This window comes from Coptis chinensis, chromosome 8 (assembly GCF_015680905.1).
Source record: "Coptis chinensis isolate HL-2020 chromosome 8, ASM1568090v1, whole genome shotgun sequence".
Classification (NCBI taxonomy): domain Eukaryota; kingdom Viridiplantae; phylum Streptophyta; class Magnoliopsida; order Ranunculales; family Ranunculaceae; genus Coptis; species Coptis chinensis.
Genome location: NC_141463.1, coordinates 84,664,877 through 84,726,201, shown reverse-complemented (window position 1 = coordinate 84,726,201; position 61,325 = coordinate 84,664,877). Strand labels below are relative to the sequence as shown.

At 37.9% G+C, this 61,325-nt stretch overlaps 2 protein-coding genes, 2 long non-coding RNA genes and 1 pseudogene across 14 annotated transcripts; 4 read left to right on the top strand and 1 right to left on the bottom strand.

The window, feature by feature from the left end:
• Window positions 1–11,879: 11,879 nt before the first annotated feature.
• On the top strand, window positions 11,880–16,020 carry LOC147483716 (cysteine desulfurase 1, chloroplastic-like). 3 transcript variants are annotated; one of them, XM_086575843.1, is made up of 7 exons: window positions 11,880–12,020; window positions 12,258–12,417; window positions 12,522–12,708; window positions 13,687–13,775; window positions 13,895–13,934; window positions 14,072–14,138; window positions 15,753–16,020. In XM_086575843.1, exons 2-7 carry the CDS (start codon window positions 12,364–12,366, stop codon window positions 15,799–15,801), a joined length of 486 nt encoding a protein of 161 aa, XP_086431969.1. In that variant the 5' UTR covers window positions 11,880–12,020; window positions 12,258–12,363; the 3' UTR covers window positions 15,802–16,020. The 3 variants fall into 3 exon arrangements, with proteins under 3 accessions (XP_086431969.1, XP_086431968.1, XP_086431972.1); XM_086575842.1 differs by having other exon boundaries at window positions 13,895–13,967; XM_086575846.1 differs by lacking the exon at window positions 13,687–13,775 and having other exon boundaries at window positions 13,911–13,967.
• A 5,025-nt stretch (window positions 16,021–21,045) lies between these two features.
• LOC147483715 (uncharacterized) lies at window positions 21,046–24,280 on the bottom strand. Its single transcript, XR_015203720.1, has 2 exons — window positions 23,000–24,280; window positions 21,046–21,532 (listed from the first exon to the last, which is right to left on the bottom strand). It is a non-coding gene; the product is annotated as an uncharacterized LOC147483715 (long non-coding RNA).
• A 2,437-nt stretch (window positions 24,281–26,717) lies between these two features.
• LOC147483714 (uncharacterized) lies at window positions 26,718–28,313 on the top strand. Its single transcript, XR_015205567.1, has 3 exons — window positions 26,718–26,867; window positions 27,198–27,664; window positions 27,816–28,313. It is a non-coding gene; the product is annotated as an uncharacterized LOC147483714 (long non-coding RNA).
• Window positions 28,314–29,369: 1,056 nt separating this feature from the next.
• On the top strand, window positions 29,370–32,321 carry LOC147483713 (F-box/kelch-repeat protein At1g30090 pseudogene; annotated as a pseudogene). The gene is made up of 2 exons (XR_015206790.1): window positions 29,370–29,663; window positions 30,416–32,321. The product of XR_015206790.1 is annotated as an F-box/kelch-repeat protein At1g30090 pseudogene (transcript).
• A 1,799-nt stretch (window positions 32,322–34,120) lies between these two features.
• LOC147483712 (ent-kaurene synthase-like 1) lies at window positions 34,121–35,190 on the top strand. 8 transcript variants are annotated; one of them, XM_086579875.1, is made up of 6 exons: window positions 34,121–34,306; window positions 34,419–34,539; window positions 34,618–34,715; window positions 34,790–34,858; window positions 34,957–35,013; window positions 35,103–35,190. In XM_086579875.1, exons 2-5 carry the CDS (start codon window positions 34,460–34,462, stop codon window positions 34,986–34,988), a joined length of 279 nt encoding a protein of 92 aa, XP_086436001.1. In that variant the 5' UTR covers window positions 34,121–34,306; window positions 34,419–34,459; the 3' UTR covers window positions 34,989–35,013; window positions 35,103–35,190. The 8 variants fall into 8 exon arrangements, 3 of the variants coding, with proteins under 3 accessions (XP_086436001.1, XP_086435999.1, XP_086436000.1); XM_086579873.1 differs by having other exon boundaries at window positions 34,790–35,013; window positions 35,103–35,179; XM_086579874.1 differs by lacking the exon at window positions 35,103–35,190 and having other exon boundaries at window positions 34,957–35,057.
• The last annotated feature ends 26,135 nt before the right edge of the window (window positions 35,191–61,325 follow it).

Genomic DNA, 61,325 nt, shown 5'->3' with positions numbered 1-61,325 from the left:
CTCTAATGCACTCCAATGTTCCTGGCTAGGACAATGAGTGTATCTGCTTAACCTGCTAACTGCATAAGCAATGTCAGGTCTAGTGCAATTCATCAAGTACATGAGACTACCAATAATTTGGGCATATCTAGACTGAAGGACACTATGTTGAGCATTTTTCTGAAGTTCACTATTTGCCTCATAAGGTGTCGACACATGCTTACTATCATAAAAGTTAAACTTCTTCAAAAACTTCTCAACATAATGCTCTTGTGAAAGCTTATAGCCATCACTGTTTCTGATGATTTTGATTCCAAGAATCACATCAGCTTCTCCCAAATCCTTCATTTCAAATTGGGATGATAAAAACATCTTGGTGTTTCTCACAACATCAAGGTTAGGACTCATGATTAACATGTCATCCACATATAGACAGATAATCACATATGTATTCACATCAAAAGATTTAAAGTAAATACATTTATCAGCATCATTTAAGTGATATCCATTAGACATCATGACACTGTCAAACTTTTCATGCCATTGTTTTGGCGCTTGTTTCAACCTATATAAAGACTTAACTAACTTGCATACCTTATGCTCATTCCCTGGTACTATCGTACCACCTCAGAATGCATCATATATATTTCTTCATCAAGATCACCATTCAAAAATGCGGTTTTACATCCATTTGATGAATAAATAAATTATGAATAGCAGCTAGAGCCATTAGAACTCTTATAGAAGAATCCTAGTTACTGAGCATAAGTATCAAAATAGTCAATGCCTTTTTAAGGAGAATCCCTTGACTACAAGTCTAGCCTTGTATTTCTCAATAGAACCATCCGGTTTCAATTTCTTTTTGAAAATCCACTTGTAACGTATAGGTTTTGCCCCAGGAGGTAGATCAACTATCTCCCATGTGTGATTAGCTATAATCGAATCTAGTTCTGAGTGTATAACATCCTTCCAAAAAGGTGCATCTCGAACCGATTGCCTCATTATATCGTCCACGGGATCATCATCAAGAAGAAGCGTGTAAAAGTCATCACCAAAATTGGTGGATTTTCATCTCTTTTACTCTTCCGAATTTCTTGTTCAGAAAATTCAGGGATCCGTTGATTGTTGTTCACTAGAGCAACCAACCTCTCAATGCCAATTTTCAAAGGAAACAAATTCTCAAAGAAATCAGCATTTTTACTCTCTATAATAGTGTTAGCATCGACAAGGTTATTATCATATTTTACTACTAAAAATCTATATGCAGCACTATTATGAGCATAACCAATGAACATACAATTAATAGTTCTAGGTCCCAATTTTCTCTTTTTAGGTTCATTCACAAGAACCTTTGCAAGACACCCCCACATTTTTAAGTATGTTAGGTTAGGTACATGACCTTTCCATAACTCATATGGTGTCTTATTCCCTGTTTTCTTGTTGGGTATCCTATTCAGTATATGGCAAGCGAGAAAGGATTGCTTCCCCACAAGTTCAAAAGTGGAAGCTCTTAAACACAAGCATAGCATTCATCATATCTTTTAATGTTCTATTCTTTTCGCTCGGCTACTCCATTAGACTTCGGGGAGAGTATGGTGGAGTAGTCTCATGAATAATGTCATTCTTGTCACAAAAAAGTCCCGGAAGGGGTTAGACTCATATTCTCCACCCCTATCGGACCGAGTTTTTAATCTTCTGGTCAATTTGGTTTTCAACTTCACTTTGTACTTGAGAAACATCTCACCTGCCTCATGCTTGTTTCTAAGTAAATATACCATGGTGTACCTAGAGAAGTCATCTATGAATGTAATATAATAAAACTTCCCCCTAGACATGATACCGAATTCACCCAAACTCCATTATGAATAAGAGTTAATAATCCGGTTTTATCTCTAGAAACAGTTGCGGGGTTTCTTTGTGGCTTTAGTCTCAGCACATATCTCACATTTATCATTAGAAAAATCCGAAATATTAGACAATAAACCACATGCTTTCATTCTTTTCATATACTGAACATTCACATGTCCTAGTCTACCATGTCATATATTAAAAGAGTCAAGCAAGTAAGCAGAAGCTGATTCATTCTTATTAATAATAATGTTGTCAAGTACATTCAACATGAAAAGACCACTGTTATTACAATAACCTTTACCAACAAAACCCTCATTCTTTGTCATAACGAACTTGTCACTCTCAAAAGTCACCTTGACGCTAGCTTTTCCCAAGAAGGACCACGAAATCGATTCCGAATTTAATCTCAGGGAACATGAAGAACATTACTAAGTGAAAGGGTTTTCCTCGGTTAACCAGGGAAGAATCTTTGCTGTTCCCTCAACAGAACGGACCTAGAGTCACCCATATATAGACCTTTTCATCTTTCACTAGTATGTAGTCCGAGAAGGCTTCAACATCACCAGGGCGACGGCGGGTGGCACGAGAATCTAGTACCCAATTCTTCTTCCCGGTAGCCATGAACACTTGTGACACCACAGAAGCAATAATATCATCTCCCTCAACTATATTAGCATTGGGAGGATCATCAGTCTCTCTTGTGCCTGCACTGAAAAGCCCTATGTCCAGGCTTACCACAAACATAACAATTTCCATTGCCAGTACCACTCCTTTTAAAAGAAGTGCCTTTGACCTTGAAATTCTTATTTTTGTTGTACTTTTGCTTTTTAAAGGTTTTGTTAGATTTGCTGGGATTACCTTCAATGATATTGGCTTTAGAATGGAATTCCTTAGACAACATATCATCCCAAGTCTTGTTCTTTTCCTCTATGTGAATGTGAATGATCACATCCTCAAGAGTCATCTGCTTGCGCTTATGCTTCATACTATTTTTATAGTGTTTCCAAGACTCGGGGAGTTTCTCAATCAAACATCCAGCAACAAAGGTTTCGGGTAAATTAATACCCTCAGTTTTCAAATCATTAATCAGCACATGAAAATCATAGATTTGAGACGTGACATCTCTATTCTCTCTCATATGAAACTTTAGAAAAGTCCCAATAGCATATTTCTGAGTACCAGCATCCTCTATTATGTATTTTTTGTTCAAACTCTCCCATATATCATGTGCATTCTTATTTGAACAATAAATATCAAAAATTTCATTGGACAAGGTACTCAAAATCATAGTACAAAATATCGCGATATATATATCGACATTTCAGAGAAGGATATGATAATATCCAGGATATGGATTTGATATTTTCTATCGGAAAATTGCAAATATCCTCGATATATCCTAAAATATCGTGATATTTTGTCGATATATCGATATTTTCTAAATATCGTAGTATATATACTATCTTTTATTCTTCTCTCTCATTTTGACTTTTCTTCAATACAAAAACAATGGCTGCCTTCTTCAACATGCTAAAAAAAGAGTCAAAATTTGCCAATCTCTTAGAGCTTTTTAGGGAGAAAGAACTAAAAAGAGAGGTTTGAGTTTTTTAATTAATCTTGAACTCCATCTTCTCAATCTCATCTCTCTTGTTGCCTTTTTTTTTTGGATATAATTAAACTCTTTTTTGTTTTTATTTTTCCAACCATTCTTCTTGAAAATCATTTGAATTTAGTCGGCAATCAAATATAATCTTTGCATATGTATATAGAGAATGCCAATTATAAAATAAAATCAGTAAATCCAAGTTCCCTTCTTCTAAGTGTTTTTTGTTTAGTTCATTTTATGAATTAATCTAAAGAAAATTAAATAAGCAAATCAAGAATATTTTGTTTCAATTTATAACAGATTTATTATTGAAAATAAAAAAGGAAAACTCAAAAAACAGTAACAGATTTTTTGTTCTCAAATAAATCATTCTTGAATCTTTGGATGTAGATCTCAGATCTTTACCTTTTATTATTGATTATTTAATAGGAGTATCTACGAAATTTTGGTTTATCGTCGATATTGTACGATATATCGTGGATTTTTACAGATGCCACCATGTCAAATATCGACACAGATAGCGATATTTCATGGATATATATCGAGATTTGGGAGTTGGATATATTTCCCTATCGCGATACTTTGTTCTATGCTCAAAATAGCATGACGACATACCTTATTCCCATTTAGCCAAGCAGCTTGATTCCTTTCGAAATCATTAGAACCCTCCACGGGTGTTGTATCAGTGAGATACTTTGCATAGTTGAGTACATCTAGGGCTGTGAACACCCTTTCTCTCCATCGCTTGAAGTGTGAACCATTGAAGGATTCAATCTTTGACACATTGGGTAAGTTGTGAGCATTCAGTAGAGGTGTAGCATCTCTCATAGACGAAGTAACTTCCATGACTCCAGAATTGGTTTCTTTGATCGGCGTGTTGTCAACAGGTGTAGACATCTTGTTCTTTCCTTAAGATTGTTGTACGTAGATAAAAGAAAACAATAGAAGACAAGGACAGAATAACAGGTAATAACCAAGGCGCGGATTAGGCTGTCCTTAAGGAAAGATTTCGCCCCTTCCAATAGTGCAGAAAGGCAACAGTGGCGTCTTCCTCACAGGATTCAATGGTTAACAGCAGCCTGACTTTGCACTAGAACAGACTACCCTCTAGAACGGCTATATAACTCTCTCTGGCGGCTGACAGGAAGAAGAGAAGAGAAGAAGAATAAAGCAATTAATGGTTTCTGTTTCTCTGATTCTCCAAGTCGGTTTCACAAATCCAACTCGAAGTAGAACTCTAGCCGAAACTTGCTGCAAAAGTAAAAAAACAAGTTTAGGCAATTGGTAATCCCCAAGCCCGACGCGACTCGGCTCGGTGCGGGGCGGGCGCGTGTGGCTTTGGGTGAGTCCTCCCTCCTAACACAAAAGCCTTTGTACCCTAAGGGCACGCCCTTATGCTAGAGGATCACCTCATATACCTCACTTGCTAGTGGTGGTTCACCAATGTGGGACTAAACATCACACAAGTATTTTGAAATACTCTTGGAGATTCCAACATGCATGCTATTGATGCTCTGTGATATCGTAGCTGGAATTCGTGCTAAAAAGCGATGGCTACCTTGCAAGCTATTCACACTCAATTCTGTTTCTCTAACTCTTCTTTCCATAGCAACTAAACTCCCCGTCGATCTGACAACCTCAATGCCGAGTGCCCAGGATCAGTTTTCTAAACTCGTGGTACTACCTTTATATGTGTCGTATGGGTTTTCTCATGCCTTCTTTTGGAAATAACAGGGATCTTTGATATTTTTCAAATTTGATGTCTTTGAGCATTTTCGTCATATCCATAATCGTAAACATCTCAGTATACAAATACATCTTGGACTTATTGTTACGTTTCATCATAGAACATATCATAGTCTTGTGCTTTATGGTGATATTGCTCTCAATGTTTTGGCAGATTTATCTGATTATTAAAGAGGAAAATAGCTTCACCACTAGTAGCTATAATGAGCTTGTTAGAGAAGGGAGCAGCAGCATGTTTGGTCGATTGAAGGGATGTTACCTGTGCGCTTATTGCTATGATCCACAATTTACAGTAAGTAGAAACCTAGCGTTTGCCGGTGTTGGCACAATCTGTCTGTTGTGTTTAGTTATCTTAATACAAGCTTTAATAAGATCTCTCATTTTGAAGCAGGTGAAGTTTTGTTCTGGGATGTATGATTATCACTAGTCGATGCCAATAATAGTTGTCACCCAGATTCTGACAGTCATAGTTGGAACTTTCCCAATTGTCTTTAGATGGCTAGCATTGTTTAGTCACATGGAATTCGTTCAAATTTATTGGAATTCACCTTATTATCAAGTCTTGAAAAAGAGGGTGACTGTCTATAGATTATACAAGTTCTGTGTATCTTTATTCAATAGAATAGTTTGGATAGTGTCGGGGTTGATAGTGTTCCCAATAGCGCTAGTGCGTTACTTATTTGGTTCGTACATAAACGATGTACACTTCTATTTTCTCCATCGGCATGAAGTTGGAATTTTGGCTAGTGGGTATATTGTGCGAAAAAGTGTGGATGATATAATCAGATTTAGGGAGGTTTGCTGTAGTGAACCACTTACTAATCTATTGCAACTCTTTCCAAAATACCCATACCACGGCTCTGATTTTGATCTTGGAAGGGAATTTGGAATGGAATTTGGAATGGAATATACTCCTATGACTCTTCCAATGGTAGCCCTCGTGAAAATTGCACAAGTTTCCTTACCAGGTAATCTTGTTGGATCTCTAGTACACACATTCAAACAAGGCCAAGAAATCATTCTCTTCATTGAGCAAACACTAATGCCACCAACGGATCTGTTCGCAAAAGAATTCTTTTCATATGCAAAAGATTTGTGGAGAGATGGCGACTTTAGTGGTCTGCTCCCTGAGGAGTATCGTCAACGTCAATCCGGTTTGCATCTGGATCTGAATCGTGCTTGTCAGATCCTTTCAAAATTGAAGGAATCACCTCATGGGTTTTATCTTCGTCCCATTATTGATCGCATCCTTGCTGAAACCCCCTCAATGCTTGAAGATCTATATACATCTATAGAGAAATTGTTTGTCGAGATGTTGCATTGGGTTTTAAGACGACTACCGATTGCTATATTCAAAAGTTTGAGTGAGAGCCCAACTGGGGAGTTCGAAGAAAGAGTACGACTTGCCATGAAATTCCTCTTTCAAATCGAAATTTTGGACGATCATATTCAATGGTCACTTCCCGAAGGTATCTCAGAGTTTCTAACAGAAACAGATGAAGCTTCTACAGAGTTTGAAGGTCCACGGCACGAATGAATGAGATTGTTCTGGAGGCCCGCAGGTAAGGGGTGGAAACGAGACATAAGCTGTAAGGGTTTTTTTTTTTTTTTTTTTTTTTTTTTGAAGTGTAAAATCTAAAGTTTAATTAACTATTGATTTCATTTGTTTGGAATTGTCACTTGGCATGTATATTCACGTGTTGTATGCTGCATTTCTAAGCTGGAAATGGTTCCTCGATATTTTGATTGAAAATATTATCTGATTCTTCTAAGTTTATTATTTTTTCCTTTGGTCTTCGCATTTTTCTTTTGTAGCCAAGAGATGTATTTCGGGTGGCATTTTGGCGACCATTGTTTGTACAAAACTACCCAGCATTCTTCCCTCAAAGTAATTGTGTTCTCGGGTTTTCTACAATTGTATATCCTCACTTTTTTATGTAGTTTTGGTTTATCTTGAACAAGATGAAATCAGTGATGTAACATAAATCTAATGCATGTAATAACATAGTTGGGGTCCTATACAACTCAATTTTTTTTTCCTTTTCCTTTTTTTTAAAAAAAAAAATAAAACAAATTATAAGATTTACATAATAAATTAGTATATAAGACCTTCATTTTGAAAAGGTCCTCATTCATTAGATCTTAAACAGGTTTTGTGACTAATAACTATAAAAAAAGTGACAATCTAGTTTCTAAGTAATTTAGATATTAGCTAGTTGGCTTAGAGCATCTCTAGGTGGTGGTAGCATACTCTTCATATTTAAAGAATGCGAATGAAGAAACTGGTCGCAAATTTCGACCAACTCTAGGTGGTCGCAAATTTCATTCTCAAATTTGGAATAGGGCTACGCGACATTCATACTGTCGCACGACATTACCAATGTCGCCCCCAAGTTGAAAAAAAAACTCACGCGACATTTCCACTGTCGCACCAAATTGAAAATGTAAAAAAAAATAACTCGCGTGACATTAGTAGTGGCTCGCGACAAGATTTCATCTTGGCGTGATCTTTGGTCAAAAAAAAAAAAAAAATGGGGGCGACATTTGCAATGGCGGCGACATTACCAATGTCGCCCCGCATCCGCATCCGCATCCAAATTGCCAAATTTATAACAAGAATGCGAACAAGCGGTGATGCAACCACGAATGCTACCACCTAGAGATGGAATTTCGGCAAATTTTGACGCATTCCTTCAAATTTGAAGGATGCGACTGAATTTACTACCACCTAGAGATGCTCTTAGTAAGAACCTTGTGTGTAACAAAACTCGCTTTCACCTACTTACGATTTATATACAACTATACATAATGAATCCTAGGAAAGAAAATAGAAACTAGAAAATGTTTGATCTTACTACATCTTCTCATTTTCTCTCTCATTTTTTTTGTTTTTGATTTTCAGACCATTAGATCACACATCCAACGGTTTGCGTACCCTCATCCCTATGAGGATAATCTCAGGGTAGCTGGAGCCTAATTTTTGTATCTTGAAAATGTGTCACAGGACATTGCTGTGGGTGCTACAGACTCGACAGCTACCACATTAAAGTGGGCAATAACAGAGATGATGCAAAATGCAGATATAATTAGGAAAGCCCAAAAGCGAGAACTAGAAGCGGTTGTAGGAATTTGAATAGTGTGGTAAAGACTCATTTGTCCAAGTTGCACTACTTGGATCTTTGTATTGAAGGAGACTTTCGGGTTGCATCATGCGGTGCCTCTTTTGGTTCCTCATAGCCCAAGTAAGCGGTGCGGTTGGCGGTTATACTTGTCCCTAAAGGTGCAAGAGTATTTTTTTCAACGTATGGGCGATGCACGAGACCCGAAGCTTGGGAGAACCCCTTGGTGTTTGATCCGAGAGATTCCTAGATGTTAGTAAAGGATGTAAATACAAGGGAAATGATTTTCATTATCTCCCATTTGGTTATGGGAGAAGGATATGTCTTGAGGGATTCCCTTAATTTGAAAGAATGTTAATATATGTATTGGCTTCACTCTTGCACTCATTTAATTGGAAGTTGCCAGAAGGGACTAAGCTGGATTTATCGGAGAAGTTTGGGATTGTTTTAAAGAAAAGAATATCATTGGTTGCCATTCCTAGCTCAAGATTGTTAAATCATAAACTTTACAAGTAACTGTTAGCTGGTCAAGTGCGTTTGCAAGTGCGTGGTGCTGCTCTGTTTTTATTTTTTATGGTTGGGATCTTGGCTTAAGGGTCCCTCTCTATGGAGACATTATCTGTATTTTCTAAGATGAAAAAAACTAAAAATACAAGGTAACACCGTAATTGAAAACTATCTGATTTAATGGTTTAATTGAACATTACAATATTAAACCTCTAATGGGTAAATTGAACGTAACCATACTTGACTATAGGACACAACATTTAAGTTTTTACTGATTTTAGATAAATGCATTTAAGGATACAAATGCTCAATTTCTTTTGAATATTGACTTTTGACTCAAGAATGTACATATATTCAAGTAGACTTTCGGCTATTGAATTGTTAGCTATCAATATAGCATGCCCGGCCAACAAAATCATAATCTCCAATTTACATCTAATTTGGAATCAAGATTTATTTAAGTATTTTTCACTTTCTTTGGTATCGACTATAAATTAGCATATCGAGTTGGGATTAGAATATCACTATACTGTCTATTTTTAATATTTTTTTCAATAATTAATTGAATATTTGAATTTAATATCAATTGCACCTATGACTTTTGAAGTATTCTGATTGGCATACATTGATCAAACAACCACATTGGTAGATTTATAGGTTCAGGCTATCTAACATATTTCCACTTTCGTAATTTCGTAAATATCAACTTCTAATCATTACGTGTTATGCATATGGAGGAATTATTGTGCATTTGTGCGCAATGAATATAATTCGGTTATCGCTTTAACATATGGTATGTTTTGAGTACCTGTTATATTCCTTGATTGTTGTGTTATATTTTGATATAATTTATATAGGTGAGGATGATAAGAATTGTTATCTAGGACAATAATAACCCAAAAATAAAAATAAAACCCTTTGTCTAAACCCTTAAAAAAAAATTAGAAAAATATAAACCATTCAAATAAAGTATGGAATGAATCATTAGCTATCAATATACATATATAGCAAGATGGCCGGGCTAAATGGCTAGTACATCAAGAAAAGTTATGCTTTTGTATCCTTTGTATGAGAATCTCCCTCATATGTGCAGTGTGCACTATGTTATACCTTGCTTCGAATATCGAAAAAAAAAAGAGTTATACCTTGCTTCATACATCAATAAAAGTAATGCTTATCTAAAAAAAAGGAAAAAGAAAAAAAACTTGTTCCGATTGCCATTATTAAAGGAGAGCTAGGTTCATGTTTCACTCCTTCAGACTGTGAGACAACAGAGAAACAATGGCAAACCATGGTTGCATCAATGGAACTGTAGATGGTTCTAAGTTCCCTTCACCTCTGCCTGTTATTGGTTTATACATAGCTGCAGCTTCTTTGGTGTGCATGTTATTAATGTTTTGTGATATCGTAGCTGGAATTCGTGCTAAAAAGCGATGGCTACCCTGCAAGCTATTCACACTCAATTCTGTTTCTCTAACTCTTCTTTCCATATCAACTAAACTCCCCGTCGATCTGACAACCTCAATGCCAAGTGCCCAGGATCAGTTTTCTAAACTATGTGGAACTACCTTTATATGTGTCTGTATGGGTTTTCTCATGCCTTCTTTTGGAAATAACAGGGATGCTGATATTTTTTCAAATTTGGTGTCCTTGAGCATTTTCGTCATATCTATAGTCGTAAACATCTGTCTACAAATACATACTGGACTTATTGTTCTGTTCATCATAGAACATATCATAGTCTTGTGCTTTATGGTGCTATTGCTCTCAATGTTCTGGCAGATTTATCCATCCATTAAAAAGGATAATAGCTTCACCACTGGGAACTATAATAAGGTTCTTAGAAAAGGGAGCAGTAGCATGTTTGGTCGATTGAGAGGATGTTACCTGTGCACTTATTGCTATGATCCACAATTTACAATAAGCACAAACCTAGCGTCTGCTGGTGTTGGCACAATCTGCCTGTTGTGTTTAGTCATCTTAATACAAGCTTTAATAAAATTGAAGTGGGTGAAGTTTTGTTCTGGGATGTCTGATTATCACTGGTCGATGCCAATAATAGTTGTCATCCAGATTCTGACTGTCATAATTGGAACTTTTCCAATTGTCTTTAGATGGCTAGCATTGTTTAGTCGCATGAAATTCCAAATATATCCGACTGTTTCACCTCATTATCGAAACTTGTTGAAAAAGGAGGTGACTGTCTATAGATTATACAAGTTCTGTGCATGTTTATTCAATAGAATAGTCTGGATAGTGTCGAGGTTGATAGTGTTCCCAATAGGGCTAGTGCGTTACTTATTTATTAGTCGGTACATAAACGATACAGGCCTCTATTATCTCCATGGAACATATGAAGTTGGAATTGTGGCTAGTGAGTATCTTGTGCGAAAAAGTGTGGATGATATAATCAGATTTAGGGAGGTTTGCTGCAGTGAGCCACTTACCAATCTACTGCAACTCTTTCGAAAATACCCAGACCGCCCTGATTTTGATCTTAGAAGGGAATTTCGAATACAATGTCCTGTGACTCTTCCAATGGTACTCCTTGTGAAAACTGCACAAGTTTCCTTACCAGGTAATCTTGTTGGATCTCTAGTACACGCATTCAGACAAGGCCAAGAAATCATTCTCTTCATTGAGCAAACACTAATGCCACCAGCGGGCCGGTTCGCAAAAGATTTCTTTTCAGTTGCAAAAGATTTGTGGAGATATGGCGACTTTAGTGTTCTCCTCCCTGAGGAGTATCGTCAACGTCAATCCGGTTTGCATCTGGATCTGAATCGTGCTCGTCAGATCCTTTTTAAATTGAAGGAATCAATGTATCTCGACATTAATTATCAAGTTCTTCTTCATCCCATTATTGATCGCATCCTTGCTGAAACCCCCTCAACGCTTGAAGATCTATATACATCTATAGAGCAATTGTTTGTCGAGATGTTGCATTGTGTTTTTAGACAACTACCGATTGCAATATTCAAAAGCTTGAGTGAGAGCCCAACTGAGGAGTTCCAAGAAAGAGTACGACTTGCCATGAAATTCCTCTTTCAAATCGAATCGTTGGACGATCATATTCAATGGTCACTTCCCGAAGGATCTGGTATCTCAGAGTTTCTAACGGATGAAGCTTCGACAAGGTTTGAAGGTCCACTGGCACGGCTCAATGAGATTGTTCGGAGGCCTGTAGGGGAAAGGGAAGTTTAAGCGCCAAAGTAAGGGTTTTTTTATTATTTTTTATCTGAAGTGTAAAAGCTGAAGTTTAATTAACTATTCGATTTCATTTGTTTGGAATTGTCACTTGAGGTACTTATGTAATCGTGGTATTCATTTCTTGAGGAACTTATGTAATCTAGTATGTTTTTAGATCCCTTTTAACACAGTTGATGCAAGAAGCTTTACTGAAAATAATCTTCATCATGAATTCTTACTAATTTCTCCCTGCACTTTAGTGCAAGAGCCGCTGATGAATATGAAACAGCGCGGATAAAGGTGTCTCGTTTCATTAATGCATTAGAGTCTACTGAGATTGTTTTTACATGAAATGCGACAGAGGCTATGAATCTTGTAGCCTACTCTTGGGGCCTATTGAATTTAAGACCAGGGGATGAGGTAAATCCTTGTACTTGGTTCTTTATTTTTCACTGGTTACCCAAGCATTTCAGCTTATGGCACTTTGCTTGTCTCCTTTAAAATCTTCTTTTGCTTTCATGCAGATCATACTTACGATTGCCGAACATCACAGTGCCATAGTTCCTTTTCAAATTGTGGCTCAAAAGACTGGTGCGACACTCAAATTTGCTAGTTTAACAGAAGAAGAAGTTCCTGATATCGATAAGTTGAAAGAAATGCTGTCAGAGAAGACAAAACTTGTGGTCACTCATCATGTCTCCAACACTCTTGGTAGGTGTGTTCTTTTTCTTTTTTAAAGTTTTCTGTTCTCCTTTCTCATACCTTGTCTCTGTTAAAGCTTTTATTCTACCTGGTGTGATGGCTTGATGGGTATGTTCACCCTTCATAGATGTTCACATGACCCTTTTCGAAAGAGTGTGTGGGCATAAAATAGAAGAGCGATGAGGGAATGCTTATGTTTAGTTGGTTTCAGTTATTTTTCAAGGTAAGTGATAATCTAAGGTTAGAATGAAGATGGTTATTGGACATAAATATTCTTTTGAAAAATTAATGGAAAGTAGGATAGTGTGGGTCGTAGGTCACTATAACTTGGTGTGGCATGGGAGTGGATTGAAAGCTCAGGAGCTCAGGTTGTCACACTGTTAAACTGTGCAAGGAGAAAAGACGAGAGTTTTCTGGGTAATTACAAGAGGAATAGACTTAGGGGACAAGAGTTGATTAGGTGTATGCAATGAGTCGACACAGAAAAGACTGACCACAGGACAGCAAAATGTGATTGGTCCAGACAAGCAACTTAAACCACCTCAGAAAATGGGGGCCGTTTTGAAGGGGTTACCTCCAAGAGGAAATGGTTTAGAAACTAAGTTACTTTGTCACGGATACAAAGTGACTGATATCCCTGATTTCTTTTGATTTTTGTTAATTCATTCTTATCAAGTTATCATTGTCATGGTCAACATTTTATAGCAATACTGAGGTTGACAATGTATAATTCATTATTTTGTGTTGTCTACTCTATTTTCTTCTTTGATTTACATCTGTTGTGTGACATTGTAATTATAACTAGGCTTTTTCCAGTGTTTATTATTTTGTTGAATAGAACAGAACTTCCCTTGTTGCATTTGACAGAAGTTCTTAGTTTGATATGTTGTTTGAACATTTTTCCATAATGGATTATCTTTGTGTTTTTGGGTTCTGTTCTTCCAATTAAGGATATTACAAGTTGGTCTCACAATGTTGGGGCAAAAGTACTTGTAGATGCTTGTCAAAGTGTTCCACATATGGTGGTTGATGTGCAAAGTCTAGATGTCGATTTCCTTGTTGCATCATCGCACAAGGTTCGTATAATCTAAAATGAGGCTTTTGAAACCTATTTCTACATGTACTTTAATTGTTGTTACTATGTTTCATCCCTATGATTATCCATACATGAAATTAAGTAATAAACATGTCTCAGATGTGTGGGTCTACAGGCGCTGGATTCCTATATGGCAAAAGTAAGCTCTTGTCTGGCATGCCTCCTTTCCTAGGTAATCTTGGACTGAAAGGGTTTTCTTAGTAAGAGATTTTAGCTGATATTCAAGTTTTAAGACTGGTTCTACCACAATTTGTAACTTGCTTTTTTATGTTTCAGGCGGTGGCGAAATGATTTCTGATGTATTCTTAGATCATTCCACATATGCAGAACGACCTCCTTCCAGGTTAGTGAATTTGTTTGGAGCCTAACATACACTAAACTACAAATTGAACGGCTAGAATTGTGCACTACAAATTGAATGACTAGAATTGTGTTTGAAGTTAGAACCCATTATTTGATGAGACATAATTTACTTTGTAAAAGAGCACTGATATATATCTCTGAGAAGATTGATATGGCCTAGGTTTCTGTCTAGAAAGTCATTTGCCTGGTCATTTAATGGCTTGTTAACTATTCCTTTTCCCTTTTGCTTTCACACACCTATTGTCTTTCGTTTTGGGTTAGGTTATTGACACCAAGTCTATGGTTTAATCACCTGCAGACTGTTGTTGCTCACTTGCTCATCTGCCTACCCTATATTGGACAAAGGGTCTGTCTGTATGCATATTCATGTATTTATTTGATTGCTTAAATTCCTGCTGTAAGGAGGGACACATTTTTTTTGACCATTCTGACAACGTTGAGATATCCCAATGAGCGGTTTTTTCTAGGGAAGGATCATAATGGTGAGTAGATCGTACTTCACTAGAATTATGCCTCTGGTACACTGTATCGGTCCACATGTTGTCAGGAGCAATGCAAGGCTGTAGCCTTCCCAATTGGCCTTTAGGCACCTTGGCTGCTCCTTACTTAACACCTTTGACAACAAATCCCAACCATTTTCACTAATCTCAGCCTTGGAGGGACCGACTGCTTAGCTATGCCTTTGACAACATAGATTTATATAGATGGCTGAAGTTATTGACGAATTGTGTGTTTGATGGAAGAAATTTGTAGATTCTAGTACACACATCGTCTGAATTACTGATGAAATTACTGGCCTTAGGTTAAGACTTCAGAATTTATTTGTTCAGATGGGTAGTTTGCGTGGACGTATTGGTGACTGATTACCTTTGGATAGCGTTAATTTTTTTTGCATTACTCTTTTAGCTTGTTTTTGGATAATATTGGTGATGCATAAAGTGTGTGGCTTTTTATCTGATTTTCCATTTTCTGTTGTTGCCCATATAGTTAACATTACCCTCTCAAGTATTTGAATGGACGGTAAACAATAAGATAGAATGGATCCTATTGTTGGTGTGAAGATTTCATGTTTTCTCTAAATAGAAAAACAGGGTGAAGAAATCAAGCTAGAATTGGGAGTTACCTCAGATCATGAGATTCTATTTTATGTGATTTAAACAGTGTTCTAAAAAACGGCCTAGGCGCTAGGCGGTGCCTAGCCGAACTGTTTAGGCCTATAACCGGTGGTCCAATTAGACGGACCAGGCAGGCTGATTAATTGGCCTAGGAGGTTTTTTTTTTTTTTTTTTTTTTTTTTTCAATTTAAGAGGTCTGTCCAACCATGATTTACTTTGACAGATTTGTCTTGAACTTACATGGGACTTGCCTTTTTTTTTTATTTGTATCTTATTCGTGTGTACATGACCATCCTCATGAGCCCACTTCAAGAGAATTGGTCATCCTCATGAGCCCACTTCAAGAGAATCTGACGGTTTACCATTTGTTTCCTGCTTGAGTTGCTGTAAGGAGGGACATAGCAGGACCAGTTTCCGTATGGCCCATCTTTCATTATCCTTTTGCAGTCTATGCTAACAGTTTCTCCTATCGGATGCAGGTATGTCCAGAGTTACCAAGAGAAGGAGAAGTTGGAACACCGGTACTGAAGTAATGCATCATCTGCTTCACGTGAAATGGAAGTTTGATATTTTTCTTGTTAGGTTTCAAGGTTGCTCTAAGCGCAGTAGAGCTGCAGTTTTACATTTCTTGCCTTGTTAATGTATTGAAAGTTTAAACATATTTTGTGTGTTTTCCAGTAGAATAAGCAGATATATACTGTATTACAAATTTGGGACATCAATTTCTAGTTCAAACGATTTGTGGTTTTTGCATGTGTGGTGGTATTCTAAGTTGTTGACATTAGAATAAGCAGATGTACTGTATTGCAGGATACATGACTAAGTTATTAGTTGGTTAGAATGGTATTTCGAGATACTGAATACACTGGAGTGCCTTATTAATATACGTACAATGGATTAAGGTCACTAAACCCACACAAGTTCATTTGTTGTACGTGTAGTCAAAATGCTTCAACCATTTTATACCAGCACTTCCTAATCTTTTTAGGTATTAACATAAACACTTGAGCAGTCCACATTTGAAAGGATTTACATGTAGCCAAAATTTCTTGAGGGTTCTTCTGAATTAGATCGGTGAGCAATTGATTACCCGTTGTTATGTTGGCTCATCATTAGTCATTTGTGCATATTATTATAAACTAGCAATTGTTCTGTTTCCATTTACTTGTTGTTCTAGTTTAGTAATGTAAAACATACAATATATTATTAATTTAATCTGGGGTTAGGACTCAAAATATATCAAAGTTGTGATTTTTATTATTATTATTATTAATTTCAATAAGTTTAATGTTGACCTGTTGATTGGACTTCAGGTTTGATACTACATCTCAATGCGTCGCACAACTTATGATGCTTCTTTCTCTACAATCAACCACGGTGTAAGGGGAAATAGGAAGCGATATGTAGTAGGAAATATGAAGCGTAAAAGAAGACCATACGTATTAGTTGAGATTAGCCCTGGTGGAGGAGAGCGAAGATGGGATGAGTTGCCTCCAGAACTTTTACGTCATATTTTCCGGAAAGTTCCCTTCTACCTACTCTACGTGAGTACCTCTTGTGTGTGTAAATTATGGCGTTCATCGGTACTTGATGTTCTGTTTCCCATTCCAGGGATGCTCGATTTGAAAAAAATTGATACCATGTCTCGATGTTTTCGCAACCTTCTGGTAGACCAACTGTTCACATATCGATGCCAAGGAGACCTGAAAAAAGAAAAAAAAAAGTATCAGAAAAGTGACATATCACAGTGCCCCGACTCATCAAGTGACTCCAGAGGATGCCGTTAGAGTTCTTGTGAGCCGTGACAGGTGGGACACGTAGACAGCCCAAACTAACTATTTTCCTATATAAGAAAAGTGAGAGGAGGCCGAAACTAACAAAGCTGAACTCTCTTCTCTCTCAACTTTCTTCTCCATTAACAATAATAAAATTTCACTGATGCAAAGAAGATTTCTTGCAACTAAGGCCTCCCAAAAGACACAAAACAGAGAGAGAGAGAAAGAGACCAAAGTGTAGTCTTAAAACATAGTTAGAAATTGAAGAATCATGTTAGCACTAATAAATATCAAGTTTTAAATGACAGATAACCCTAAATCGCATAGGCGCAGACATCAAAGACAAAGGAAGCCACTCAACCAGAAATATGAGGCATCAGAAATCTACACTAAATCATCATCTTCCTAAATACAAGCAATAATTAAAAAAACATAAAAAAGATGCACAATCGAACCTACTTCTCTATTCCATAGAAGCCTAAAGAAGTGAATATGGTACCCAAAAGGCAGAATGGGCCCTATGATTGATGAGCCCTAAATACAACACGTTTTCCTTTCTTTTCACTTTTTTTCTTTTGGTAAATGACAGAAAATTACAATTGCATTCTTGTATTCTATCACAAATAGATGTCTCCAAGCCCACACACAAGAAGTAGTTACGTAAAAGGTGATGGATGACTTAGCGCTGACACCCATGTCAAATATCTCCCAACTCACCTATCTCTGGCATTGCTCTTCTAGAAGGTAGTTGGTGTCACTTTCACACCGTGTGTGTATAGATGTGGCGAGTAGATAAGAGAGTTCAATTTCCAACGTCTACTTAACTATTGACTTTCAAAACAGCTACATCAATAATTCCATTTGACTTTAGGCTCTCGGTATTGGATATTCACAATAAAAAATGTGGTTTTAATCAAGATCCACTGACTAAGCTACATGATACCCAATCCTCCCTTTATTATTGCACACCATTTCTCATCCAAAGGCAACGGCTTTCCTATACCGGAATCCCTACAGCATATGAAATTCCTTTTCAGCCTTCCCCATCTTTCATACATAACTTCAGCCTCTATATAAATCTATGTCATCAAAGGCGTAACTAAGGAGTCAGTCCCTCCGAGGCTGAGATTAGTGAAAATAGTTAGGGTTTGTTATCAAAGGTGTTCGTGAGGAGCAGCCAAGGTGCCTTAAGGCGCCAGTTGGGAAGACTACAACCTTGCATCGCTCCTGACAACATGTGGACCTATACAGTGTACCAGAGGCAAGTAAAGTATGATCTACTCACCATGGTGATCCTTCACTAGAAAAATCACCTCATTGGGATATCTCAACCTTGTCAGAGGGTACAAAAAACATGGGCCTTCCAAACGTACATGCATCTTCGGCCAAGGTTAGAGACAGTAGAATGAGCTATTTTTTCTGGGAATGATCACCACTGTGAGGAGATCGTATCCACAAAGAAAAGCCATTAATCTAAACGAATCTAAACCAATATCATAAACTTAAGCTTTCCACTGCCCAAACCATTTCCGTCTTTTCTTGCCTTCTCCAAGTTAAGTGTGGTAAAAGCACTTCCCGTGTCTGAGACATTGCAGTGACTTATTGTTGAACCTATGCATCTTTACCTTGTGTGAGATTATGGAATAAAGTGAAGCAGGGAAACGAGGCTGAAAGATGAAGAATATGAAGAGCAGACAATAAACATACCCAATCGATGAAGAACAGATAAAGAAAGTTGATGTCTTAAAGAAAGCATCGTTAAGCGCAAACAAATTGGAAACCAAACTTGTTCCCTAAACACAATTTAAAAGTAAATTAAAAAAAGAATAATCTAACCTCTTCCATGTGGAGAGAGATTTTCAAGATGAAGAAGAGATGTTGCTGAATATGTTTTTTTTCTTTGGGAAAGTATCGAAACGGTTGGTTAACTGGAAACTTTGGGCAACAGATTAGAAGACCATACCTATCTGTTCGAGGTGGAAGTTGGGTAAAAAAGTATACGCCCTTGGTAGTAAACTGATTAGTGCTTATTTATCGTCAATTGTGCTTATTTTTGTAGCCAATGTACTTGCAGGCGCAACTCGCGTGCCCGTTTACGATAAATGATTAGTATACGCCCATTCTACAACCCTGGGTACGATAACATTTTATGAGAATAAGCACGTTATCACGTTCGACAATTGGGTTGTAGAATTGGCAAATCCCCGATACCATTTGGATATTATGATCCATTACAATATTCTTTAATGTTGCCTTTTGGTGAATATGGTTGGGACTTGGGTGTGCATCGTAGCAATACAAGAAGAATTAGTTGTCGCAGTTACTATCGTATATTTTGCGGTGTTGCTTTCGAATATGTGATTATAAATTTGAATCTTTGGAGATGGATTGGAGCATGTCAATGGAATTCATTATAAACAATGTTAAAGACATTAAATAGGTATGCAGAAATTAGTAGGTATAGGTTCTTTTGCCTTTGTCAATCTTTGAGAACGGACTCGAATTAGTTCTCAAGTATTGAGGGCCCTAGAAGCACGTATTTTTTCAGTCTTTTTTCCACTATGGTGAATTGTGTATTACTAATTATGGTGATGGCAACAACTCATTTAGACTCTAACTTTATGACTATATTTGGTTATTAGATATTTTTTTGTTGGAAGAATTTGTTAGAGCAGTATTTGAGTTCATTTTAAATATTTTCAAATTTGTTTCAAGTATTTTTATTCAATTTGGGAGTGTAATAGTGCATTCATCTTATATTGACAACTCATGTGCAGATCAGGAGTGCAATAGTGCATTCATTTTTAGCTACTGATTCACATCTGATTTCTGGCGTGCTATATTTGAAATCAAATCCCAAGAGTTAACAGTTCATTTTAATTAATTATTATGCATCTTCTACTTTGTGTCCTACCCTGCCTCTCTATTTAAGAATGTAGAATTTAGGCTGAATATATGACATGCAAAGTATGGTTCATTTTTGTCAGGAGCATTAACCTTTTTGTTTTTATTTTTGTTTTTATCTTCTTTGCCAATTAGTTTGAGGTTTTGTTCTGCCCAGGGTTTGGGTTTCTCTACGTGGTCAATGAGATGGTTTGAAATTTGTGTCTTAGGTTAGTTTCAGTAACGAATAGAGAATGTGTCTCATTGTTACCCGTCCATTTAACAGGTGAAATTTATTCAAATGCAATTAACCATATACTGTCCACAAGTCCTTTTTCAGTGTCCGGATTAGCTTAATTAAATTGTTATATTTGGCAAACAACGGATGTCTATCTTCAGGAGATCTGAGACATCAAAGTGATGAGCTTCTCCTAATGTTGAGCTTTTGAGTTCCAATGCACCATTGGAGACAGCAAACAACTCTCATGTGATTTTGTTATTGCCCTGGTAGATTGCGAATAAATAATATTTGATTTGTCATGCAACAATGATGTTAATAATGGCTATTAGATTTGGTTTACCATGCAACAGTGATGCAACAACATTTTTTAAGTAAATAGTTGTTCTATAAAACAACCTAACAGGTAAGTTGAGCCTCTTTTCTTGATGTCCAAAATTCTCAGTGAGGGATAAGATTAGGTTAGTAGCCTTCCTAAATAACCTTCAATCAAGTGATATTAAAGTGTTTAAACCAGAGTCTGACAGAAAGTCCAAGTTAGGTAGATTTTCATCGAAGCCAAACCAACAGACATAACCCCCGAACTGCAACTATGTTAGTACCATAGGACTTCCCAATTGACTATCAAAGAAGTCACCGCTCACCTCGGTAATGACTTGCACGCAATTCCACCACAAAAATTCATAGCAGAAATGCATAAACCAGCAGCACTTGTTGGTTCTGAATTGGGACTTGGGAGCGCAGTTCAGAGCAAAAAAATTCACAAGCCCATGCATCACACCCGTTTTTTTGACAAATTAGAACCAGGAAAGCCTGGAAACATCCGAGCAAAGCCTGAGATATTGGGTCAGACTTAACACTACATGCAAACTCACGACCCAATGAATAATACCTTGCGATTAAAAACAGTCAGAATGTAAATAATCAAAGTCTACAGATGGGAAGCCGTAACTGTTATTAAACAGTTTAATCTCTAATGATCATCACTAATACGCACAACTACAATCAGGACAAAGCCTCTCTCCACAGATCTCGCATTCCATCATGTCAAGATAAATAGAAAGTTGCGGTTCTCCACATTCTCTTTATGGGAAAAACTTCGCATGTATTTTTCATCGACAAAGACTGCTGCAGATTCAGAACCACAAGTTTCTTTTGGCCATCAATATCAGCAGTATCTATGGTTACAGAAGATCTTCGAGTAATAAGTGCTCCAGTTTAGGAAGTTTTCTAACAATGACAGATGCTCAGTTAGCTCCAATTTGTCCACCTAGGCAGAGATACCTAATGTTCTTGCAAAGCTAGGCTACTGATTTCCCACCTTCTGGTAGACCAACTGTTCACATATCGATGCCAAGGAGACCTGAAAAAAGAAAAAAAAAAAAAGAATCAGAAAATTGACACATCACAGTGCGACTCATCAAGTGACTCCAGAGGATGCTGTTAGAGTTCTTGTGAGCCGTGACAGGTGGGACACGTAGACAGCCCAAACTAACTATTTTCCCATATAAGAAAAGTGAGAGGAGGCTGAAACTAACAAAGCTGAACTCTCTTCTCTCTCAACTTTCTTCTCCATTAACAATAATAAAATTTCACTGATGCAAAGAAGATTTCTTGCAAGTAAGGCCTCCCAAAAGACACAAAACAGAGGAGAGACCAAAGTGTAGTCTTAAAACATAGTTAGAAATTGAAGAATCGGGTTAGCACTAATAAATTTCAAGTTTTAAATGACAGATAACCCTAAATCGCAGAGGCGCAGCCGCGCAGACATCAAAGACAAAGGAAGCCACTCAACCAGAAATATGAGGCATCAGATATCTACACTAAATCATCATCTTCCTAAATACAAGCAATAATTAAAAAACATAAAAAGATGCACAATCGAACCTACTTCTCTATTCCATAGAAGCCTAAAGAAGTGAATATGGTACCCAAAAGGCAGAATGGGCCCTATGATTGATGAGCCCTAAATACAACACGTTTTCCTTTCTTTTCACTTTTTTTCTTTTGGTAAATGACAGAAAATTACAATTGCATTCTTGTATTCTATCACAAATAGATGTCTCCAAGCCCACACACAAGAAGTAGTTACGTAAAAGGTGATGGATGACTTAGCGCTGACACCCATGTCAAATATCTCCCAACTCACCTATCTCTGGCATTGCTCTTCTAGAAGGTAGTTGGTGTCACTTTCACACCGTGTGTGTATAGATGTGGCGAGTAGACAAAGAGAGTTCAATTTCCAACGTCTACTTAACTATTGACTTTCAAAACAGCTACATCAATAATTCCATTTGACTTTAGGCTCTCGGTATTGGATATTCACAATAAAAAATGTGGTTTTAATCAAGATCCACTGACCAAGCTACATGATACCCAATCCTCCCTTTATTATTGCACACCATTTCTCATCCAAAGGCGACGGCTTTCCTATACCGGAATCCCTACAGCATATGAAATTCCTTTTCAGCCTTCCCCATCTTTCATACATGGCGATCCTTCACTAGAAAAATCAGCTCATTGGGATATCTCAACCTTGTCAGAGGGTACAAAAAACATGGGCCTTCCAAACGTACATGCATCTTCGGCCAAGGTTAGAGACAGTAGAATGAGCTATTTTTTCTGGGAATGATCACCACTGTGAGGAGATCGTATCCACAAAGAAAAGCCATTAATTCATTCTGTTCAATCTATTTTGAAATTCAAGTGGGCGGCTATGTCTAATTTCAAAGAGAGAGAGAGGAAAGCTAGTTCCCATACAAAGTGAGCTGTTGTATGCATATCAGAACTTGTAAAGAACGATAATTAAATAATTGGGTACATCAATTACCTCTTTCAGCAATGTAGACGATGGCAGTTTCCTTGAGCCCCACACTAGTATGCAGTTAGCCCCCAATAGTTACTAAACAATTTAGCCCCCTTCTAAACAACCTAAGCTTCTTCCCAAATATGACCAACTACATTTAGGACAACTCTTCACAACACATACCTTTTCAAACCTCAAACCAATTCACGAATCTCTTCATCCCACTTTTTTGCTTTTATGCCCCAGTATAAAGAAAGCAGTAGAAGATGGCATGTTACCTGAGCCCCACACTAATAAACAGGTAGCCCTAATAGTTAATAAACAGGCCAGCCTCAAATAAACAGCCTAAGCCTCTTCACTAAGCCCAACAACATTTAAGACACAGATTCTCTTCACAACCCAAATGCCTTTTCAAACCTGAAACCATTTCACGAATCTCTCCATCCCACTTCTTTGCTTTTATGCCCTGATATAAAGGAAGCTGTAGAAGATGGCAAGTTCCTTGAGCCCCACACTAATAAACAGTTGGCCCCTAATAGTCAATAAACAGTTGAGTCCCTAATAAACAGCCTAAGCCTCTTAAGTCTTAACTAATAATAATGCCCAACTACATTTAGGACACAACTTCTCTTCACAACACAAATAACTTTCCAAACCTGAAAACTCACGAGTCTCTTCATACCATTTCTTGCTTTTACACCCCATATAAAGGAAGTTGTGGAAGATATCTTAATCCTTGAACCCCAACATTGATCAGACAGTGCATTTCAAATGCATGTTGTGTAAATTTAATGTAACTTATATGAGCTATATAATAAAGTTAATAACCATATGACTGCCAACCATAAAAAGAACCAAAATTACCTACCTTTTCCACTAGAAACTAAACATGAAAGGACCATATATGAAGCTATAAAGATACAATCTTTTACATAATAATTTAAAGTAATTCAACCAACCCAAGAGCTAAAAGCCTAATGTCAAAAACTGTTACACTTAAAAACACTACATTAGTTGTTACCTTGAGCAGATCAAGCACATACTAAGAAGCAACAACAGCAATTAATGGCAACATGCACCTTCAAAAACTTAAAATACTGAACCCCAAATAATGAAATCGACAAAGAATAATCAAAATTAAGTAAATTGGTTCAAAACCAAAGTATTAAAAACTCAAAAAGACGAGAAATGGAAAAGCTCTCATCTTGTCTGATATTTGAATTAGAACCTTCGGAAACAGAGATAAACTTGTTACTTTTAGAAATTAATATTTAACGACCAAAATTAAACATGTTCAGCAGATAAGTAAAAGAGAACATTTTGTTCAATAGATCGAACAATTATGGCCTAAAATGAATCTCGAAACCCTAGCCACCCAAAACCAAAAATTACCCACCTTGGTTTTGAGGAAAGGATGAGTTCTGTGGATATACAAGTAAATAAATAAAACAAGTGACAATCCTGTGGATATGGTCATATATGAAATCATGTTTCCTGTTGTTGAAAAAATGGTTTAGATTTAGTATAAAAGTGATGCTACATTGTAAAACCTCAGCAGTGAATCGTTTCTTTTGTGGTTTTTTATGGAGTACATTTAAGTTCGACGTGTGGGGGCAGGCAATATGTTCTTGCATTGTAGCGTCATGCTTTTTGGTTCCCTTGAAATTTATCTTTTCCTCTCTTTCAGATTAACGCATTCAGGTGGTGGGATAGCAGAAGAGTTGCTCAGTGAAATGTTTGAAAGTGACAGTGACACGTCAGAAGATGGAATCAGTCTGCTAGTCTGCCGGAAATTGTTGAAACTGATGAATGGAGATGTCCAATATCTCAGAGAAGCAGGCAAATCGTCCTTCATTACCAAGGCCCAAGTATAGACATTTCTAGAAGTCTATGCTCTGGGATTCACTCTACGCTGCTCAAAGAGGAAGAGAACACTAATGTAAGAGATCCACTTCGCATTGAACAGAAAGGGAGCACTAATGTTTGGAATCTCTGTTGCTTCTAGTTGTATAGAGTTGAATAACTTTCTTTTGATCCGAACTTGGTGTTAACATTGAGTTGGTTTTCTGGTTCAAGTGGATGCAATCTTGCCTGTGAATTTATGTTTTCTCTTGCTGTATTGTGAAGCCTAGCACACTTAAACTGTGACAGGGAACGGACGCGAATGGATTCGCAACTCTATGGCTTCTGTGCAGATAATTATATTTAATTAATTGTTTCCGATGGGACAATATAATAGTTTAATTCCTATGAAATGTGAAAATGAAAGAGGAGAAAAAACATATTCCAGGAGTTCCAGTTCACCAACCAAACGACAGATTATTGCTCTCTTTTTCTTATAAGCAAGTTTGCAAACGACCCCTCTGGTGTGGAGAGATGTATAACATAACCCTCAGTCGGATATCCCTCATGTGTAGACTATAGAGAGATGTATGACATCACTCGTAAACATGAGGAATCTGATTGATCTCTTCGATGGAGCCATGGCGCCACAAACAAAAAGCCTGCCTCAGGGATCAGGAGGTCTGCATTAAACCGTTGCAGTTAATTTTGAAAAACTACAACACCTAAAATTGCCATGCAGAGCCAACAATGAGAATCTCTCAGAACGGTGAAAGAAAAGGTACACATGGAGAAATATCAAGAAATGGAAGACAGGCATCACTGAGGAAGAACAATAATTTTGAAGTTAGTCAGTAAAAACAACAAAATATTATCACGGAAATTTTCTTTCCCTCTTTCCCTTAAACTTAGTTTGAGAACGAACAAAAGAGATGCACTTCTGAACCAACTAAAATTAGGCAGTGACCGCCCCAAGTCTACAGCAACATCCATCAAAATCTAACTACCCAAACTAAAAATTCAGTGCTCACGTCTTCCCCCTGAAGAGGACGCGTTTCAATTGGAAACCATATACAAACAACTTTTTCCAAAAGACTTGCAGATCCCCCAACAAAAACAGACAGCATTTACACCAATCCCCATCTCAACAGAAGAACATCGAACTGCTAACGTTCTCATGAAGTTTGGGGAGTTCAGGCACAGGAATAGTCCCCGCAGATGTCAGGCCACCACGACCTGAAGATGCTTCAGACATCTCATCAAACTTCATAAACTGTGAAACCTGAGCAGCAGCCAGATGAGCGTAGCAAACTGGGGCAACTGCATTAAGCAAAAAATAGAATTTCAAACACTATGAGACTAAGGTAGAATTCTAAACATTATGACACTAAAGCGGGATTTGAAACAAGAATTTCAGAACTCACAAAATCAGAAAATTTAACACTTTTCAGGTACTTGGTTGAAAGTAAGCTTAAAAAATAAAAACCAAAACATTTCATCAAAATTTCAGGCTTTCCGACGGAATTTGTATCTATGAAGTAAAACATTCCCATTCTTCATCCATTGATAGTAAAATAACTAGCTTGGATGCAATTTTAATTCACACGCAGCTGGTGTCGGTAAAAGTATTACAGCCAAGTTGTCAACTTGTCATCTGTCCAAAGAACAAATGACAAGCTCTTTAAAAATTGTAGATACAGGTATCAGTATTTTTCCAAGCTGCACTATGGTGCTTAAAAAGAGTATCAAATAAGTAAATGTCAATGGTCATGCTATCATATTGCGTGGAGGTGCTTAAACGGGAGATTTTCAAAATCTCGGGTTTTAAACGTTTTTCAAGTTTAAAACGCGTTTAAAACGGGTTTTTTTTAAAAAATCCGGGTTTTAAACTGGAACCAGACGCCTTGCCAATATCTCGGGTTTTAAACGCGTGTTTTTAAAAAAAAACGCCGAAATTTGGTGACAATGGGAGAAACGAGACAAGAGAGTCGTTTCTTAATTTATTAATTTCTAAAAATCTCTTGAAAAAAGGTTCTTCTGCATTAGATCGGTGAGCAATTGATTACCCGTTGTTATGTTGGCTTATTATTAGTCATTTGTGTATATTATTATAAACAAGCAATTGTTCTGTTTCCATTTACTTGTTGTTCTAGTTTAGTAATGTAAAACATACAATATATTATTAATTTAATCTGGGGTTAGGACTCAAAATATATCAAAGTTGTGATTTTTATTATTATTATTATTAACTTCAATAAGTTTAATGTTGACCTGTTGGTATTAGTATGATATATACTGGCATATTAAGTTATTATGGATTCGAAGCATAGTCTTTGTCTTCTATCTAATGCCGATATTTGTCTTCTGTTCTGGACTTCAGGTTTGATACTACATCTCAATGCGTCGCACAACTTATGATGTTTCTTTCTCTACAATCAACCACGGTGTAAGGAGAAATAGGAAGCGATATGTAGTAGGAAATATGAAGCGTAAAAGAAGACCATACGTATTAGTTGAGATTAGCCCTGGTGGAGGAGAGCGAAGATGGGATGAGTTGCCTCCAGAACTTTTACGTCATATTTTCCGGAAAGTTCCCTTCTACCTACTCTACGTGAGTACCTCTTGTGTGTGTAAATTATGGCGTTCATCGGTACTTGATGTTCTGTTTCCCATTCCAGGGATGCTCGATTTGAAAAAAATTGATACCATGTCTCGATGTTTTCGCAACCTCTACCTGATCTTTTTTAAAATTTTAATCGACACTCATCCCAAAACTCAATGGAAAACACTTACCACCCCGTCTCTTATTGGACTCAAGGGCCATGCCATTCATTACATTGCTGAAAGGTAATCCATGTACTGATCGATCTGGTTTTTCTTACATTAATCAATTAACATGCTTTACTTTTTCACAAAATTCAGACATACATGCAACAATTCATAGCAGCACCTTGTGTTGTATTTAGGCAAATATTCTGATATGAGGTAGACATTTCAGGACACCTTCTTTGGAGTATCTACATGCGAACAATGCAATCCAGCTTGGATTCTACCGGGAGGCATTATCTTACTGGAAGAATTTGAAAGGATTCACTTGTGATATTCGTCGGTTGGAAATCAGTAGTCTAGCGAGTGAACTTCGCCGTTGTTGCAAGAATATCAGGTATCTCTGCATACGTGGAAAACTTGGAGCCAAGGAAGCAATTGCTATCGTTAACAGTCTTCCTGAACTAAGGCGTTTATCCCTCGAAAGGTCATCTTTAACCATAGGTGCACTCTTGATATTTGATGGCCATAAAAAACTTGTGACACTGGATCTCCAGCACTCCATTTTTGTTGGTGAAAAATATCTCCCAAGTTTTTGTCATAGAGAACCTGACCAAGTACAGCTTCCTTTGTGTCAGGGTATAAAAGCTAAGAAGTGGAATGAAGATATTCGTGAAAAGGTTTCTGGGCGGAAAACATATCTGCGTTGTGAAGAGAAGTTGTGTCCTAAATGTTGGTTGCTGGGCATATTAGTTAGGGATAGCCCCCCCCCCCCCCCGGATTTTCAAAAATATTATGGTTACGGTATCATGTTTGCTTTGCTAAGGTAATCATCTTAATTTATTCTGTATAAGTCAGCAATAGTAATAGAAAATACTTAATGTTTAAAATTGATTAAAAAAATAATCATGAGAATATATGTCTTCCAATGTCTTCAGCTTTGACATTATTATCTCCTTTTCAGGTGTAGACGTCAGGGGCTGTATCCATTTCAGAATACTACTCCAATGGTAACTTGTGCTATAATTATGAGTGAAGGAGACTCTGCTGGCCCAAGTAGAATAATTTTGGTCCATAGCTTGGGTGAAATAAAAAAAGTTTGGAAAACCTTACCTCAGCCAGTCAGGAGTTTTCCTTGGCCAGAAGCCCTGGTGAACTTCCTTGAACTCATACTTGGCCTGTCTATGCTGTTGCCAAATACTTGTCTGTGCCGTTACTTGCACTTACCTCATTGAGTGAGTTGTCATACTGTGCACATGAAAGGAAAATTTGACTTGTACCCATTCCCCTGCTTATTAGGATTGTCGTCACTGGGATTTTCAAGGATGCAACCCTAGAACTGTATCCACAACTCAAGGTTTGTGAACATACTTTTTATGATTGGGAATATATATATCTGTATTTGGTTGGTAGCTGCTAGGGTAAATATCTTACCATTTGGTGATCGAACCTAGGATATCAATATTAAATCATTTCAATAAATTTGAGGCATCGTTTGCGTGTAAATTGTTCGGGATCATTCACCATACTAAAATGAACTGTTAAAAAGTTGGTTTTAGTTACCTTACTGGCTTACTGGTTTGGTTAGGAGGAAACTAACCTATTGTTCCACCACTACTTGTCAGTAAAAGCCTACAGCCACTTGTCCCAATTTTTAATTAAAAAAGGTGTAGATGGAATTTGTGCATTTCATTTATTTATAATATTGCGATAAACTCACAGTTTACTTTGCATTATGTGATGATCAGGAAGGAGAGTTCCTTGGCATCTGGTTTCTGTTGCATTTTTCTTCATATTGGTCAAACTCCCAGGTCCGTATTACCTGTACTGGGGGCGTATATTTATCCCACATTTTGCAAATGGTGGATTGCTGAGGGCCTAATGGTCTGCTATTATGTGGTATAAAAAGCCCCATGTCGCACCAGAAACAACCTTGCCGCAGACTTCAACACTTGATCATCAGTGTTAGTGAACACTGATAATGCTGTCTGGGAGGCTCGTGAAAGCATTGCTCTATCTCAGTGCGTGTATTCTGTTTTGCAGCAAGGTGTAAGCTTCGTCAGAGTTGTAGTTTATGGAGGTACGGTGGTATTTAATGTTGTTTAAACTATAGAGTTAGGAAAAAATTAATTTCTGTACTGATTTTTGCGAGAGTTTTTTGCTGAACATAGTTTAAGTAGGAAAAATATTAGCCCATGTGTTGTTTCTTAATTTGGATTTTTTGTATATCAGACGTTGTTTCCTAAAGAATGGTGTTTGTTGAGCTATTTTATGGTTGTTCTGTAGAACTTGGGCTGTTTAGTAAAGGAAGAAAGTTCATCTTTGTTCTGAATTTGAGCTCTATAGGGAAGGAAAGTTCTAGTCTCTTGTTGTTGGATTGGGTATGTGAGTTTTTGTGTAGAAAAAAATATGGGGAATTGTTGACTGGTTGTTTAAAGTTTTGAATATGAGCTGTATGGAGAAGATTGATGATTCATTTCTATGGTTTTCCTTAAAATTGGTTTTTTATGTTTTGTATGAAAGAAGATTTAAGGAAAGAATAATGTATTTTAGGGGGGAAAAGTAAGGTCTAGAGAAGAAACAAAGCACATTTTGGTTTGAGTTTTTGTTTGCATTAGTATTTTGATTGAGAAAGCAATGAAATATATATAGCTAACCCGAAATCTTTATATGTTCTTTTTTATTGATTCTATGTTGTTTGGATTTCTCTTTGACTTTTTGTACATTTCTTGAAGTGTAAGAAATAGAAGCCAGTTTTAATAGATGAAAAGTTCTAATAAAAATATTGATGGAGGAAATCTATTTATATCACCTTATATTTTTTAATCTCAGATTTGGTCTTTGGTCGACAAAGATTGATACACAGATTCAGGGATAGATTTGCAAAATCTGCATTTCTTGTTGAACTTGTTGACTGATCTGTTTTGTTGGGATTCTAGACCGTGTTGGATGAAGCAACAATTTAGACAGTGAAAGGCAGTGCACATCTCTTACTCTTTGAAGCGGGTGGAACTGTTAACTTGTTAAGCTATTAGAAAAGGATAAGTATCTGGATTTCCCTTCATAAGAGGAAGATGCAACACGTTCGATTTTCATGCCACCAGGCTCCAGTGCAAAAGTTAGGAGATTCAAAGATGTCAGACTATCACCTAAATTTAGAGTTGCTTCAATCCAATCATCATCCATTTTACAACTGAGTACTGAATGCCAATTAATAGCTGGAGGAGGAGGACCCCTAATTCCAGGTCTTCCCGATGATGTTGCACTTGACTGCCTCCTTCGACTTCCAGTTGAGAGCCATCCATCCTGCCGAGTTGTGTGCAAACGCTGGCATCTGCTGCTAGGCACTAAGGAAAGGTTTTTTAGCCGAAGGAAGGAGTTAGGCTATCAAGATCCCTGGCTCTTCATCTGTACCTACCAAAAATGCACCTCAAAGATTCAGTGGCAGGTCCTTGACCTAACTAATTTGTCTTGGCACACCATTCCACTGATGCCATGCAAGGAACGGATCTGCCCCCATGGTTTTAGGTGTATTTCCACACCCCGGGAAGGAACCATCTTTGTCTTTTGTGGCATGGTATCCGATCTGGATACTCCCCTTTATCTGGTACTAAAGTATGAGATTCATAAAAACTGTTGGAGTGTGATGAATAAGATGACCACTGCAAGCTCATTCTTTGCATGTGGTATAATTGATGGGATGGTTTATGTCGCTGGAGGTAGCAGTTCAGACCTTTTTGAGCTTGAATCAGCTGATGTTTTAGACCCCATCAAAGTTGGCAGCCTATTGCAAGCATGGGTGTTAATATGGCGTCCTATGTCGCAGCAGTACACAATGGCAAACTTCTTGTGACTGAAGGCTGGCTATGGCGTTTCTTTTTCTCACCTAGAGGTCAGGTTTACGACCCAAGATTGAACTGTTGGGAGACTATGTCTGCCAACCTGAGAGAAGGATGGACAGGATTAAGTGCGGTAGTTGATGGTCATTTGTTTGTGGTCTCTGAGCATGAAAGGATGAAATTGAAAGTTTATGATGTGAAAACTGATTCCTGGGGAAGTAGTTGTAGGTTCTCCTGTACCTGAGTAGATCGCCAAACCATTCTCTATGAACTCTAATGATAGCAGGATCTTTTGTGAGTAGGTTGCAACCTTCATGTTGCTATTGGTCACATGAGGAAGCTACATCTGAAATGTACCTCGGGAAAGGAATGGTGCTTCTTTTTTTAATGGAAAATAGTGAATGCACCAAAGACTTTATGCGGATGGTCACCTGCTAGCTCTCAGGTTCTGTTTGGCTAGTCATGTATTTTTCATTTTTATGTACTTTACTAATGGTTATGATTTGTTAGCATGTAAAACCATGGTGTTCATAAAGTCTGTGAGTGGTGACACAGACTCTGATTCAGTACGTCATGAAAAGAAAAGAGGAAAGAGAAAAAATAGCTAATTTCATTGATCATTGATCATAAGAACGGATATTGTATGCCAAATTGCTGTATATCAAATTATTTATAGTTTTACATAAAACCCTTACCCATGATATTGTGAGAATCTTTTCAGTTATCTTTACTTCTTACTGAAAGTGCCAACACTTCTCTCTCCCAGGTGGGTTCGTTCTTCATTGAAATTTCCCGTACTTCACCTCTTTTTCTCTCTCTATCTCTTATTCCATTTAAAAATTTTAAGTTATAACCACTTCAGTTGGATTTTTGTTTTTCAAAGATAAATCCTGATAACTTGGGGATCAGATTTTTGTAAGTTGGTTGGAATATAAACTGGTATTAGAGTATCAAATAAACAGATAGATTATAAGAACAGATTAGTTTTAGGTTTTGTGCTAATAGTGCCTAGTTTTCAACAATTCAGAGCTTTTTTTTTTTTATGTGTTGGGCACCACGACATCCTTGTCGATTTTCCATGCTTTTGGGCGTCATGGAAAGAAAGAGCTTGTTGAAGGAAGCTTTTAGAGGGAACTGTTGATCCTGGGAACCCAACAATTTTTGTTATCAATGCATTTGCTATAAGATCTTTGTAGCTTCTCAGGTTCCCTTGCATTCATAATGTCTAAGTTATTCTGAATTATAGATTAATAACATTCGTTTTCCCCCTACAAATACTTGAAAAGTTTCATTTATTGATCTCTGCTAGGGGTTTTGCGATCGTTAACAGTAGACTGTTGTGCTGCAAAGCTCTTTCTTGAGTTTTTATATGAAAGTTGAGGATCAGGTAATTTGTGAACAATTTTACTCATGCAGTGTATCAGAAGTTTGTTTTATCCTCTTACTATAATTGTATTTCATTTAGGTCTTTTTAGTTTATCGGAGATAATTTTTAGTCGATTACTCAAAAGAGCATTGTCTATACCAGAGAGTAGGGCTTGAAACCTTCCTATTTCAGCGAAATACAGGCTACATAAGCATATGACAGTTGGTGCAGTGCTTCCCTAGATACATGGGAAGTCACTTTCGGTTATAGAAAATATGGAAAACATGTTGATAAATGTCAGACTTCAGACCCTTCTGCCTAGTATAGATGATTTGTATCTGTAATTAAAACACATTCCTATGGTATCGAGGTGTATCCGCAGTATCACACCATTCACATAGAATCATTGAAACCCATTTCAAGGGAAGCTAAGTCGACATTTCTTGCATTTTTTCTATTACTTATCTTCCTTTATGTTATTTGTAGTCATTTATTAGAAGACATTTCAGCCTTATCTCATCATTTTACTACTACGGTGTTTATTACATCAATGTTGACTCTTTGTAATGTTTTTGTTATACAAACATGTGCCTTCACATTATCGAGGGAAGAAATGCATGACCGGGGAGGGTAATAAGGATGTCTATTGCTACTCAACTATGCTACTTTTTATGGTTTTGGTACATAGGTCACACATCTAAATGAATATCATATTAAGCTTTTAGTAATGCATTACTGAGGCGTGTAATTGAATAGAAAACTCTGTACTATGTTGTTATGTTTGTTAGCGTCTAATTCTGCAACTTAAATACCAAATCACCTTCCTTACCCTTTCTCCTTTGGTGCAAAATGTACTTATCTTGGATCGGAAATATTTATGTAATCTTGTTCTGTTTTGGATGATGTAGGTTTCCATGCTCAAAGAGCCGTGTAAATATTGCTAGTGGTACATAGCGGGTAAGGAATGTAAGCTTTTGACTATTTCTGCAAATTGTAGCACTTGGATCAAACCTTAAAAGGAATCTTTCCTCTTAAGCACTAAGTTTTAGCAAGATAGTGTTGAGAAGACAATTAATTAATAATCAACATCATTGCAACTACAATGTGGCTCTTTTACAGTACTTTTTTTTTTTTTGAAGAACCAACTTACATATTGGAAATTGTAGAGTTGGATAGAAAATCAATTGCTAATATAATGGAATGTTATCTCACCTCTATAATCCCGAATAATAAGAAACAGTAGTTGCTTAGCTGAAAAGCTTGGTAGGTAGTTTTTGTTCTCATCATCCGCAGTTCTTTTCTTCGGATGCTGGAAGCAACTCACGAGGGGAAATCTCTATCTAGCATATGTAGCAGAAGGACTGGGGAAGTCACAAAATTGGAAGGACATGGAAACATCAGAGGAAGAATGGGTCACTGTTTACTCACCGTCTACCACTGTAGCTGCTCTAGCTAAGCTTCAAGACATTAATTGCCTCAATTACTTGAGATGACTCTTAGAAAAGAGTGGCAACGCAGGTACTATCTTTTTACACTATCTGTGTCCTAAAGGTCTACTACGTTACTACATTGTCGCTTCACCTTTTTTTAATTAATTTTTTCATCCCTGCAATTGCTGTTGGTTGCTCAGTTCCGGCTGCTTATCCTCAGGATATATATACCGAACTCTGTATGGTAGACAGGCTTGAGAGGTTGGGAATAGATCGCCATTTTAAGAATAAAATTAGAAATGTTTTGGAAAGAACATACAGGTAATGGAGCCCAATTATTGGGTTTGTGTTCTAGTTAATTCAACACCTTGAAGAAATTTGACATTTACGAATTAACAGCTGCTGGCTAATGAAGGATGAAGAAATTTTCTATGAAATTTCCACATGCTCCATGGCATTTCGAATCTTACGTATGCATGGATATGACGTCTCTTCAGGTATTAGTAAAATCTATGATCATCTGCTTTTGTCTCCAACATAAAGTTAAATTCAGTGTACACTTTTGATGTAGATGAGTTAATTCAATTCAATGAAGAAGAGGGGTTCTTGAATACACTTGAAGGATATCAAAAGGACACAGGTGCTGTTCTAGAGTTATACCAAGCTTCACACATTGCACTCCCAGATGAGCTGTTTCTGGAAAAACTGAAATCCTGGTCCCATCAATATTTGAAACAGGAATTGTCTTACGGCTCAATGCATGCTCATAGGTTGCGTGAGAGCATTAGCAAAGAGGTAACTGGTTTTAGATTACAAACATGTTGGGGATCTGATCGTTATTCCTCTTCTTTTGCAAATACTTTTTTTTTTCATGGGCCTATTAGTGTTGACAACAAAGATTTCCTAGAATTGGCTGTGGAAGACTTCAATCTCTGTCAATCAATACAGCATAAAGAACTCAAACAGCTTGAAGATGCGTAAGGTTATGGTCTCGAGAAGAAAGTTTTTTATTGCTTGGGTAACCATGTTTAACACCTTTATTTTTCGTATTTGTAAATGCCTGCTAAATCTTGGACTGGTTTGTTTGTAAACTTCCAAAGTTTCTAAAGAAAACAAAAATCATTTTTGAGGCAGATGTTTTTGAGTGTCTTTTTTGTCCAGTCATTATAGATAGTATAATTCTTTGAGTCGTGTAGATAGATCTATTTTATTTTGTTTTTTAGGATGATCACTTTCTGATATAGTTCAGTGGTGTTATCGTTGAAACATCATGTTCCTGCATGATTAGCTACTCGTTGAAACATCATGTTCCATATGGCTTTCAGTCTCCATGTTATTCTCAATACTTAATTTTCATCCTTAATCTCCTGAAAACTGTATAACTAGCATATTAACAGGACAGAAATGGCAATGGTTTGCCTCCCTCAATCTCTAAGATTTGATTTTGAACTGTTACAGTCCCTATTAGAATATGATGTCAGAAGAGCTCAATAGGTTAACTTTCCTACTAACTGAATTATTCTCAAGGCCATATTATCGTTGGTGACTGGAAGTGCAAACTTACTCCTTACAAACTACTAGAATTATGAATGCCTAGCTAGGCACATTAGGAGTCTATCTAAGTTTTTCTGTCATCTAATGGGGACCAATGGCATCCCTCCCAATGCGTTCATTTATATCGTCTTGATTCAAGGGCTCTGTAGAGGCAGAAATTTGAAGGATGTTGCTAACTTTTGTGTTGAGATGTTGGAGGCTGGTCATTTCCCCAATATCTCACATTTACCACTTGATTGATGGTTTTGCAAGGACAAAGGAATCCAAGAAGCAGAGAGCACTGTTATGAGGTTGAGAGAAAGGGTTTTTGTCAATGACAAATCTGTTAGAAACAGTGATTTAAGATATGATGCTTAGTTTTTTGAGAACTTGCAAAGCAAACAGCTATGTAAGATACAACGTTCTGATATATACATGCAGTTAACTGGCTAAATGCATATGAGAATTCAACTAAGAAAAGATAATTTCTTCATATTTACATCACGATATTCAGAAGGCTTTAGTAAATGCAGCTCTTTGTTGAAGCATTTAATGCTATTATAAAGACCTTGGAAAAATTATTTGCCATTTTGATTAGCGAAGCTCGTGTCGCCCGATTAAAAGAGCAAATGGCTATTTGTTTGTGATATGTTGACAAGAAGGGTTGTGTGATAGAAGCGGTTTGTAGGCATGATGCATGTCCCAGATACTACATCAGTTTCACTCAAGACATCACTCGAAAAATTCTTCGGCATACATGGATTGAGTTTCTTAAGACTGCGTGGTCAAAGGGTATGATGGGGTTAGTAATATGCAAGAGGCAGTTCAATGGGCTAAAAGCTCATTTTGAATGAGAACAAGTCTGCAATCTATATATTTTTTTGCACATCAACCCAGGTTGGCTTGTCCATGTCATAAAAGATATCAAAGAGATTGCTTCATTTTTCACCTCTATTAGCAATGTGGTGAATCTTTGTTGGAAGTATCTTGCAAGCGTAGGGACAACCTTCGAAAGAAGAAAGCTGCTAGAGTGTTTGAGCAACTTAGAAATGGTGAACTATCAAAGCGGTAAAAGGAATAAATCAAAAGAGCTTGGTGTTAAAAGACCCTAAGCGGCACGTTGGGGCTCACATTATGGTACGTTAGTTAATTTCATTGTTATATTTCCCTCCGTGGTTGAAGTTCTTGATGAGGTGATGGAAGAGCTCAAGTTCGGATAAAAAGGAGAAGCACCACGTTTTATTAGATTTGATGCACTCGTTTGAGTTCATTTTCATCTTGCATTTGATGAAGAATCTATTGGGAATCACTAATGATCTTTCAAAAGCATTGCAGCGAAAAGATCAAGATATAGTGAATGCTTTAGCTTTAGTAAAAGTATGCAAGGGGCGTTTGCGAGAAAATGAGGGAATGTGGTTGGGATTAAGCTATTAAGTGAGGTTTCTGCATTTTGTACAAAACATGGTATAGACATGCTTCAAATGGATGCTAAGTTTGTTCATCGAGGAAGATCGAAGAAAAGCGAGAAGAGGCAACTAATTTACATTATTATTAGGTTGGATTCTTTTATGGCTGTATCGATAAACAGCGTGTTGAGCTTGATAACCGTTTTGGTAAGGTGAATCACGGAGTTTCTTCTTTGTATGGCTTGCTTAAACCCCAATGATTTGTTTAGTGCGTTTGATACAAACAAGTTGATTCGTCTTCTTTGAATTTTATCCTGATGATTTCTCCGAACAAGAGCATATAGTCCTTCAAAATCAACTAGAGATTTATGAGATTGATATGAAATCCAATGATGCCTTTAGAACAAAGGAATTAGTAGTTTGGCTAGAAAAATGGTTGAGTTGGGAAAAAATATTATTTATAACTTGGTTTATAGGCTTATAAAGCTCTCACTGATACTACCGGTTTCTACTGCTACAGTTGAGAGATCATTTTCAGTTATGGGCATAGTGAAGAATCGTCTAAGGAATCGAATAGCAGACGAGTGGTTGAATGGTTGTCTGGTGACATACATAGAAAAAGATATTTTTGATAACATCAGCAATGAGGCAATCTTGCAGCGTTTCCAGGATGCGAATCGTAAAGGGAATTATAACTTTCATTTTTAGAATTGTTAGAGTTCAAAAGAGCAAAATGTATTTTTGACAACTTTAGCTTTTTTATTGTATACTACAATAGTAGTCTTTTTGCGAAATAAAATTGTGTGTTGACGTGTACACTAGTACTTGCTTAAAATTATAAAATTATTAGCATATGAGCGGTGAAGAGTGCGGTGGGAGGTAAATTCGCGGCTCATGCATTTGTCATGGGTAAACAAATGGCGTTAAAAAGCATGGAAAAGGTGAAATTACTTTTATTTTCCTTTTAACAAAGTAGTGTTTCCATCATAACAAACAATTTCTTAAAGGTACTAAGGTGGAGAAATCTGGCGTTGTTGAAGGCCAACTGCAACCACAAATATTTCAAATAATAAATGTTTTTCACAAAAACAGCGTGAGAGCGAAGAAGAAGAAAGCGGTTTTATTTTTTCTAAAAGAAAATGACATTTTCGCCCTTGTTATTTGTGGTCCATTTTCTTTTATTTGTTTGGTTTCTAGGAATAGATCTGGCCATTAGATTTTGTTTGATCGAGGGTAAATTTGGGTATCAAGATAGTATGTTAGAATAGTGTGTCGGCGTAGCCCGGCCGTATATATATATATATATATATATATATATATATATATATATATATATATATATATTATAGAAAAATGTAGGGTCGAAGAACAGTAATTTTGGTGGCCGTCCTTTGGGTATTTTTGGTAATTTCACTGCCTATTGTGGGGGTATTTTAGTCTTTTTTTCACATATGTAGGTGTCCCAATTTCTTGAATATTCATCACTTGGAATTTCTCACATCTGTAGGTGTCTCGATTTCTTGAATATTCCTCACTTGGAATTTCTCACTGTTCACCTCTCTTGCAATTTCTAATTGTTCGTCTCCCCCGCTACTATTCACACGTACATGAATAGTAATTGATTTCTCAATCTGGAAAGGATGGGCTAAGAAGGAACTGATTCTGTGGGATTTGTTTGTTGAGTGGAATCAAATACAACTATACCGATATATTGTCACATATAATTGAACTAGGTGAGATAGGACCGTTTGATATATCCACACCTAACTTAGTCTTCAAAGGAAATCCACAAGTCCCGACCCCATCTTTCTCTCTGTTTTCCATTCAAGAACCAATAACCCTTTTTGGATGCAAGCGGGAGGTCTTGATTTCACGTCAGTAGCTATCCATAAGCTTATTAAGGTGGAATCCATTTCAGGTAAGGTGAGACATCTCTTTTATCTCTTTTTTAAAGCATGAGGTAGTGTATAATCTCTGATAGTATTTAATCCATTCGAAAATAGTAAAACAGTCTTCTGTCTTCAAAGAATGTGAAGGCTAATCCTTTAGAATGCACCAGCTATCTTATGGATTAACACCTAACTAATTATCTAAAACTCAAACTTTTTTAATCTAGCTTCCTCTGTACGGTCCACTTTACCTCTCATGTGGATAAAGGGTATAGAACAACTAAATTAATCAATTAATAGCAGCCGCCATCAGACTATACATCCTCATATACTAATCTCAATTAAAACTCACCAAGAGAGGCAAGAGGCATTAGCAATTGCATTAGTCTTTTTAGACAAATAAAAGATTTGCAATCTCTATAGTTCACGATTTCTTGCCGCGTTCTCTCTCTGTGTGTCTTCTATGTGATTGTTATCCTAACTAATGACACTACTATTCCATTATACACGAGTTTCCAGCATATATCTTAAGAATCTTTCATTTTCTATAGACCACTTTCTATATATTTCTATATATAGACCAACTCCCAACCTTCTGTTATATATTTGAAACAATATGATTTCTGAGTTTAGTATTATTTATATTAACTTATTTTTTGGTAGTTAGTTTGGTTTTAAAATTTTAGTGGTGTTTGTATTTAATGAGGCGATTTGTGTGTGTGTTCTTTTGGCCACCATATAATTCGTTGCACTCAATGGAAGCTCTGCCCAAGAGAACTCATTAGTACCTTAATGTGATGCAATTCATGATCGTCGAGGCGACAGCGTCAGAGAAAGAAACGAAGTTTTGTGTAGCGGAGGCAGTTCAAGTTTCATTAATTACATTGATCAGGAGTCTCCGTTTCCAACTTAGTAATTACATTGATTAGTCTCTGTAGAAGTCATAAAACGGAATTATGGTGTTTTGTGACTTGGGAAAGTACAATTAGCCCCTATAGATCCAATAATCTATGTTGAAAGGTCTAATATGTTATATGTGAAAACGCCCAATATGTTCGAATGGGCAAAACAATGCACATATACTAGCAATTAATATTATGCTGCAGTTGCCAAATTCAGCTTAGTTCTTTTGTTGCTGCTTGACCCCCTAAATTAATCAATGAATAATTTCATCTCCTAACATTCAAAGGTTTACATAAACTAAAAAGGAGTTACCACAGGCTATCATCCATTGTGTCAGATTTTAAAGAAATCCTTGGCATAAGTTTCAATGAAATAAAACCCAAGGACCGCTATTAGGAATTATATCCGTGATCTTTAAAAAGGGAAAAGGAATCGGCAAGAAAGAGTATTACGCCGCTTTGCACATCAATGTCCAACTCGAATATTAGTCATCACTGAGTCAAATTCTCCAAACAACCTTACCAGTCCATGTCATCTAGCAAAGGTCGTTTTTGTTCAACTCATGTGTCGTAATTTATACGCAATAAGAATTCACGGATAATTGATTTAGTGGGCTACCGAACGCTGGGCTAATTGCCCCGCCGCCCCGCTAATAATTTTGTGTCCAAAACCGAAAAACATAATATTTTCATAGCCAATGGCTCCACCGCTCCCATTCTAGCCGTCAAGGAATTTTTTAATCAAAGTCTCAAGAGTTATGTCTAGTTGTTTTTTACATTCCCCGGCTAACTTCTATCCTGGCTGCAAACTTACAAATTATTTAAATCAGGATGTCATTTTTCCTAACTAACTCGCCGCCTTTCAAGATCGAAGCCAAAGAGACGACAGAAGGAATTTATTCCAACGGACTTATTTGTCAAGTCGCGATAAGAAGGCGCAATTTGCCGTGGATTTACCGGAGAGTCAAATTTTCGCAAAAGACTCGGGCATCCATCTAGTCATGTCCTCACAAATTTGTTTCCGATGTTTCTATAAACTTTGACGATGTTTGTGATGTTTGTCAATTTTCTAAACAAACTCGCTTTATCTTTCCAAACTCAATTCTACGCCTAATAAGTCAGTTTCGAAAGTTAATTCTTACTCCGATTTATGAGGACCGCCTCCCGCTAATTCTTATGATGGCTATAAGTATTTTGTGTTAAGCTTTATTGATGATAAATCTCGTAGCTACATGGTTATATTTATTGAAATCAAGATCGAGGTCATGGAAATGTGTTCAAAGATTTTCATACTATGATTACTAAATCAGTTTGGTGCAAAATCAAGATGCTTAGATCCGACAATGGCACCGAAGTTTTGCAAAGGTCATATTTGAGTACCTTCGTGAGCTGTGGATAATTCATCAAACTACTGCGGTTGGCACACCTCTTAATGGTGTGGGCGAGGAAAGAACATACACCTTTGAGACCACTTGTGCTCTTATGTCAGGCATGAATGTTCCTAAACAATACCGGTCCATGGCGCCCTAACGCCGTTTATTTGATTAACCGCCTTCCCAGCCGGGTTCTTGGTTTTAAATTCCATTGAAGTGCTCAAATCTAAGCCACGGATCTCCTCCCAGTTAATTGCGTGTGTTTGTTATGTGCATCAACAAGCTATTCATCAAGATAAATTTGATGCTCGCTACTCGATGTATGTTTGTTGGTTATTCTACCAATACGTAGGCTACATATGTTACAATCCGTGACAAGAAAATTGGTTGTCTCTCGTGATGTATGATTTTTGAATCGCTTTTCACGATTCTAATTATGCCCCCGAATCGGGTCCTGTGGGAGTATTTGGTAGATTTGCACCTTTCCTAGCAACCTTGGAAAGCAAAGTGTTCCCGGCCCAAATGGTTGGTGAAGGTATAGTCTCCCAAATAAGAATTAGGGTTCTACAAGAAGAGGCGCTGAAGAATACCCCCGCATGAGCTAACTGGCGCGCTGGCGACTCGTGCTCGGCCCATGTCTAGTAAGTAGAGGCATCGGCACGCCTCGGGTGCTCATCCATGTCCAGAGGAAGAGGCGCTGCGCTTCGAGCAACCGAGGCTCCGGAAAGCTCGCACGAAGGTGCTCCTCCAGCCAATAATCAACGAGATGACCTCCAAGAATCCTCTCAAGGATTACTATAACTGATAGAGAACTCGATCCTCCAAACATCTTCACACAGGAATTTTATTTCTTTGATAACATTTTATATCCGCTATAGTATATAACGATGCCAATATCACTTCATCTCATCATGCTTTCTTGAGTACAAATATGATGTGTAAGAACCCAAGAACTTTCGAGAAGCTAACTCTCATCCAAAGATGGAGAAAGACGATGCTAGAAGAACTTCGCGGCTCTAGATTTGGTGAATAAAACTTGGGAGATTGTTATGCTACCTTTACGGAAAGAAAAAACAGCTTGATTGTCATTGGGTGTCGTAAAACAAGTTCAACAGGTGATGGTTCCTTAGAGAGGTCTAAAGCTCAACTCGTTGCAAGGATGCACCCAAACATATGGTCGACTACAGGGGAGACTTTTGCACCAGCTTGCAAATATGAACATGTTTAGAGTTCTTGTATCTCTAAATGTGAATCAAGACCCGAAATTGTTTCCGATGGATGTTAAAAATGCATTCTTACACGCATTTATCTTAAAGAAGAAGTGTATATGAGCATCCCACCTGTACGTCCGGCGAGACTAAGGTCGATTAGTATGCAAATTAAAAAAAATGCTATCTATGGACTTAAACAATCTACAAGAGCGGTATGCCAAGCTTAGTTCGGTTCTAGCTATGACCGGGTCTTGCTCGAGTGATCTTGATCCTTCTTTATTTGTTAAGTCTAGCAGTCGGACTTGGTGGTTGTTCTTATTTATGTTGATGACATAGTTATCACAGGTAATGACCATATTGAAATCTCTAAGCTCGAGGAGTTACCGCGACAAGAAATTTTCCATCAACGATCCGGGTATTATGAAGTACTTTCTTGGGATCAAATTGCTTATTCAAAAAAGGTATATTTCTAAATCAAAGAAAGTATGTGTTTGGATTTTTAGAGTGAAGCAGAAAGCCGGGTAAAATCCATCCGATTCTCCAACCGATACCGGAGCCAAGTTGGACCAACACCGTGATCTTCTTTACCGACATTGGGTCAAGATCGCTGATTAGTTGGTAAACTAATATATTTTAACTATTACCCGACCCGGATATTTCTATGCGAAGAAGGTTGGTTAGTCATTTTATGCATGCTCCAAGGACTCCACATATGAATGTTATTTCTAGAATACCGCAAGATCCGGAAAAAGTCGCCAAAGAGGTATTTGATCTCGGAAAAATGGGCATACATCTATTACCGCTTATACAGATGCCGACAAGGCGGGGATGTCCAGTTGATCGGGAGGTCTACTTCTGGTTATCAGACCTTTATGGGAGGTAATTTAGTCACTGGAAGAGCAAGAAACGTAATGTAAAGGGCTCGCTCTAGCCGAGGTTTAATACATACAGGATATGGCTTCCACTACCGCTGAAATCATATGGCTTCACGCTCTTATGAAGGATTTGTGTTTTGGGTTGCATCCGCCAACTACACTTTGCTGTGATAATCAAGCTGCTATGCACATTGCTGCAAATCCGGTGTTTCATGAGATAACTAAGCATATTAAAGTTGATTGTCATTTTGTCGCGTGAAAAGTATAGTCTAACATTGTCACTACCTCCTTTGTTCGGCGACCAACAAATTTCGCGGACATTTTCACCAAAGGGACTTCTAGCTTCCAAGTTCCATGATATTCTCTCCAAGTTGGGTTATTTGGATATCTTCTTCGCACCAACTCGGGGGGGAGTCGAGGGAGAAGTCGTAGGCGGCTCATGTTGCATATGATGAAGGCGCTGGCTTCCTAGTCGGTTTTGATAGAGGTTCGATAGATTGGTATGTTTTCTATAAAGGAAACTCTCAATCCTTTTAGAAACACGGAGACACCTAATATGCACTCATGTTGTGCTATATAATAACCTTTGTAACACAAACCTAAATCAATCAAGCAATAAACCTTTCTTCTCTCATGGACGTAGGCTGCCGTTGGCACCGAACCACTATAAATTCTTGTGTTCATAGTCTCTTTGATTATGTTGTTTAATTCTACAGATTTGCATTTCGACCTGATGCCCTTTTGCTTGAGAATTTTACATTAATGTCCATAGATCCATTTCGAAAACTTCACGTGAACTAGATTGCAATATCACTAAAAAAAACTTACTTGAATGTTAAACCATTTAAATAACTACTTGCCAAAATCTTTATTTAGCCCCTCCATTATCAACGCTGACATGTACACACACACAAGCACACAAACCATTACTTGTAGACGTAAAAACAGCAAAATATTACGCAGTGTGGGAGATGCGTTTTCATGGAATTCTAAACATTAGTAGTCCGACATTGAGCTACAACTGTGAAGGAGTTGCTGGAATGTTGGCCTATTAGAGGAGGGAGCAACGTGTGGGTGAAGATATGTAGTGTTGTGGCGTGGGGGGTTTTTTTTGCTAAAGATATGATATTATCTTGAAATCATTCTCATAGTACAATCATTCCTGATATCAAAACAGAAGAGTACTTAGGGAGCCAATGCCTCCAGCCATGTTGTATTATATTATCTTTCTTGGATAATATAACAGATTTTGGGTTTAATCTCCCTCACCAAAAAATCGTTACATAAAACCTTCCCGTATGCGAACAAACTAACAAAAAAAAACAAAATAAACTGACAAAAATACCCTCAAAAACTATCCCAGCACCACCGTAAACAACCCTAGCCTCTCTTTCATCTTTTTCACATTTAAAATTTTTTTTCTCACACCATAAAACCTCACCTCTCTTTACTCTCTCTCTATTTCCGACACCACTATAAACTCTCTTTACTCTCTCTTTTTTTCCGACAAAAAGATTACTTTCGAAATATTTTGAAATGAAAAACTTGCAATTTACTTATTTTTCTTCTTGTTTATAGTAGATTATTGATTGGTACATGTTCTTCCACCTCCCAAGGAAGTGGTGAAGCTAATGGATGGGTAAGCATCTTCCATGTAATTTAATTCTGAAGTTGAATGTGTAGTCCAGGGTTAGTCCAAGCATTCTTATATTTGCGGCTAAATTCACAAAATCTCCTCAAGATGTAGTCGATTGGTTACTCAGTATTCTTATATTTTATGCAGTAGTTTTAGTCTTGAAGTTGAATGTGTAGTCTGTGGTTACTCTTGATTCTTATATTTGCATAGTAGTTTTAGTCTTGAAGTTGAATGTGTAGTCCTTGGTTAGTCTTGCATTCTTATATTTTTAGACTAAATTCACAAAATCTCTCAAGATGTAGCCCCAAGTGGTTACTCTACATTCTTATATTTGCATAGTAGTTTTAGTCTTGAAGTTGAATGTGTGATCCGTGGTTAGTCTCATTCTTATATTTGCAAACTAAATTCATAAAATCTCCAAGATGTAGTCCTGTGGTTACTCAGATTCTTATATTTGCATAGTAGTTTTAGTCTTGAAGTTGAATGTGTAGTCTGTGGTTAGTTTGCATTCTTATATTTGCAGACTAAATTCATAAAATCTTTGAAGATGTAGTCTGTGGTTACTCTGCATTCTTATATTTGTGTAGTAGTTTTAGTCTACATTCTTAAAATCAAACCTTCAAGTTCTAGAAGAGATGGAGATAAAATTGAGAAGATGGCTGCTCCAAAAACTACGAACAAACCAAATCTTGTTAAAATCAGTTCAAGTTTTCATAGTTTTGCAATTTCAACTTTAGATTTTTATGTTTGTGTATGTAGTAGTTTTACTATACATTTTTATATTTTCAAGTAGTTGTTTTCCTCCATTCTTAAATTTGCATAGTATTTTTATTTGCTTTTTCATGTTTGTGTAATGTGTGGTAGTAATTTTACTCGCATTCTTAATTTTGCATAGTATTTGTACTTTACATTCTTAACTTTGCATAGTATTTTTACTCAGATTCTTAAATTTTCCTCTGCATTCTTAGATTTGCATAGTATTTATACTCTGCATTATTAAATTTGCACATATTTTTTTTATTTGCTTTTCATGTTTGTGTAATATGTGGTGGTAATTTTACTCTGATTCTTAACTTTGCATAGTATTTTTACTCTGCATTTTTAACTTTGCATAGTACTTTTACTTTGCATTCTTAGATTTGCATAGTATTTATACTCTGCATTCTTAAATTTGCATAGTAATACAATTCTGCATTTTAAATTTTGCATAGATGATATTTGTTATTAATTGGTTTTCTGTCATTATAACAGAATGTAAACAAGAAGAAGTTGTACAAGACATTTAGATCTTCGATATGAGGAAGAGCTTGTGGAAGCAATTAAGACAGCAATAGGAACAAAGAAGGATTGTTTGTGCTTCATTGAGATTATCTGCCACAAGGCTGCTTGAATGGGGTTCTAGGGTCTCCGCTGCTAGCAGCCACCCACCTAATCCTAAGTGAATTCCATGCCTTGGGAAATAATCGTTGTCTCTAAGCTTGGCTTAGTTTTGATTAGATTAGGAACTTTGTTTGCGTAGACATATATGATGGTACATTTGCTTGTTTATTATTGATCTACAAGTAGAACCAAGTTGTATGTATACAAGTGGTTAATTAATATGAAGTTTTAGTTTCCTTGAATCGCTTTTTGCAATGAGTAGTTTAAAATTAGAGTTCGACATAGCCGACGATTTGATGAATCAAATCCGTGGCCTTTGTGAGAAAGGTTAAAGGTTGTGTTAAATCCGTGAAAGAATCAAGAAGCGGATAACCTTTGTCGCTTATGCCCAATTGTATAAACTTTGCAATTTGTGTTCCATTTGCACCATTCCTAAATATAATAGTGAACTTGTGTTACTCTGTTTCATTCTAGATGCCACCCGATACAAGATAAACTTGATGATTGTGTCTATATCTTGCATCTTCATAGAGAACAACTTTTATACTTTTACATTTACATATATTACGTGGGTGTCGGACAATTTTATTACCAAAAAGTTACTATGTAAATTTAAGTTTTCATAAGTCAAGTTACTATGTAAATATAGATTTACATATATAATGACTATATAAAAATACATTTACATATATTATGTCAGATGTCAGGCTAATTTCATCCGACACGTAAAAAGCCCACTTTCATGCCAAACATCTCAACCACTTGAAGCCTCTTATCCCAAGCTGCAAAGTCATCAGAAGAGTTATTAAGATTGCTGGCCTTTAAAGCATCAGCATCGTCCAAAGTCTCAGTAATTCTCCTGCAGCCATCTTCTCACCAACCACTTCTAGAAGGTTATCGTAAAGGATGCCATGCATTTTGACATTAGCAGAGTTCATAGTACTTTTCAAGTATTAAGAAGCCGCAACGTAAAATACTTATGCAAAAACAACTTTTCATATAAAACTACTATGCAAAAATAGATTTGCATAGAAAAATTAGTTTAAAAAATTAAATTTGCATACTATGCAAAAATAAATTTACATAGAAAAATTGGTATGCAAAAATATATTTGCATAGAAAAATGAGTATGCAAAATTAAATTTGTATATAAAGTACTACCTATGCAAAAATAAATTTACATAGAAAAATTGGTATGCAAAAATAAATTTGCATAGAAAAACGAGTATGCAAAAATAAATTTACATAGGAAAACTCATATGTAAAAATATATCTACATAGTAGAATTTATAGTGAGAATATATCTGCACACTGAAAAATTGAAGGAAGAAAGGAAAAAAGATAGAAGAAGAGAAAAAATGGAACTATTTGTTCAGACCCACAAGTTGAGATGACATCATCGAGTCTATTCAATTAATTTGAAGAAGATTGAGACCCAATAATAAAATGAAATTGAAGAAGATCTAAAACAGTTGAAGAAAATTAGTTAATAGATTCAAAATCAAATCTTTCAAACAAACCAAGCTCAAGCGTTCTGTCTAGAAAAAAATTGAAGGTGATTGAGAGAGAGAAAGATCGAACCAAACCTATTGAAATTGATTACCGATAAAAAATCGGAGGTGATTGAGAGAGATTTGAAAGTGGAAGCTTGTTTCTTTAATGGCAAAACATGAACGCCACTGTTTCGAAGTTATTCAATCGGTGCTCTTCATTTTTATTTTTTTCTCGTAATCCTCGGTGTTCTTCAATCTTAAATCTCTATTTTTGTATTCCCCCATATATGAAAGGGTAGAAAAAGAAATATTTTTGGTGAGGAGATTAAAATTAGACCGGGTTTAATTATTTTTACAAAAATAGGAAGGTTATATATAAATGGTTTGAAAAGAGGGGGGTTTAGTGGGTCGGGGCGATTTGAGGGTGGTTTAGTGTAACGGGTTCTAAATGAGGGAGGTGAGCCTCATTTCTTGTTATCTTGATCTATTGTGGTATCCCATTCCATTGTTTCAATAATAGCATTGTTTTCTTTAAATAAGAATCTTGATGTCGATAGATTGGTGGTGGATATGTAAAACCCCATATTTTTGGGCATGGGGTTTGAGGTTAATGTATTTTAGGTCCGCCCCAATAACCCATTCTAAGATCCGTGAAGATAACCCACTTTAAGGTTCAAGAATCGAGATAGAACCCGGAGAAAAATAGCACCGACTATCGAAGTCTCTTCATCCTTATCTCAATTATTTTTTTATCGAAAATCACAACCCACAAATGAGAGGATAATGGGAAGCTCAAATACCTTGAGTTAATGGTTGTTTGATTCTAATATCTATGGCTGTTTGATTCTGAAAGGTGAGATGATAGCCAAACTTGGACAAACTTAACATGAAACCCAAGCATTTAACACACATTCTTGCATCCTCACCATTACTAGAAAAAGTCATCGGGGGCGGACTGAAGATATTACCTAGGTCCAGGCCCAGCCCAAATCATATTTGATATTTTGAGTCCAAGCCCAGCCTAGGATATGGCATAGTGAGCAAGCAAGTGGACGTGTGATTTCTCTATCCAGATTTTACTTATCCCTTGTGTCATTTCTCAAATGTTTCGCTCATATAAGGCTTTTAGGCTATATTCTCATAGGATTTGTAGAATAAGTACTTTAGCCTAGATTTCAGAAACTTATCACTAACAATCATAGATACTCATGTAATATATTTATAGATAGATGCAAAGATTATTACCTACATATTAACCTAAGTTTCTAACAATTATTCTAATGCAAAAGCTACGCGGAGAGTTCTAGATTGTTAAGAGCATAGAGAAAAAAAAACAATACCAATATTCCTAATTGTATAGCATAAACTTATTTATTTATATTTTTGAAATTTTTAACTTGAAAACAAATGCATATTATACATATCTATATCCTAACAGATGCCTTAATTACACGTGTTTCTATGACCCCCAAACAAGAAGCATGCTTTGTTCTCAAAGCATTTAAATAAAGAGGGTGGAAAAATACCATGGAAACGGCGTGGAAATTCTGGAACATCCGCAAAACAAGGTTAGAACATACTAATATAGGAAATAAAAAAACTGACGCAACTCTATAAGAGTTCCACCCATTATGGGGTTAACAGAATTAAATTGCTTGGGACATAAGCAGACACTAACTGAAACTAAAACTTACCTCCACTCCAAATAAGTTTACTCGTCATCCTCCTCTTCTATAAAGAAGTGAAGTTCCTTCGCATCCTTCCATGCCATTATAATTTGCCAAGCTTGCCGTCATTTATCATCTACGGATGCTAACACGTTAAAGCGCCACTTGGTCGGATGGGGTGTAAGGTGTAACCCGATGAGGTTGTATCCTCCACCCTTGCCAAGTCATTGCGGAAAGATCGATAATACAATTGGTGGGTCTCACAATTTCGACCCCAACCCCAATCCGGTGAAACGGGCACAAAAATAGGGAAGAAACATAGCATAATACGGCAAACTAAAACAGGCATAAGAAGATACTTATGCCTCATGCTATGGGCTCGTTCTAAACTAGACATCAAGGTTCTAGGAAGGTCATAAACATACGCCTGCCTGGCTAAAGCAAGGAAGACGCCGCAAGTGGCATCATTCACGTAAGAAAAAAACGCCATTCCCTAAAATGTTTAGCATGATCCAACACATAACAGTTCCTATGTTCATGGATTGCGGCTACCAAGGGCGACATTATATTCGCCTTTGGTCCTCGATCACGAAAATGCCTGCCCCATAAGCCTCATGCAAAAAGTCATAAGTGTAGACATGCATATTATCTACCCAATAGCATCATGGGTCTTGCTGTATTTCATGGGCATGGCAAGTCCAAGAACAAATGCTAGCAAGAACCATAAGCGGTTCCCGGCTATGTGTGTGATCACCTCGCAAACCAAGCACCATAAGTAGTGCTTTGAAAAAATCTTCGAAAAGACTGTTCGGTATTATTGTAGGAGATGTCATCTCAAAACTACGCCTGAATACCGCAAAATCACCCAGAACAACCCGCAGAACCGAATTTTCCGCGGTTCACGTAAGCGGCGGCGCGCTTCCACTAAGCTGGTCAGCCCGAGGTTTTGAGTTACAGTGTTTGGGCGAAGTCAATTCGCTCAAGTTGGGGGCGGTAGCCTCGAGTAAACTTTCTCTCGAATTGTTTAGGGCGCAGTGCGCTCTCATCGAGGGCGCTTCGTGCTTCGTAAGTCTTGTAAGTTTAAGAGGAAAAAGAAGGGAAAGCTTGGAGTGAAAGGTGAGAGATGATGGTGGGGTGTAGTGTGGGTTGTGAGTGTAGAATGAAGGAAGTTTAAATAGGTTCGAAGCTTCCAAAATGAATCGGCAAGTTTCCAAATTGTTTAAGGCAATTTCCTCGAAATAGAAAATTTCCAAACCCGTGAAACGAAAACAAACCATATTTTTATTTTATAACAACCCTGGTATCTTTTATACTGGATTTAGAATAGTAACTTCTAAACTCTCTTAGATTTCATCCTACCACCACATCTAATCATAGGTATGCCAATTACGACAATATTCTCAACCTTCACTCCAAAACAAACTCTAAAATAGAGGATCTTCTACAAATCATGATAGAATAAATAATACCACCCCCAAACAATTCGGGAAGGTGGGATTAACAATAAAATCCATGCACAATTTGAAAAGAACAACATTATATTAAAATTGAAATTCAAACAACATTTAACTACCAAATTCAAAGTTAACTACGGAATTTAACAACGTAACATCCTATCTACTAAAAATAATAAAAAACAACATCAAAACAAAAAACAAAGAGAAATCTAGCTACTCTTAAAGGGAGCGAGGTGGGGATAAGAATATGAAGTTTAGTGATCAAGCATGGAAAAACCAAACACTTATTCCCCAAACAAATTTTTGAAAACAGTTTTGTAAAAATTTGTTTTAAAACGTATCTTTTAAAGTCAGATTCCCTAGACTTAAAGTGATATATATGTATTTACATGCAGTTTCCCATATATCAATAATCTAAACAATTGTGGATCTTTCCATAAATAGTTAACATGGAATGCACCACCAAACAGAATCAAGCTCCAAAACTTTCTACCTTGAACTTAGTTGAATAAGAAGGTGTCCAAGTGAATGATCGTGAGTAAATGAATGGTTTTGGAAAATACTTGAATATGGATAAGTGTTAGAAGAAAAGGGTGGGAAGAATGATTGGATTTTATGAGGGATTAACTTCGGTGGATGGTGGTAGGGTGGTGCTCTAGGTAGTGCTTGAGAAGGTGGATCATCACAGTTCTTAGAAACTTCGTTGAATTCCTCATCTAGGTTGTTCGCATCCATATAATTATGGTATTCATCTCCATCTTTGAGGAATTCATCTATCTCGCCTATTGTGAGGTTTTAGTCCATCTCTTCTATGGTCGAAAGCGGGTTGAAAATTCTTTCTCTAGTTCAGCTTATGTTCAAAGAGTCAAAATTGTGATCTTTGTCTTCTTCCATAAGAGGATATGTACTAGTGTAGGGGACGACATCGCCGGAAGCACTAATGTGATATACAAAACTCTCAATAGACTTAACTTCACCTTCTACGGAAAATCTAGTTGTTCATGCCGGTGTTTTATCCCTATACCTAATATGAGGGGGAACATATTTGTTAACCGTTGCTTTATCTTTTATCACTTTCCAACTAGGTTTCCATATTGGAACCTCTACAGGTGTAGGGTCTTCAATTTCTATGACAATATTTGGTATGGTATCATTTATAGTTTGCGGGTGATCTTTAGGCATAGTCACTTAGTTATCAACTACTCTCCCCGAACGGCGGTAGTGGACCACTGTAGTAGGTCCCTTTGGGTTTATATTACCATTACAATCAATAATACTTTTTATTTGGGCGGTGTTTGTTAACTTAGGATTAGGCATTGCTTGACTTGGAAACACGCCCGGTTTGGTTATTATTTTGGTTAGAAGACATGTCAATAACATTTTGGCACAAAGACGCATCATTTGCATCGCTTGTTTCATCATATTAGAGTTTTGATCATGCCGATCTTTCATCAAGTTGAGTTTTGTTGCATAATTTGATTTTGTTTCTCCAACAAGGTCACTACTACTTTGTCCGTAGATGGTTGTATTGGAATTAAAGCTTGTTGAGCATTCATGTCTTGATGTTGATAGTTAAGGGTTATGGGTACTAAACCTCTATTACGGTCACCCAAGTTCCTTTGTCCTTGATGTTGAGTTAATTGGTTGAAGTGTGATGGTTGTGGTGGTGTTTGTGCATAGACAAAGAGGACAATAGAAGTCGAATGCTCAAGACTACAAATGAGACATTACAACGAAAGTAGAAGTTAATGTTCATGACCGAGTAAGGTTGTTGTTGAACGAGATGGCATCTACCTTTTAGTGAGGGCATCGATAAGAGTTTTAAGCTCGGGATCATGTTTAACCTCAAGAGAAAAGGAGAGGAGAGGCGGGAGGAATCGTTTCCTCCCCAATTGTTGTCTTCTTAGATTGATCTTCTAAGAATTTATAAGCCTCCAAGGTTCCTTTTACTAAGAAAAAACTACCCCCTACCATGATATCTAGAACCTCCTTATGATAATGTGAAAGCCCCTTGAAGAAAGCACGAACAAAGCGTGTCTTTTCGCAAAGATTATGATGCGGGCATTCAATGAGAAGATCGATGAAACGATTCCGTGCCTCCAAAAAGGATTCATGAGGATTATAGTGGAAGAAATGAATCCCGGTGAAGCATTTCATCCGCCTTCGATGGTGGGTAAAACTGTTCCATGAACAATTGAACAAGTTGAGCCCATGAGTCCACGAGTTTGGCGTTTGGGCAGTTAACCAAGATGACGCCTTGTCGGCTAGGGGTGAAAGGAAACACCTAATTAAGTTTAACTTGATCTAGACTTACGCTAGGATGATGGAATGTAGTGAGAACTTGGTCTATCCTACGATGTGTTGGTAAGGCTTCTTCGTGGTCTAAACCATGAAAAACTGGTAACAAGTTAAATATATTAGGGGATTCAAAAATCCCCCACTAGGTCTCCAAAGAACGATGCACCACTTAGGGCCATCGTTTAGGGCTTTATAAAAATCGATAGAGGAGTCTCTTGTTCTTTTTAGCCATTGATGCAAGTGTAGTGTGTGAAATTTTTAGATAGGCGTGTTGTATTTATTTCTACGAAAAACAAGTCTGATTATACTAGAATTAAAACTCCTCTGATAGAAGAGGCGAGGAGTGGAAGAAGGAGTACTTGAATGCCTCCTTGCTACGCGTTTGAATAGCGTCTTGTATACGCGATCTCAATGTATTTAACAAGTTAGAAACACTGAGTAACTTGAAGAAATAGAAATTTGAACTAACCTGTGAAAAATTGGGCTGTTCACGCTGAATTTTCCTTCGAGGGCCCTGCCCTGTTTGAAAGCAGTGCTCGGGGTTTTCGAATGTCCAGTGTTTTGGGCGCGGGTGCGCTCCTTTTGGGTGCGGGTCGCGCCTCAGGGTTTTCAAATTTTAGGCCTTTTATCATACTCCAAAAAATTTGAAAGTTTTACAGTAATTTTCTAAGACGTCTATTAAGTAGCCTGTAAAATTTCAGATCAATCGGAGCTATGAAAGTCCCTCTACTGCCCTACAAAGTTTGCAAAATAGTTTTCGGACACAATACAAACAACTGAATGGTTAACCCATCAAAACAAAGCCAAAAATTTCCAAATTTTTATTGGAGACTCCTGACAGATCCTACTTGTTCCTGTAAAAACTTTAGAGCAATTGGAGTTCTACAACCTTTCCTTATCGGCTAGTGTTCCAGATATTAAGTGTTTGCAACACTGCAGAAACACACTGGAAACACTCTACTATTTAGGAGGTCAAAACAAATTAAAAACTCGTCAAATTTTAATTACAAACTCCTGACTTATGATAGATACTCCTGTAAAAATTATAGAATTTTTAGAACTCCCTAAGTAACCTTACTCGTCTGTTTTTCAAGAACGTACGGTGTGAAAACTGAAATGCAGCACTATAAGGATCGTATTTTTTCACAAGGTAAACCAACTTTGAAAAATCTGAAAATATTCCAGTAAATCAACAACACATTAAATATTATGTCTGAAAATTTTCAGAATTTTTTAAAATTTAGAAATACCTTCACCGCAGTGCTTTTCTCTGTGAATCCGCAGCCCCTATGCCTAAAACAAAGGAAACGCCTCGAAAATTCAAGAAATAAGAAATGAAAAATTAAAAGGGTGGGTGGGTAGAGAATGGGGGATTGCCCCTTGGATTCAAGCAATTGAATTCTTGTCTTGAACGAGATTAAGATGGCAGCGGCGCCATTTGATAACAGTGATTTTACATATTCTAACTATCTATGCGTAAACACAAATAATCAATTTACGTAAATACGTATTTATATCAATATTCCTACTCTCAATAACGAAGTAATATAAGAGAGTCAGGATTCGTTCCACTCTTAAAACCTCAAGACTTAATTAGAATTCAACTACTCGACACAAAGAACAATGTGAGAGTAATGTGTGATGTGAATTTTCTAATATCATTATACTATCATTTCCCAAGCAAATCAAACAAGACATGGTATAAAGGGTTGAACTTTGCTTGTTCGAATTTAAAAGGAAACTACTCATGTAAGAATTGATTTAAACTAATAGTGACAAATACTAAATCAATGAATTACAATAGATGTTTAATGGAAAATGAAGCTAGATTATCAAAAACAACTAACTTTATTAATCTAATGAAAAGTAACAATGATTCAATAATCTATATTAAAACAAGGTATGAAAACTAATTAATTAATGGGATAAAACTCAAAACTAGATCTAGATCTATCTTTTTCTAAAACTAAACTCCATTAACATTAGCTTCCTAACCTAACTTATTTTCTAACCTAACTATCTACCATTAACAAAGAGCTAAGCTTTTGTTTTTATATGTTCATATCCAAAAATCGTGCATGGGCTTGGAGCCACGCTTTGGGCCAGAGAATCAGGCCCAAAACCCAATACTTTTAGTCCAAAAAGGCCTCTTCAGCTACAGTTGACTTCGACAGACTTTTTGTCCACTTCTGCTCCTCTGATTGGGCCAAGGCTTGGACCATTGGAAAGTTCTTTCCGAGCTGGTCGTTTTGACGTAAGGTAGGCCCAATTCCGAGGTTTGAGTCCAAAGATATGGTCTTCGAAAGTTCTGTTGACTTTGTACACTATTTCTGCCCGCGTGGACTTTGACTTTTCATCTTTTGACCGGGCTTTACAGAGGCTTTGTCTTCTTGGAAATTGGCCTTTAATCACAGAACTCCTTAGCAACCAACCTTTGCTCCTTTATCTCGCTAAAGTGACACATTTCTGCACATAATGGATTTTGAAGCCTGAAATGCATAAAAACACGTAATCAGTATTAACTTTTACTTATTATTCACATAATTGGTCTAAAAGTACGATTGTTAAGGGGTTAAAACTACAATTTTGGGCTCTTATCAATATATATTGATGATATGGTGGAAAAGAGCATGTCGGAGGAGGAACACTTGGAAGGTCTTCAGGAAACTTTTCATATACTGCAGGCACATAAACTGAAACTCAACCCTGAGAAGTGTACTTTTTTGGGGTAACTTCCGAAAGTTCTTAGGTTACATAGTTACACACATATAGAGGCAAATCTGAACAGATCGATCGGCCGATAGAAATGCCGTCCCCTCAAAATGTGAAGGAGGTGCAAAGTTTAGCGGGAGAGAGTAAAGCGCACTTAACCGATTCATTTCAAAGTCATCGGATAAATGTCGACTCGCTTCTATCGATTATTAAGGAAAACACAAGACTTCAAGTGGACCGCGGAATGTGAAGAAACCTTCCAAGATTTGAAGGATTATCTAGGGAAGCGCTTTATTGTCGCGACCGAATGAGGGGAAACACTATATTTGTATTTGGGAGTTTCGAGTACACGGTGAGTTCGGTCTTGGTGCGAGTCGTTGATAAAGTAGAGAAGCCGCTGTACTTTCAAAGCAAGACCATGTTAGAAGCGAGGGCCGATCTGACCGAATTGAAATACACTTTGGCTTTGGTATTTTCTCGCCTAAAGTTGAAACCTTATTTTGAGGCGACGACCGCTGGTAGTATTAACAAATCGCCTCTCAAAGCGCATTGAGGGCGAGAAGTCGAGAATGCTAAAATGGGCGGTAATGCCGAAGTTTGCTATGAAATTCATTATGCAAATCAAAACCCAGAAAAAAAGCAAGCATTGGTGGAGGTATTGGCGAGTTCCCACCGAGGACCCGGCGTGGGGTGAGGAGATGGTAATGGACCACGAAGGAGAGGTTAACCACGACCCATTGGACCCACAGGATGCCCTGAATGGGTGGAGTTTTTTCGGATGGCTCGCTACGGATCTGAGGAACGGAATAAAGCGTAGTCCCGGTAACTCCGAGAACACTAGCCGGAGTTGTCAATGAAACCGGGATTCGCGCTTCAAATAATGAATCGAGTATGAAGTCAGAATAGCGAAGTTTAGATTTGGCACAAGATCCGGGCGCGGAGTGAATTATCTGTTTACTCCGATTCTAACCTGGTGGTGTGCCAAGTGAATGGGGGATTTGTGGCTCGCTGCCCGAGGATGACAAGATACTTGGAGGTCCTACAAAGGAAAGCGAGCAAATTCAGTAAGATCAAGTTTACCCATTTAAATCGCGGAGAAAATAGACATGCGGATGCATTAGCTTATGTTGTGGCGGTATTACTAGGTTCGGAGGGGCGATCTATTGAAATAAGGGTGTTGGACAAGCCCAGTACCGCGGAAGGAGAGTATGTTTGTCTTACCACCGAGATTGATCTTGATTGGATAGCTCCCATCAAGACTTTCCTGATAGGGGTAGAGATTGAAAACACACAACAGAGGCGTAGAATGGAACAGTTGAGCCAAAGATACACTTTACTAGATGGGAACCTATATAGAAGAAGTTTCGAGGACCAATGTTAAAATGCATAGGACGCCGCGATGTTCGTGAAATGCCGGCGAAGGCGCATGAAGGGGATTATGGAAGCCATTCAATGGGCTTAACAACCACACACCGTTGCTCTCTCTCCGAGGGATACTTTTGGCCACACATGAAGAGAGATGCCACGTATATGCCAAAAGATGCTAAAAATGCCGAGGTTTGCACCATCGATTCATCTTGCTGGCCGAGCCGTTACATAAAATGCGGCCTGTGGCCGTTCGCCATGTGGGCAATGGATATAGTTGGACCGCTGCCCATGGCAAGCGGTAAAAGGAGGTTTATGTTAGCGCAACAGATTATTTTACCAAGTGGGTTGAGGGCGCAATCGCAACAAGTCAAGAAACGTAATGTGAACAAATTCCTATGGGAGAATATCATTTGCAGGTTTGGATTGCCACATACAATCATCGCGGATAATGGGACCGCAGTTTCATCGGGAAGAAAGTCCGAAATTTCCTCGAGCATTCAAAGTGAAGCAAGGGTTCTCAGCCCCTACAATCCGGAGGGAATGGACGAGCCGAAGGCTTCAAACAAAGTCATTATGGATAACCTTAAGAAAAACCGAGGAGCGGAAGGGAGCATGGGCTGAACACTTACCTCATGTGGCCGTGGGCATACCGAACTACACCAAGAACATCCACTAATGAATCACCGTCGCGAATGGAGTACGGAGTAGAGGCCGCCATTCCAAGAGATGATAGAGTCCACGACGAAACGCAGCGTGGGAAAGCGGGCAATGAGAAAATATTAGCCGCTGGATTTGAATCTTGTGGAAGAAAAAAGAGAGATAGCCCGTGATTCGGTTGGAGGAATACCATCGGACTCTGCAGAGAAAGACGATAAACGAAAGTGAAGCCAACGGAGTTTCAATGTGGGTGACTACGTCTTTGCGGCGTGTTACTCCAACCACCAAGAAAGAAAAATGACGGAAAGTTGGGGACAAACCGGGAAAGGTCCATATGTCATCGCAGAAGAAGGGTACATCCGGTACTTATGGATTACGCTTCACATGGAGAAAAGATAGAAAGACCGTGGAATATCAGAATGCTGAAAGAGTTCCATGTCTAAGACCTTTGTTTAATCTTTTCGTATTTGATAGCAAATTATCTGTATTGTTTATTTTTATGACTATGAAATAAACAAGCACTTCTTCCAAACGAGTTAGCAGTAGATAATAGAAATAAAACAAGGGATGAATATAATTGTCCCGTCAAGCTTCACAGCTATACAGCAAGAGAGAGCTGAGAGCCCTTTCGCGGACTTAATGTCCGAATCAAACTGTGGGCAACCCTAACTAGCTTCACAGCTATACATATAGAGAGTCCGGCGGGGGGGAAGAGCCCTTGGCGGACTTCATGTCCGAATCAAACCGGGGCAACCCTAACTAGCTTCACAACTATACATATAGAGAGTCTGGGGGAAGAGCCCTTCGCTGACTTCATGTCCGAATCAAACCGGGGCAACCCTAACTAGCTTCAAAGCTATACAACAAGAGAGAGCGGGAAGAGCCCTTCGCGGACTTCATGTCCGAATCAAACTGGGGGTAACCCTAACTAGCTTCACAGCCTATACAAATAGAGAGTGCCTTTGGGGAAGAGCCCTTCGCGGACTTCATGTCCGAATCAAACTAGGGGCAACCCTAACTAGCTTCAAAAAGCTATACAACAAGAGAGTGTGGGGAGCCCTTCGCGGACTTCATGTCCGAATCAAACTGGGGTAACCCTAACTAGCTTCACAGCTAGACAAAAAGGAAAGGGGGGGGAAGAGCCCTTCGCGGACCTCATGTCCGAATCAAACTGGGGGCAACACTAACTAGCTTCACAGCTATACAAATGGAGAGAGCGGGGGGGGGGGGGAACCCTTCCCAGACTGCATGTCCGAATAACATGGGGGCAGCCCTAGCTAGTGTCATGCTAGCTGAGTGTGCAAATGCAAATGAAAAAGAGATTAAGTCAAAGTACCATATAGATCAATGGCTCCAATGCATAACGAAGTAGAAATACGCCGAAATAGAAGTACGACAGATAGTAAATTACAATGCAAAAAGAGTACAATGCAAGTCGTTTGACACATACTACGCAAAAGTAGTGTATCGAATAAGCATTTTTCCAAACACATAACATGAGACATTGTTCCTCACAAACACAACGATAATTGTTCAAACTAAATTACAAATCCAAAGACATCCGCAAAGAAAGAAAGAACCGACATGTGTCAATCACGAGGGATCGAAAGAGGTTCTTCAAGAGAAGTATTTACATCTTCACCGACACCATGCTAGCATCTTCATTCGCCTCCATCGGAGAAGCGGTCGCCACCGGTAATGGGAGTCGCCACTTCGAGGTAGGCGTCTCGGCAGCTTCCGGGATGCACGGTTGGTGATACTAAGGCGGTGTATCTACAACAGGAGGAGGCGATGGAAGAAGTCGACTGCGGCAGCTTAAGCCGATCAAGTTGTTGTTGTAATTCGGCGGCAATCTTCTTCAGCCGAGGCCCCGGACCGATCCGCGGCCTCTTTGACGCCTTATCTACAGCGGCTTGAGTGGCAAGTCTCCGCCTCTTTGAGGCTTTCCATTTTAGAATTGACCCCGCCACGTGAGTCGTGGTGCTTGTCCTCGCCACCGAAGCTCCTTGTGGACCTTGACGCCTTGATCCGACACTCGTCCCTATCCTTCTCCAAACTTTGGCATACCTTGCTTTCCGACCCATCGTGGACCATGTATCTCTCCGCCTTGCCTCCAAATTCTCCACGGTGCTAGTAAGGCCGCCAAAGCATTACAGCCGATATCTAGACTTCGGTACATATATATACATATTGGGTATAAAAGGTAGCACAAAGGATAATGAGCAATAGAATCAATAACACATACCTTTTCCCACCCAGTGTAAATGGAGGCCCTATGGGAAGCAACGGTTCCAGAATCTCCATAAGCTTGATCCCGAGGGAGATGAGAGCTGAAAAATAAAGAGGCGGCAACAGCTGGATTTTCCAAAGCTGAGTCTCGCGTAGTGACATTGCGGTCCCTAGCCTTGAACTTGGGATGCCACACTTCGACAGGGCCAGATGTTAAAGGACCAACTGAAGAGGAATCCTGTCTGGGGCGGCGAGAAGATATAGCAGACCGCGGAGGTTCATTGCGGCCAGTGGTAGGTGGAGGAGCAGTGGAAGAAATTTTAGCCCTTTTGGTGGGAGGGCTCTTGTTTGACACGTCGACAGGCGCATCTCCATCAGAGTCGCTGTCCCAAAGCTTGTACTTGTTCACATCCATTTTGGTAGCAGAAGGGGGGGGCAGAAGTATGGACAAAATCGTCTTCCCACTCAGCCACACGAGAGTATGAAGGATGAAGGGTCTCCGCGGTAGTAGTCTTAGTTTTAGCAGCAGCAGCACGTTGGGCAACTGCTCGTGAATGAGAGATTTTGGTGGTATAGTTGAAAGACTTGTAGGGCGGCTTTCTTTTTTTGAGGTGGGGATGGTTTGGGCTTTCTTTCTTTGGGGGCGGCGACGATAGAGGGGCCTTGGTATTTGCCAATGTCTTTTTAGAGAAGCGGTCAAGTAAGAGAGGAGTGGCTTTTTCCTGGATCAATGCCGGGACTTCGCGACCGCACTCCCCTAGTTTCGCGGAGGGATTGGAAAATTTCGAGTAAACACCGTTGTATATCCGGGACCGCTAATCGGTCCAGATAGGGCGATACATGACATAGGAGGTTAGTGGTAACAATGGGACCGGATGTGGTATAGCTGGGGAGACAGGTTGCACAGATCGATCCAGCGATATCCCAACCGCTCGAACTGCGAGACATGGAGAGAGGGAGAGCGGAACCATAACTGCAAGGTAACTGCCGCGATACGTGGAAAGAGGAGAGACCATGGACG

Coding starts and splice junctions, on each gene's coding strand:
- LOC147483716 (XM_086575842.1), top strand. CDS start 12,364: ATGAATCTTGTAGCCTACTCTTGGGGCCTATTGAATTTAAGACCAGGG. Junction 12,418..12,521: donor ATTTAAGACCAGGGGATGAG/GTAAATCCTTGT, acceptor GCTTTCATGCAG/ATCATACTTACGATTGCCGA. Junction 13,776..13,894: donor TTGTTGCATCATCGCACAAG/GTTCGTATAATC, acceptor AACATGTCTCAG/ATGTGTGGGTCTACAGGCGC.
- LOC147483712 (XM_086579873.1), top strand. CDS start 34,460: ATGGTAGACAGGCTTGAGAGGTTGGGAATAGATCGCCATTTTAAGAAT. Junction 34,540..34,617: donor GTTTTGGAAAGAACATACAG/GTAATGGAGCCC, acceptor ACGAATTAACAG/CTGCTGGCTAATGAAGGATG. Junction 34,716..34,789: donor TGGATATGACGTCTCTTCAG/GTATTAGTAAAA, acceptor CTTTTGATGTAG/ATGAGTTAATTCAATTCAAT.